The following is a 72,089-nucleotide window of genomic DNA, read 5'->3' as shown; positions in this document are numbered from 1 at the left end:
TATGACTCAGTACTTTAATAAGTATTCAAATTTGTTGATTTGTTCCTTGTGAAAACTCCCAATAAAGATTTATTCAATCAAGCCTAGTGAATGCAGGGGTTGCATTCATTTCACAGAAGGGGAGACTAAAGCATAAAGATTATGATTAAAAAATTTGCTTCCAGCCCTTATCATCTCTGTGAGTTCTTTGAAAGCAGTGGATATCATTTGCTTTTCTTTTCTTCCCTAGAACTTAACACAAACATTTAGTAGATGAACAACTCTCATGATTTGGAGGAAGTAGAGATAGATCTAAGACTGAAATCCAGTTCTTGTGTAATGTGTGAGAGGCAGAGTGGTCTATTTGATAGAGCACTTGTTTCAGAATCAGAAAGAACTCATCTTTGACATATAATAGGCACAGGACCTCCTGCTCCTAAGAAAGAAGTATGGAGCAAGGTTCCATGAAAGAGGCTAAAGGTAGAGATTAAAGGACCTGGAATTCAAAAGTAAGCTCTGCAATTCCCTACTGGGCAAAAAATTATGCAGCCTCTCTAACCTCATTGTTCTCAAATGTAAAATGAGATTGGAGTGTTTCTTAACTAAATCTAAATGATTCTGTAACTCAATTTTAGGATAGCTTACATTGGTAAAAGTTGGATGGAGTTTGCTGCCACCTAGAGGAGAAATTCTTGAGCTATTAGCTTCATCAGTTTTCACATTAGTTTTTACAATACAGATACTCTACAATACAGAAGACTGATTCATATGGGAATATGAGGAATCTCTTGGGTTGGACCCTTGAGTATCATTCAGGAAATCAGTTCCCAAGTGAATCTTTACCCCATAACTGTCATAAACTATCTGTAGTCCAGTATTCAATCCTTTTGTCCACTCTCTGCCAGATATTTTGAGGAATTGCTGCTGTTATTCAGTCATATCAGACTCTTCATGATCCCATTTGGGGTTTCCTTGCAAAGATACTGGAGTGGTTTGCCATTTCATTCTCTAGTTCATTTTTACAGATTAGGAAACTGAGGAAAACTGAATTAAATGACTTGCCCAGGATTATACAGCTAAGTAAGACCTTTGGTCAGATTTGAACTCAGGAAGAGGAGGCTTCCTGACTCTAGGTTTTTCCTTCCCATCCATTCCCCCTATTATATCTATTGTGCTACCTAGTTGTAGTTTTTTCTAGGGTTTTCTTTAAAAGAAGGGTTAGCGAATTTTTTTTTTTGCTTCCTAAAGTTTCATTTATTTAAGGCTCTTAAGGAATTTTAGAAAAAATCTCCATTAGAAACTTCAGTCATTTCTATTAACAGTGGCTAAGATTTTTACTTATATCACCTAATTTACTTAGCCTAAACAAAAGGATTAGAGGAAATTAAAGGAATATCATTATAGAGCTACAGTTAGTCAAGAGAAATATATCTAGTACATTCCAACTTCATTACCTCTATCTGATTATCTAGTCTCTCTCAAATATGTATGTTTAGCAATCTGGTAACCAGGCAGCAGTCAAAAATAAAAACACTGAAGAAAACACCTAGTTTCAAACTATGGGCATTTGTTAGCTATGTGACCTTGAATAAGTCCCTTACCTTCAATGAGTCTTAGAGGAGATAATACTTTTACCAGTTACCTCATAGAATTGTGGCAAGAAAAGTCCCTTGTAAGTTACCATAAAGGAGCAGTTCATAACCGATAAAGTAAAGACAAAGTGCTCTAGATGCCTAGAACAGAATAATATATCCCCCCAAATTATTTCCTTTTCATTATAGGGAGCAAATCTGAGGATGGAGCACATAGAAATCCAACTTGTCTCATTCTTTCTAGACAGTATGAAGGAGCAGATAGAGCACTGGACTTCAAAACATCATTGCTCTATAATTTTCTTTAAGCAAGACCACAGATTTTCTTTTATCTCATTTCTTTTCCTGAGTCCTGATAGCTATGCAGCAATCTTTTAGGTATTTAAAATGAATCTAATCTTTCAGCACTTGGATCTCCTCTCACATGTGACTTCCCTGAAATTTATCCCATATTTGAGACAAGTTGTGGGGCAATAGATACCAAAAACCATAGGTTAAGAACCCACACCAATGTGTTTCTATTATCCCCTCCCCTGAATAGAGGACAAATTAAGTTAAGGAAGAATATAGTAAAAATATATATAGAATATAGTAAAAAAAAGTGATCAGAAAGATTCCTTTCATATACTTAATGATACTGTCTCTCACAGATTCCCATACACAAAGGAAAAGAGAATAGAAAGGGAATGACCACAGAATATAACAGTAATGATGATAATAAATGTAAACATTTATATAATGTTTACTATGGATAAAGCTCTGTGCCAAGTGCTTTAAAATTTTATTTCATTTGATATTCTCAGCAACCCTGGGTTATTTATTATACACACTTTACAGATGAGGAAATTGAGGGAAACAGAGATTAAAAAATTTGCCCAGAGTTATAAAGCAAGGAAAAGTTTAAGGTTAAATTAAAATTTTTTTTAATTATCACAAGCCCAGTATTCTATTTAGTCACCTAGCTGCATCAATATGTGTCATTGCAGTAACTCATAACTGACATTGTTGCTTATTTTCCCACAGAACTACCATTTTTTTCTTCTTTTTCTTCCTCTTTCTCTTCTTCTTCTTTTGGTTTTTGAAAGACAATGAGGTTCAATGATTTGCCCAAGGTCACACAGCTAGGTGAATATTAAATGTTTGACACTGGATTTGAACTCAGGTCCTCCTGACTCCAGGGCTAACTACTGTGCCACCCAGATATCCTGTTACCATTGCTTCCGATGATGTCTCTGGATTATGTTGAGCTGGGCTCTTTTGCTCCTCTTTGCTTCATTGCTTTCTGATAGCATTTATACTGGGATATTTTCTATTGCTCACTTCCATTCACCCCTACTGAAGTACTAATCTCTGCAGTTATCTTCTGTTCTTTAAGTACAATGTAGCTATTTCCTCTATAGGGAAATGGGTCTATCAACTCTTTTAGTTCATAGCCCCAGAGGTTATTTCAGTGTATTTATGATATAGATATTGCCTATTTCTGGGTTCTTTCAAAAAAGGGGTATAATAGTGCTGCTTCTAAAGGTTTCTTCTGGTCTCATGGGGAACTTGAAATGGATTATTATTATTATTATTGTAGCAATGTTTCATTTAAACTAATTTTAGAATTGTAAATGACTGTACAAATCTAATTCATAGTCTCTGGGTCAAATAATAGCTCATACTTATTTATATATGATGATTTATCATTTACAAAGTGAGGACTAAATAGTCCAGTGCCAGACTTGAAGTCAGGAAGACTCCTCTTCCTTAGTTCAAAACTGGCCCCAGATACTTACTAGCAGTATGATTTTGGAAAAGTCACTTAATTCTATTTGCCTCAGTTACCTCATCTCTAAAATGATTTGAAGAAAAAATGGCAAATCACTTTAGTGTCTCTACCAAGGAAACCCCCAAATGGAGTCACATGGCTGAAATAACTAAACAATAATAACAACAATGATTTACAAAGCACTTTCCCCACCAAGTTTAGTAGTACAAGTAAAGAATCCCTGTTTTATAGGTATGAAAATTGAGGTCCATGGAGATTAAATTAGTTGCTTAGGATCAGAAAGTTTTTAATCATAAAAGTCATTATTCAAATCCACTTCTTTAGACTCACCCCAATTAGCCCAAAGAGATAGCTTTTTTCTTCCTTCTTCCTATTAGATTCAAGTTGGTAGATCCCTCATCTTCCTAACAATATTTAAAATCTTAGCACAAAAAAATTCTTTTTGATTGTTTAATTGAAAGACCTTTCAATCTAATGAAAAGATGTTGTAATTGATTCTCCACAAATCCTCTTTTGATTTCTACTGAATCTGGGGAAATTTCTATAAGTGTGAGATATAATATCAAAGGATTGTTCAGAATCATGGCAACCAAGGCCAGCTTCTCCAATGGGAGAGAATAGGATAAAAAGCCAGGAGAAAGTAGGTTAGTTTAGACTCCGTTATGTTTTTGTAAGATAACTAATGTTCAGGTCCTTGTACAAACAGTCTAGCTACACATTTCTTTCTACTCAAAGCTGATTAAAAATTAACAGTGAATAAGTGACTCAAAAATGGGACATAAAAATTTACCACAATCCATTAAGTGGTGAAACCTGTTGATAGGCAATGGGAGCCAGCACCATTACCAGGCAAAAATCATCTCATGGGATTCCTTCTTAAGAGCAGTATAAACCTTCTAGCAGAATTGATAAGGAGAGATCTAATGTTAAAAATGTTAGTGTCATTAAACCTTTTCAGCCAGAACTCATCAAACAATAGAGGGATCTGTTCCAGGTATTACTTTATGATAGACCATGCTGGTTTTTGTTAATACTGACTTTTCTTTGCCCAATGGACAAATGGTCAAAAGATAAATGAGCAGTTTCCAAAAGTGGAATTGAAAAATTTAAAGAACCATATGAAATGACTTTAAATCACTAATAATAAGAGAAATATAAATCAAAATAATGCTGAAGTTTCATCTTGCACCCAGGTAATTAGCAAAAGTTATAAAAGAATAATTAATGTTGGAAGGAATGTAGAAAGACAGGAATATTAACACATTATTGGTGTAGCTCTGAACCGATTTAATAATTCTGAAAATCAATTTGGAATTATGCAAAGAAGGTGGCTAGAATATTTCTCCACTTTGACCTAATAATCACACTGCTAATCAAGAACACCAAGGAGATCAAAGATAGAAAAAGGTCCCACAAACATTAAAATATATAGTCCTTTTTGTAGTAGCAAAGAATTGTAAACAAAGTAGATGATCATTGATTGAAGACTGGCTATGCAGTAAATTGTGGTATTATTATGATATAAGAAATGATGACTATAAAGAATATTGGGAATATTGGAAGATATATGCATTATTCTCAACCTTATGGTTTTCTCATGGGAGTTGTTGTGAAGGAGGATTTTTGTAAATTTTCAATAACTATAAGAAAGAAACTTATTTTCATTTTCATGGCTAACTAGGACTGACTTGTTTGGGAATGCTATATCTGTATCACAATTCTTGAAAATCAAATCAGTGTTTTCTTTGACTCTGAGGAGTTTCAGGCCAGTCAAGTTTATAGAATTCTCTCCTCAAGCCTACTTGTCTTGAGGCCTCACTAACAACTTTCCCCTCATACCATTCACTGCCCTCAGTCCTTTTCCCACATGAAGGTCCTTTCCTCTCAGTCATGTTGATAGGACTTGAAGAGAAAATTTGTCCTAAGTGCCTCTAAATTTTTCTCATTATCCTTATTCCTAATCATTGTGCCTACTGCCCTAATCATGAAAGAATCTGGTTAAATGATTTCCTCTGCTGTATTAGAGACTGAATATGTCCTCCTTGTGGAGGTGTTTGTATTCCAAATGATCCCAGAGAGGAGTGTAATCTTGTTCTAATTATCTTACCTCTCTGAGCCTCCGTTTCCTCATCTGTAAAATAAAAAGATTAGATTATATAGCTTCTAAGATATGTAATCCTATAATCTCAAATTGAATTTCAGGTTAGAGAGATTTTTTTATTCAGTTGGTCTTCCCAGCATTATTCAATTTATATTATTCCCAGTCTCAACAGTTCCATCTCCAGATCACTGGAATGTTCTTTCCTTTTTTGCCTCCCAAGTTGGTCCATTGAAAATAACTGAATCTTTCTTCTTTGTGGAGGTCAGGGGCTACTGATATGGAACAGTGTATACAATTCCAGTATTTTTTTTTTTTTGGCTATGTTGATTAGTTTTGCTCACCTGAGTTTTTTTATATATTTTTTTTATTCTTTGTTAAGAGAGATAGTTCTTGGGATACAGGAGTGAAGAATACATTGGGAACTGTAGGTAACATTAAAAAATTGATAAACTTTCTTAAAAAAAAAGAAAAATAGCAAAGAAAGTAACCAGGCCTCAAATGAATCTAATACATTAAATTCCAAGTAATTTTTACAAGTGGTATGACTCTGGGTAAATTAATTAGTCAACGAAACCTTCATTCCCTCATTTTCAAATCTGAAATAAAAAGTGATTACCTCAAAGTATTTTGAGGAACAAATGAGAGAATGTTTACAAAGGGCTCTACAAATCCTAAAGCATTATATGTCAGTTATTAATATCATTATTTTGGAAGCAGAAGTTGCTTTGGGTGATATACTAGATATGTCCTTATAGAGTTAATAGTCTCCTAGTTACCACAGAAAATTGATGATCAGAAGAATAATGCTTGGTTTCCAAAGGAAGTCATTTCCTCCAGGCTACCTTCCATCTCCGGCTTTGCAGCTCTTCATTAAAAAGCTCCTTTTCTAGCCAATTAGACAGTTTGTCCTATTGCTTAAGTTTCCGGGAGTCTAATTGGGGAGGATTTTAATGGAAGAAGTGATAATTTGGTTAGCAAAAGTGCTTAATAAGCTGATATAAATCATCTGAGGATCTGTTAGGTGATTATTTATTGAGAATCCTTCTCTCTTTGAACTTAGCTAAAAGGAGGATAGAGAAATACTCAGGACTAAGGAGACACTATAGTTTGAAGGTGTTGGATTGGCTGAATTTGGAGCAGAATTAGGCTATTGTTTGAAGAAGCTGCCTTTCATCCCTACTAAGGATAGAATAAGGAGAAATGTTTGCAACCAGACCAAATGCAGGGTCTTGCACCATCACAAGGAGATTTAATGAGATGACTAATGAGTTGTTTGGGCTCCTTGCTGATGTGAGCCCTGGGGAGTCCCAGCATACTGTAGTGGAAAGAGCACTAGGTTTGGAATAAAGCAAACAAAAATCCAAATACTTATTTGACTTTGTGCAAGCTTTTCAACTTCCCCAAACCTCAATTTCTTCATTTGTACCCAGTTAGTCAGCACCTGCTCAGATCATCTAAGATGGAAATACCCATGTGGGATATAGCAGGAATCTGCTTTTGGGAGAAGACATTCTGCATTCTCCTACTATGTGGGTGGGAGCAGCTGCTTTCCATTGCTTTCCATACAGCCAAAATTGGCTATATATTTTAAACTACCAGACTGGAACAGTCTCCTCTTCTCCTTCCCATGGCATTCAGAGGTAAAGGTCTTGTTCATCACACCACCAATGGCCCCATCCCCCTCTCCTTTCCCCTCCCCCAGCATGATCATCTTTTGCTAAATTGGTTGTGGAGAAAGATTATCTTCCCTTTCCCCTAATATCTTGGGGTTTACACAAGAAATGGGTTTGAAGTTTTGATTTGCTTCATTTTTCCTTTACAATTCTAGGCAGGCAGTGGAATCCATAGACCCAGAGCTTGATCCATGATGTCTTTGGAACCAGGATTGCAGGCTAGGTGCTGCTGCCAGCCTAGCAGGGAAATTCTGAGAAAGCGGTGGGAACTAAAGCAGACTGGAGCTCAGATGGACTTTGGTCTTAGAGCTTGGTGAGACTATGCTATATAGGGACTAAGTTAAATTTTGAATTTAATTCCCTTCCCTCAGTAGTAATTTAAGGGATATAGGAGGGATTATACTTTACAGGTGTTATAGAGAGACTATTTGCATGTTTGTTCTTATGATATTTTAAAAGTAACTATTCCTTTGTAAAAGTTAATCTGCCTCTTAAGTGGTTAAATGATTCTAGGATACTGGGTCTCCTAAAATTTGGAAAACACACTAGGTAAAGACTTAAGTCAATGGCAGACCCTCATATAGGTATCAGAGAATCCTGAAGGAGAAGTGAAATGTAACAAAAGGGACCTTCCAACAATTCAGGTCAAGGTAATCATTACATGTAAAATAAGGGTCTTAGACCAAAGCACAGCATGAGGTAGTGGAAAGAATGCTAGATTTGAGTCAGAGGATTTGTATTTGAATCCTAGTTCTATTATCCACAGCTGGTTTGACTAGAGGCAAATTAACTTCTCTGAGATTCAATTTTATGAATTGAGAGGGATTAAACTAGATTAGGAGACAGTAGATGGCCTCTGAGTCAAATCCTTTCTGCCTCCTGTTTTTATATAGCCCTAAAGCTAAAAAAGTTATATTTCCAATAAAATTTTTTTAAAAAGATTCTTAGCTCCCAGGCCATACCAAAGAAGACAGTAAGACATAGTTGGCCCATAGGCTTTATTGCTGACCTCTACCTTGGATGACCTCTGAAGTCTCTACTGTTTTCTTAAATTCAAAGCTCTGAATACTACTTTTTAAAAGAGAATGACTTGAGTCTAAGTCTTGACTTATAAGAAAAAATCATGTATATATGTATGTGTTTGTGTGTTTTTGTGTGTTTATGTTTCAGACCTGATTTTATAGTTTACTAGGTTTTAACTGATGAATTTAGAGTTAGATTCAAGTGAATTATGAATGCTCTATCAATCTATGTTCTCATTAGGATACGGCAAATTGTACTGTCTCAAATTGGAGTTAATTAATATAACTCTTTAGTAATTAATAAACCTGAGTCATATGTCAATCAACCAAAAGTATCAATAAAATGCTTTCTAAGATCCATATAAAGTTCTAAGTGCTGAGGATGCAAAGAAGTTGAAATAGTCTCTGCCTTTAATAAGCTTACATCCTAATAGGTGAGATAACATATATAGGTCCAAGTTTATATGTAATATATATATATATATATATATATATATATATAATATATACAAAATAGCTTTGAGAAGGAGTGTGATCAAGGAAAGTTTTTTTGTATAAAGTGGCACTTGGATGGAGATTTTTTTGTTTATCAATCAGCAAGCATATATTAAGCATTTACTATATTCCTAGAACCAAGCCAAGAGCTGTGAATATAAGCAAGAAGGAAAGAAAGAAGAGGCAAAAACAGTTCCTGATCTCAAAAAGCTACATTCCAGTGGGGGGAGAAAACATACAAATAATTAGGTACATAAAAACTACGAATAAAGAAGAATTTTGAAAGATATAAGATAATCTAAGAGGAGGTCAGTAGAAAACACATTCCATATATGTAAGATATGAAAAAGATAGGAGATGTGAGACTGAGGTTATTGTGGGAAGCAGAATACTGAGGAGGTCAATATGGCTAGATGGAAGAATATGTGGTAGGGAGTAATATGTTGGAAAATTGGAAAGGTAGAAAGAAACTAGGTTATAGATTTTCATGACAAATAGAATTTATGTTGGAAATAAAGAACCAGTGGAATTTATTGAATGGCATAGGAGGGATGTGTGTGATATGATCATATCTGACCTTTAGAAAAATCACTTTGGTGGTATGTTCAAGATAGATCAGACTGGGAAGAAGAATTAGGTGAGGAGACCAATGAGAAGTCTATTATAGTAGTCTAGGGTGGGTAATGAGGATGGTATCAAGCCAAAAACATATGAGAGATGTATGACAATATTTAGTTTTTTGGATCATGAAGTAAGAGTGAAAAGTTGAGTGACACAGAGGTTGTATAATTAGACAAGTGGTTAGATTATGGTGCTCTAAACACCTAAACACATTAAATGAGACGTGTGGTGGAGGGATGAGTTTTATGTCTATTATGTGTCAGATACTAAGTTAGGCATTTAGGATATAGTACACCAAATGATTCTAGGAATGTTAAATTCTACTTCTCTAGGATTCTCTAGTACTCTTAAAGGTTGGGAGTTAGGGGATATCTAGTCCTTGCCATTGACTCAAGATACCACCAATTATGTTCCCCCCATTTTGAAGGATTCTCATGATTCTGGTTCCATGTAACCACTCAATAGATTAGCTTTTGCAAGAGAATAATTGCTTAGTGGCTAGGTGGCATAGTGGATAAAGCACGGGTCCTGGAGTCAGGAGTATCTGGGTTCAAATCCAGTCTCAGACACTTAATAATTACCTAGCTGTGTGGCCTTGGGCAAGTTACTTAACCCCATCTGCCTTGCAAAAAAAAAAACCCCTAAAAAAAGAGAGAATAATTTCTCATAAACTTTTTTCCCCAGCCTCCTTTAAACTTGAGAGTCATGATCATTTTCAGAATTCCTTTGGGGGGGGGGGGGGGGGGATTAGGTTTACATTTTTTTTTGCAAGGCAAAAGGGTTATGTGACATGCCCAGGGTCACACAGCAAGGTAATTATTAAGTGTCTGAGGTTGGATTTGAACTCAATCCTCCTGATTCTAGGGCTGGTGCTCTATCCACTGTGCCACCTAGCTGCTCCTAGGTTTACAATTTAAACTAAGTTCATGTATAGCATAGTCCCATCAAATTCTAAGTCCAATTCTCTCTCCCCTCCCCCCCTCCCCCCCACCCGAATTCTAATAGAGCACCTGGATTCTCAGGGCTTCTGTACTTGACTGGCAACAACATCTATCCTGGATTTATACTGTGCCTGAAATTGAAAAGGACAAGGAAACCAAATCAAAACCTCCCATTTCTTGGGGATGCAAAGCCTAAGGGAAAAAGGGAAGTACTCTTCTCCCCACCCAGCTGAGTGCATGGTGCCCCTACCAGAATGAATATGATTTTTACTTCTAGAAAGAGGTGTCTTAGTTTTTGCAATGGAGTTAAGTGAATCATCCAAGGTCACTTAAATGTCTGAAACTGTATTTGAACTCAGGTTCTCCTGACTCCAGGGCTAGTGCTCTTTCTACTGCCCCATCTAGTTGTCCCTTAAACCATTTTCTTTTTCTTTTTTTAAAAAATTTTATTTATTTAAGGCAATGGGGTTGAGTGACTTGCTCAAGGTCACATAACTAGGTAATTATTAAGTGTCTGAGACTGGATTGGAACTCAGGTCTTCCTGACTCCAGGGCTAATGCTCTATTCATTGTACCACCTAGCTGCCCCTTAAACCCTTTTCTTAAAGAATTTTTCTAAAGAATCAAAGTCAAGCTGACTGACCTATGGTTTGCAGACTGTTTTCTTTTTTAAAAAAATGAGAACCGGGGTGGAAGTGCGGCAGCGGGCGGAAGTAGCTCTCCCCGTGGGCTCCGAGGACTGCGAGTTCCAGGCAAAAATGGCAAAAAGCTTACGGAGTAAGTGGAAAAGGAAGATGCGTGCAGAAAAGAGAAAGAAAAATGCACCAAAGGAACTTAGTCGCCTAAAAAGTATACTTAAAATACATGGTGATGTTTTAATGGAAGAGGTAAAAGACATAGCTACCGTGGTAGCACCTGGAAAAATCAAAGAGAAAACAGACTGTGTGGGGAAAGATCAAGAGGGTGAATAAAAAATGGATGTGGATACTAAAAGAAACAAAAAGAGTCTTTTAGATGAACATGGACGGTAACCAGTTTGGATGCATCCGAGACAAAGGAAAAAATTAAAGGCAAAACGGGGAAAAGGGAAAAACAAAGTGAAGGCAGCAAAAGCAGCAAAAGGTCTGGCCTGGTAGAGTCTTAAATAGGCCTGGAAAAATAATCACACGGACATATTTGTTCAGAATATGTACTTTGAATGGAAATATTTGTTTCTGTATTTTGCCTTCAACAGTTACTTCAACTGAAACACAAAATATCTATCTTCCAGAATTTGTTTGGTTTTTTGTTATTAAATATTCTTTTTGTTTGATCACTGTTGCACCAAACTTTTGTCTAACTTAATCTGATGCAGCAATTTTCAGCAAATGAACTATGTAATCATTACATGTTCCTGAACTTTTGGGAAATATTTTTGATGAAGATATAACATAGGCTGTTATCAAATTTTAACTAGCCCCACCCTGATAGAAAAAGGTGTTATTTTTTTATGTTCCTACAATTTTATTGTTTTTGCTCCATAAAGAAAAATAAAGAAACTTATATTTTAAAATTATATATTATATATATTATATATTATACATTATATTTTGCATAATATATATTATATATTATATAATATATGTTATATATATAATATATTATTATATATAACATATGTTAAAATTATATTTTAAAAAAATGAGAACCTTGGTTCTCTAGTCTTATAGCACCTCCCCCATTTCCAAGTAATCTTTAAACTATCACTTACAGTGTCTCTGTTATCACATTTGCTAGTTCTTTCAGGATCCAAAGATATATTTTATCTGCTTCAAGGCCAAAAAATGTAGACCAAGTGAACACAAGATGATTGAAGGCAGTGGATAATATTAGCACTGAAATTGGGGTGAGTAGGGAGGTAGATTAGGAGAGATTTCATGTAGGGATTCCAAGAGGTGAAAGGAAGAAGATATGTATTCCAGGAATGGTGTATAGACTATCCAAACTGATGAAAAGGCATAGAGATTGGAGATGGAATCTCAAGTATGAGGGACAAGTAGATGAGTTCCAGTTGCCTAGAACACTGAGTGCATGAGAGAATAAAGGTAGGTTGGAGCTAGACTGTGAAGGATTTTAAATGCCATAAATAAGAGTTTGTATTTCATCCGAGAGGCAATATGGAACAACTGGATATTTTTGATGAAAAGAGTGACTTTGTAATATGTGCTTTAAGTATAGCACTTTTGTAGTTGAGTGGAGAATGAATAAGAAAGACATGAAACATGAAGGAAGATGTATATGATCTATGACCCAAGATGACACAGAACAGGGGCTCTGTCTCTGAACTTAAGTTGACCCATATTCATCCTAGGAGCAACCTGGTCCCAAAGAAAAAGAGTAAGGCTTCCTCATTCTCTCTCTGGCTTGTTATTCTCTCACTTTATTATAGAACTATATGGAAAAATTTCTACAGCAAAGCTTAAATATGATTCTTAGCTAAAAGTAATTAAAGGACCGCTTCTAGAAAAGTACTCAGTAAATGAAACAAATATCAAAACAGTTTTTATTTTCTCCAAAACAGAGGAAATTCTTGAAACACAAAAATTCACAAGGATGAATTTAACTAACCTATTAGTCAGTCAATCAATAAGTATTTAGTATGTATCTACTATGTGCAGCTAGGTAGTACAGTGGATAGAGCACCAGCCCTGGAGTCAGGAGGACCTGAGTTCAAATAGGACCTCAGGCATTTGACACTTTCTACTTGTATGACCTTGGAAAATTCACTTAACTCTGCCTCATCTCCAGGGCATTCTCCAGTAATCTTGATTCATTTTTTGGCCACTGGAATCAGTTGACTCTGGAGGAGAAAGTGAGGTTGCTAACTTAGCACAGCACCCCTTGACTCAGATCTACATCCCATGCATGTCATGGTGTTACCTCCCTAATATTATGGTTTTCTTAGATAATGAAGGTCAAACATAACTAGGTCCCAGCTCTCAAGGGGCTTACATTCTAGTTGGGATGTGGCATTTTGGATAATTTAATAATCTTTTTAATAATATCAGAATTTTAAAGGCAGCTGGGTAGCTCAGTGGATAGAGCACGAGCCAAGGAGTCAGGAGGACCTGAGTTCAAATCCAACCTGAGACATTTAATAATTGCCTAGCTGACCTGGACAAGTCACTTGAACCCATTGCCTTAAATTTTTAAAAAAGAAGATAATGAATAATACCAGAATTTTAATAAAATGGTGGGTTTTTGGGTCATTTTTCTCTTAGACCATAGCAGCAGGATCACAATTTTTATGCCTTTTGAATAGTAGGTATTCCCTAGGTTGGCAATCAACTCTTAATGGGAGAATGAATATTACAATGAAGGACTCAACCTGAACTTTGACTATGTCATCTACTTTTTAAGTTAGCTCCAGCTTTGAGCAATCTATTTAAATAATTTATTTCCTTCCAAATCTGAATGAAACCCAATGGCTGTCCCACTATGGTGGAGTCTAGATAGAGGAAAAAGTTAGTTCAATCTTCAGAGACTCAGGTCTTGAAATAAGAAAATAAATTTAAAAATGAAATCTAAATTTGTCCAAATCATTGATTATTAATAATCATATCTCTTAGAGAGGCATGCAAACATGCAGTAAAACTGTATACAAGATACTTTAGAAATCAGAGACAGAGAGAAAGATAGACAGATAGAGACAGAGAAGAAATAGAAAGACAGAGACAGAGTCAGAGACATAGAGACAGAGAGACAGAGACAGACAGAGAGACAGAGAGAGACAGAGAGGGGGAGAGGGAGAGAGAGAGAGAGAGAGAGACAGAGAGCACTAGAATGATAGGGAATGGAATTATCCCTCCTGTAGAAAGTGGCATTTTACCTGGGACTTGAAGAAAGGCAGGGAAGTGAGGGAACCTAGGAAGCTGAGCTGGGAGAGTCATTTGAGGCATAGGGGACAGCCAGACAAAATATCCAGTCTTGTTCCAAGAATAAAAAGGAGGTCCATGTCACTGATTCACAGGGTGCCTGTTGGGGTGCAAGGTATAAGAAAACTGGAAAAGGGACAAGTTATGAGGGGCTTTGGTCATCAGCAAAACTAAAGGTTGGAAAGGACAAATGACAAGGGCATTGAACTATAAAGGAGAGGCTTTTCATGGTTAAAGGAAACATTTCACATCTTAGAAAGAGTCTGAATCTTGAATGATAGTCAAAGGCAAAAAAGACAGTGATTGCTTCAGAATACAAATGCCTATCTTTTTGATTCAGTCACTCATTTGCAGAAGATCCAACAGGAATCTAGGAAGTATAACTATACTTAGGGTGATCACATCATAAAGCAAAGGTGTAGAGATCTTCCCTGAGAGAATTTTGTTCTGAGTCTGAAGGATTGAACAGGAGAGGCTAGATCTTTCATACCTCTTGCCTTCTGATATAAACCTCAGTAAAGTCTTTTGCTCAAGACTATACCAGCAGGGGCGGCTAGGTGGTGCAGTGGATAGAGCACCGGCCCTGGAGTCAGGAGGACGTGAGTTTAAATTTGGCCTCAGACACTTAATAATTACCTAGCTATGTGGCCTGGGGCAAGCCATTTAACCCCACTGCCTTGCCAAAAAAAACCCCTTAAAAAATAAAAAGAGTATTAGTATACTAATATGTTTAACAATTGCTCTCCAGAAAAAAAGCATGTGTGACATACTTTCAAATTTAATTTCAATTATTAACATTTTCTTTATTACTTTCTTAATTCTAGATCAACATCAACAAAAACCAAGCTCCTGTTCATAGCATCCACATTGAAATAACTGGTTCCTCTATAATCCTACTTCTGCTAATCTTGAGCTAAGGGTCATTGCCTAGCCAAAAGAAAGGCTGGAGTATCAGATCAAAGTTGCTTTTCAAAGAGCAAGTTCAAGGAATCCATTGAATTGATCTAAGAAAGATTTTGTAGGTCTGTGAAAAGTCCAGTAAACTGAGTGATCTGCCTAGTCCAGCTCAGAAAGCTTCTGATCTTTGTTTGAAAGATCTGTTCAGTTCAGTACACTAAGAGCTGCCCAGTGGAAGAACAAGCTACCCAGCCTAGTCCAGCCTAGCAGCATATTGACTTGGTCAACTGAAATGCTCTGCTTACTGAAAGGCAAGTCTATGTTAGCAAGTCTCATTCTTCAGTGGCACTGACACCCTGCTCTATATTGACCTTCAAGAGAATAGATTTGTGAGTTTCCTTGGTCATGCATATGCCATAGATATAGGCTTCATTTGTGTCTACATTATATACAATAGAAAAAAACTAGAGGTCTTTCTAATGCATTCAGGGGAAAAGCAAATATAGTCACAATCACCCTATTTTTTTTTAACATGGTCCTGGAAAAGGTATTATAGCAGTAAGAAAAGAAATGCAAAATTGAGGGAATATGTATATGCAAAGAAGAAATACACTTTTTGCTTTTTTGGAATATGATAAATTAGAAAACTCTAAGTAAACTTGAAAACTCTAGTCAACTAAAAATTAGTTGAAACTATAAATCTGGCAGATTCAGGATATAAAATAAATTCACATAATTGTTCCAGTTTATTATCATCAAAACCATAATTGGAAAAGCTAGAATGAGAGATTCCATTCAAAATAACTTCAAAAGTTATAAAATATTTGAAAGTCTATCTTCTAAGACATATTCAGAAGCTATAAGACTCCAACTAAAAAAAGTCTTTATAAAAATAAAGGCAGATTAGAAGTAGAAAAAATATTAAATATTTATAAGTATATATATATACTTATACACATAAAAATCTATCGAGGTTAAACCAATTTAGTAACTACTTAAATAAATTTATTTACTCAGTGCTGTATCAATCAAACTACCAGTAGACCATTTTATAGAGCTACAAAAAAATGAAATTGTATGGAGGAACAAAAGATTAAGAATCTCAAAGAAACAAAAGAAACAAAAATATGGGGCAGCTAGGTGGCTCTGTGGATAGAGTACTGGTCCTGGAGGACCTGAATTCAAATCCAGTCTCAGATACTTAATAATAACCTAGTTGTGTGACCTTGGACAAGTCACTTAACCCCGTTGCCTTGCAAAAAAAAAAAAGAAACAAAAATAGGAAGAAATGGAACCTATTCCTACCATATCTCATTAAAAAATGTTTGGGACTAGTTAAAAAAGTTAATCAGTGGAACAAATTAGGTATAACATTAGAGAAGAAAATGAATATGACATTGCATTCAATAAACTCAAATACCCAGCTACTGGTGTAGGGACTCAATACTTGGCAAAAACTGCTGGGAAAACTAGAAAGCAGACCGGCTTAAAACTAAGTATAGACCAGTAACCAACATCTCACAACATAATCCAAGATACACTCCAAATGGATATATGACTTAGACATAAAGAATGACAGTATAAGCTAATTGGAAGATCAAGGAAGAAATTATCTTTTAGATTTTTGCACAAGGGGAAGAATTCATAGCCAAACAAGTAATATATAATGTAAAATGGAAACTGTGATTATATAAAATTTTAAAATGTTCATAAAACAAAATTAATAACAGCTAAAATTAGAAAGGAAATAAGTAATAGGGAAAATATTTACAACAAGTTTCTATGCTAATAAGTCTTATATATGAGATATGTAAAAAACTGATTAAATTTATAAGAACCAATAAACTAAGAGCCAATCCCATACTCAAAGAAAATGGAGTAGACTTTTTTCAATAAAGAAATTTAGGCTATCAGCAACCCTAAGAAAAAAAGATCTAATTCACTAATAATTAGAGAAAATCAAAATCATTGTATGTCACATTTATCAGATCAAGTAAAAATTACAAAAGAGAACAATGGCAAATGTTGGGGGGTCTGTAGGAAAACATGTATACTAATTTGCAGTAGGAGGCTCTGTGATCTGGTCTAGTTATTATAAATAGGAATTTAGAACTAATCAATCAAAATCAATAAAGCAGCTTTGTGTCACCTGGAATCAGGAAGACTTATCTTCCTTGGTTCAAGTCTGACCTCAGATGCTTACTAGCTATGTGAACTTGGGCAAGTCACTTAATACTATTTGCCTCAGTTTCCCCATCTGTAAAATGATCTAGAGAAGGAAATGACAAACCACTCTGGTATCTTTGCCCCCCCAAAACAAAATCATGTCATAGTCAGATGTGACTGAACAACAACAACAACAATAGCCCCAAAGTCACTAATCTCTTTTACCCAGAGATATCACTATTGGTTCTATACCCCAGAGAGATCAAAGGAAAAAGAAAACTACATGTACAACAGTACTTATACCAACTCTTTTCATGTTAATCCCAAACTAGAAAGTGAGGGAATGCCTGCATATTGGAAAATGGCCAAACAAATTATGATATATGAATTATATTATTGTATCATAATATAATGAACAGTTTCAAAGGGAGCTAGGAAGACTTCTATGAATAATGTTGAATGAATTTCACAGAAGGAGAAAAATTCATAAACTGATAACACCTTTGAAATCCTTGAAAATTTTGACAATGCTTATAGCAACTTACAATTCTAGAGGACTGAAGATGATACTCACCTCCTTCCAACGATGTGATGGACTATGCATATTTATTATGAAGATGTCCTTTTTATTTATTTTTTGTTGTTGAAGATAGGAGGCAATGGGAGTAATGAATACTTGTAAAAATCAATACATTTTTAAAAATCTGGTCAGGTTTTCTAGTTAACTAGGGCATGGCTTTTAATTTCTTAGTTTTTTTTTCATCTGCAGTTGATGATGGTCATTTTCTTTTCTGAAAAGTAGCATGCTTGCAAGAAGCACCTCCCTTTAGGCATTTAATAATGACCCAGGTACCCAGGTGTTCTTGAATTCATGAAGTAATCACATCAAAGCTTGAAACATTTACCTCTCAGGATCAATACTCATTCACATATTCAGTGTAAGAACCAAAACAGAAATGCTTGCCAGGTCCAGCTCAGATTTTCCTAGGCAAGCCCATTCTCTTGCTTCATGCATTCAAGTTCTAGCCATCCCTATATTAGGAAGCAGAGGTATAGAAGAAAAATCCCTTTCATGGGAGAGACTTTCTGAGATCCAAGTGACAAATTCAAAAGATAGAAGAGCTTTTCTCCTCTACCCTTTTATATATCCGGATGAATGGAACCAGCAATCATTTTTTTTTTTTAGATTTTTCAAGGCAATGGGGTTAAGTGGCTTGCCCAAGGCCACACATCTAGGTAATTATTAAGTGTCTGAGGTTGGGGTTGAACCCAGGTGCTCCTGACTCCAAGGCCGGTGCTCTATCTACTGCACCACCTAGCCGCCCTGACCCCAGCAATCATTTTCAATGAAACTTTCCAGCTACTTGGAACAAAGGAATAACTAGGAGTCATTGTTTTCCCTCATTAGCAAAGGGAGAGCCACATGTAGTAAGGAGTCAGAACACATGCCCAGTTTTATGGAATTGCTCCAATTTAACCCCTCTCCTGAGAAAAATTAGGAGCCTGCTACAATATGTGACAAGTGTCTGAACTAGAATTGAAGTGGTGACTGGATGAGTAGAACTCCAAAGTTGGTAAGGTGGATAGTCGTGCCTTTGACAAGAATAAAAAATACAGGAATGGAGCCAAGATGACAGAATAAAAGTAGGATATCCCAGAAGCTCTTCCCCAGATCACTCCAAATGCCTTCAAATACTTTTAAATAATGACTCTAACCAAATTTTAGAGTGGTAGAACCCACAGAAAGATTGAGTGAAACTATTTTCTGGCCCAAGACAACTTGGAAGATTCACAAGAAAGGTCTGTTACTGCAGGGTTGGAAAGGGCCTCAGGGCAGCCCAGGTTGCCAGTTGACTCCAGCTATCCAGTAACAGTCCAAGGGCTCCTGGGTCCCTGGGAGTACCAGGATCTCTCAGTTCACGGATCTCTAAGAAAACTTGGAAGGTCAGCAGGAAAACTCTGAAGCATCAGTGTAAGCTTGGACTAGGCCAGTGAAATCTGCACAGCCCCAGACCTGGGAACTGGAAGTAGGCTTGGGGAGCCACCTGGCAGGGAGCTACCTGGCAGCTGCTTCCAGAACACTCAGCTCACTGATGGTTTGGGAGTTAAAGGAGACTGAAGAAGCCTCCCTGCTCTCTCTGAGCAGGACTCTGCAGCTTTGCCATTACTTGAGCCCAGTCTCACAAAGGGGAATTTTACTTCCTCACAGTTCCAGGGCAGAGGGGAGTGCTTGTGATCCTCCACAGATCAAGAGAGCAGTCAGAGCTTCCCATTAGGTCCAGGGTAGAGGGTGAGGAGGTCCTCAAAAACTTGGGACAATGTATCCTCCACCCTGGAAATAGAACCCCACCTTAACAAAGAGTTAAAATCAAGTCATCGTCTAGGGAAATGAGCAAACAACAGAAGAAAAAGAATTTGACCATAGAAAATTACTTTGGTCCTATGGAGGATTGAAATACATATTCAGAAGAAAGTCAAAACTTCTGTATCCAAAACCTCCAAGAAAAATATGAATTGGTTTCAGATTATGGAAGAGCTCAAAAAAAAAATTGAAAATCAAGTAAGGGAAGTAGAGAAAAATTGGGAAGAGAAATGAGAGCAATGAAGGAAAATTGTGAAAACCAGGTCAATGTGATGAAAGAGATACAAAAAAATACTGAAGAAAATAGCATCTTAAATATCAGTTTAGGTCAAATGCAAAAAACAGTCCAAAAAGATCAATGAGGAGAAGAAAGCCTTAAAAAAAGCATAATTGGCTCGATGGAAAAAGAGATAAGAAAACTCTCTGAAGAAAATAATTTCTTAAAATGTGGAATGGAGCTAAGGGAAGCTGATGATTTTGTAAAAAAATCAATAAACAATAAAACAAAACCAAAAGAATGAAAAACTAGAAGAAAATGTGAATGTGAAATATTTCACTGGAAAACCAACTGACCTGGAAAACAGATCCAGAACAGCTAATTTAAAAATTATTGGGTACCTGAAGGTCATGACCAGGAAAAGAGCCCAGATTTCATTTTTCAAGAAATTCTCCAGGAAAATTTCCCTATATCCTAGAAGCAGAAGGTAAAATAGAAATTGGGGGAATCCACTGATCATGTCCTGAAAGAAATCCCAAAATAAAAGCTCCTAGAAATATAGCCAAATTCCAGAACTCCAAGGAGAAAATAATATAAGTAGTCAGAAAAAAAATTCAAATATCATGAAACTACAGTCAGTATAACACAGGATTTAGCAGAGTCTACATTAAGGGCTCATAGGGCTTGGAATATTATATTCCAAAAGGCAAAAGAGACTTGGATTAAAACTGAGAATCAATTACAGCAAACTTGAACATCCTCTTTCAGGGGAAAAGATGGACATTCAGTGAAATTTCACTGTTGTTAAAATGAACAGAGCTGAACAGAAAGTTCAATCTTTGAGTAGAGGACTCAGGTGAAGTATAGAGAGGATGGGTAAGAAGGGCAAATTATGGGGCCTTTAATGATGTTGAACTGCTTGTATTCCTACATGGAAAGATGATATTGATAACTCATATGAACCTTCTCATTTATTAGAGCAGTTAGAAGGAACACATATAGACAAGGTACAGGAGGAATTTGAATATGAAGGTATAATATATTATAAAGATGAAGTTAGTGGGCAAGAAAAGCATGTACTGGGAGAAAGATAAAGGAGTGGTAGAATGGACTTAAGTTGTTTCACATAAAAGGAGCAAGAAAAAATTTTTGTAATGAATGAAATGGGGGGAGGAGAGGGGGAATGAGTTAGATCATGAGAAAGGCACAATTTTTTTTTTTTAGTTTTTGCAAGGCAAACAGGGTTAAGTGGCTTGCCCAAGGTCACAAGGCTAGGCAATTATTAAGTGTCTGAGACCGGATTTGAACCCAGGTACTCCTGACTCCAAGGCCAGTGCTTTATCCACTACACCACCTAGCCACCCCTGAGAAAGGCACACTTTTGAGGACAGACAGGGTTAAAGGCCAGAGAGAAAAGAATAATTTGGAATGGGGAGGAATAAAATGGAGAAAAATACAGCTAACAGTGGCTAATGTGGGAAAAAGTTTTTGAAACAATATCTCTGATAGACTTATGACAAAGAATGTGATCCATCCCAAAGACAGAGCTAATGGTATCTGAATACAGACTGAAGCACACTTTTTTTTCTCTCACTTTTCTTTTTCTTGAGGTTTCTCTATCTTTGTGGGGGGGGATTGTTTATTTTTAAATAAGACTAGTAGTAATATGAAAAAATAAATAAACATACTTCCCCCTAAAAAAAATAAAGAAATCCAGAAAGGGATGGTTTGGAATGGAGGAAGAATAATGAATCCTACTTTGTACATGGGGATTTTGTGCTAGTTTGAAATGTCCAATAGGCAATGGTGATGCAGGACAAGAACTCAGGAGAAAGACTGTCTGGATTTATAAATTTGTGAATTATCTGTACAGAGTGGAATGATTTGACACATAGAAACTGATGAGATCACCCAAGAAAGAGAGGAGAGAGGAAACAGAAGAGTACTCAGGGGTCATGATATCGATGATGATGATGATTCAGTGAAGAAAACTGAGGAAGAGTGACCTGACAGATATGAGAAAGTCACTCTTCCTCAGTCTTACTCTTCATAATCCCCTTTTGAGGTTTCTTGATAAAGATACTAGAGTGGTTTGCTATTTCCTTCTCTAGCTCATTTTACAGATGAGGAGACTAAGGCAAACAGGGTTAAATGACTTGCCCAGGCTCACATAGTAAGTATCTGAGGTACTTTACTGCATCACTTTCTGTTGACCATTTGAGAATTTTCTTATTTTCAGGACTTGTCAGTGTTTTCTGTGTCTTTCTCTTGTTACTTTTGTTTCCTTATCTCTTGGTATCCCTGAGGAACTGACAAAGGTTTGGTCACTCTACTGCATAATTAACCTTAATCCATTCTTCTTTGCAAGCCTGGAAAACCTTTCCATTTGGGGAGGCTGTGTTCTCTGAGGACCTTTAGACCTTCTCTTAGCTCAGAAGGTGATAATTACACAGATGCTATTTTGTTTCTCTGAGGCAGAGAATCAAAAGCCCTATTTTTAGAGGCTGTGAAACCCTTTCTCCCTCTTTCCTAAAGTATCATGGTACAGGTACACAGATCTGGTTTTCAAGGGTCTGGGATCTCTGGAATTGAGTTAAAAGAGAGCAATCACAGGGGAAGGAGAAGGCTAGGATACTGAGATTCTTGCTTGATGCCTCCAGGCCTCACCATGGCAACTGGTTTCAGGTCATTAGTGAAGCCAAGCTTTAGTTGTGAGATTTTTTTCCTAATGAAAGTTTTCCCTTAGGTTATTGCAGTGGCAGAGAATAGTTAGTTGGGAGGGTACTTATGGAGGCTTTTAGGTACATTTGCTACTTAGGTGCTTGTCTATAACCACAGCTGAGATTTTCTCTTCTCTTTTTTGTCTGGGCACTTATTCCGCATCTACACAGGCCAATTGAAATAGAGGACTGAGTTAGTGTATTGTAGTTATAGAAAAAGATAAGCTATAAAAATTCAGGCCTTCAAATCTACTTCTTTTCTCCCACAACTGCAAAATACTGTGGCTTTCTGGAGGGATTTGCATGAACTGATGCTGAGTGAGATGAGCAGAACCAGAAATACACTGTACACCCTAAGAGCAACATGGGAGCGATGATCAACCTTGATGGACTCGTTTCATTCTATCAGTGCAACAATCAGGGATAATTTGGGGCTGTCTGCGATGGAGAATACCATCTGTCTCCAGAGAAAGAATTGTGGAGTTTGAACAAAGACCAAGGACTATTACCTTTAATTTAGAAAAAAAACTGATATCTTATTGTCTGATCTTTCTATCTCTTATACTTTATGTTTCTTCCCTAAGGATATGATTTCTCTTTCATCACATTCAATTTGAATCGATGTATACTATGGAAACAATGTTAAGACTGACAAATTGCCTTCTGTGGGGGTTGGGGGAGGAAAGTAAGCTTAGGGGAAAAATTGTAAAACTCAAAATGAACAAAATCTTTAAGAAAAAAATAATTGTGGTTTTGAGATAGTTGGGTGGTATAGTGAAGAGTACTAAAATTGGAACTTAAAATAAATCTGGTTTTAAAAAGTAAAATAAAAAGTGCTTTGAAATCCTTCCTAGATAATTATTAGTTGTATGACTCTGGGAAAGTCACTTAAAAACTTCAAAGTCATCTTTTGTAATTAGGGACACTTTTCTTACAGGATTGCTATGACAGCAAATGAGATAAACTATGGAAAATAATTTGCCAATCTTAAGTCTTAAAATATTAGCCAATATAATTTTCATAATACCATAATTTAAAGATTTCATATTTCAATAAGATTCAGTACCAGAAGAAATTAGGAATAGTTCATACTCATAGGGAACTTATTTGGACATAATTTGCTGATAGACAAACAAAGCATATAGCAAAATGAACCCATCTGCACCAGAGTAATTATGCAACCTTTTTTTTTTTTTTTTTTTTTAGTTCTGATTAAGCACATGTCATGGCCTGTGGAAAATAATCAACTAGGAATGAGCCAGCTCTATTGGGATCACAGACCAATCCAAATAGTCACTAAACATTGGAATTTACATGGTTTTTACCCAGAAATAAACAGAGAATCAGCATTCTGTACCAAGGTGTCAATCCAGAGTAAACTGAAAAATCTCAGGCAGATTTGAATAGGCCAATCAGAAAGAAGTCAGAGAACAGTGTTCACAGGAATTGACACAATTCCTTTGAAGATTGGTGGATACACTTAGCAATTTTTGTCTATATGACTTCTCTTTTCTCTTCTTTTGGGGAGAAGGCCTAGTTTGAGCTATTGTATCACCCCTTATTTCATTTCACATGGTCAGCTATACTTCAAAGCATTGGAAGAGGCAGAAAAGAGATTTTCCCCATCAATTTCCCTACCCTGTGGCTGTTGCAGATACCTAAGTTTGGGAAATTATTTAGGAGGGTCCAATGGAAGAATTGTTGGCTACCCTGGGGGACCTTGTAGGTCAGACTCAGATTTAAGAAGTAATGGAGGGGTGGCTAGGTGGTACAGTGGATAGAGCACCGGCCCTGAAGACAGGAGATCAAATCTGAACACTTAATAATTATCTAGCTGTGTGGCCTTGGGCAAGCCACTTAACCCCATTTGCCTTGCAAAAAAACCTAAAAAAAAAAAGTAAAGGAAATATAAGGAGAACGTTAGATGACTCAATGAATAGAGTACTGGGTTTGAAGTCAGAAAGATTGAGTTCAAATCCAATTTTAGACACCTATTCACCATGTGACCCTGAGTAAATAAATAACTCAACCTCTGCCTCAATCCATTAGAGAAAGAAAAGGTAAACCACTTCAGTTTCTTTGCTAAGAAAACCCCAAGGGCAATGTTGGCATGATCCATTGCATCACAAAAAGTCAGAAATGACTGAACAAATAACAATAACAAAGGGAATGTAAGAGGAAGTATGGCATAGTGCTTACAATCTGCAGACCCCTGGGAATCCTTGAGATTCTTTCAGGTGATCCAGGTGGTCAAAATTATTTTCATACCAAGATATTGTTTATCTAGTAAAATATTTCTTCTGTTTGAGGTAAAAATCTTCTTTATATATACAATAGTGAAAACATATATTAACAAATTGAATACAGAAGCAGATATAAGAATCCAAATTTCTTCTATTAAAACTAGACATTAATTTTCAGAAATGTATAAAACAATGTTACTCATTACTAATTTTTTGTTTTAGAAAATGTTATTTTTCATATTTTTATAATGTATAAGTTTATTATTGTTATTTAATTGAATAAATCCATATTAGGTACATTTGCTACTTAGGTGCATGATAAATATTGACAAATGTAGCATGGCTATGTCTTAATGTCTGACTCAAAAGCTCTTTGGGGTTCTTTTTCATTGTTAGAACTTTAAAAGTATCCTGAGATTAAAAAAACATGAGACCCACTGGTGTAACAAAGAGAGAGAGAGAGAGAGCTGAGTTTGGAACCAGGAAGACCTAGGTTCAAGTCTCATCTTGGCCTGCATACTTGCTGCATGACTTTGGATAAGTCACTTAACTTCCTACTTTACAGCTCAAGTCTATAAGTTTTGAGGCAATGCCTTTATACACTGCTAAAGAGCTTCCTTTACCAAAAATTCACAGGTCTGCTTAAAAAAAAAACAGAAGGGAGAAAATTGTGCTGGAGCTTTGGGGAGAAATTAGTACTGCTAAGGATACAAAAAAAAGGGAAAAAGGGCAAAAGATAGACCCTGTCCTTATGGAACTCAGAGTTTATTGGAAGAGACAACATGCAAACAACTATATAGTTGAAAATAATCACAAAGGGAAGACACTGGCAATAAGAGGGATAGGGAAAAGTTTTCTGTAAAGGGTGGGAACAATACAGAGAATACACTTTGAAGGAACATGCTGGAATCCTATCAGGTGGCATTATGGAACCTCTCTCTGGAAATTAGCAATGATAACAACTATTAACATTTATAGAACTTTTAAAGAAGTTATATAGCACTTTACATCATGTTATCTCATTTGATTTGTGTTAGAATAGCAGTCTGTGATATGTAACAAACTTCATCTTCTTTTAGGGAAGATATTCAACCCAACCCTGTGTATACAATGCTGTGGAGACACAAGGAAGGGCCAGATATGTTTCCAGTCTATGAGGAGTTTGTAGTCTAATTAGGCAGTTAGATGGCACAGTGGATAGAGCACTGGCCTTAAAGTCAGGAGGACAGAAGTTCAAATCCAGCCTTAGACATTTACTAGCTGTGTGACCTTGGACAAGTCACTTAACCCTGATTGCCTTGCATCCAGAGCTATCTCCAGTCATCCTGATTCTTATCTGTTTAGTTGGCTCTGGAGGAGAAAGTGAGACTGGTGAGGTGACAGCATATTCACATCTTACTCAAATCCAATTCATGTGCTTGTCAAAGCAGCACCTCCCTGGTGTCATGGTCTTAGAAAATGAAGGACAAACATTATTATTATTAGTCTAATTGGAGAGACAAGGTAACCTAGAGAAACATGGTGGGTGCGTAGGTGCTCTATGGGCAAGTAGGGATTAGCAATCACATAGATTACATATCATATAGACTAGATATATATTTTAAGGCATTTCCCAGCCAGAAGATGATTCTACAGGTCTCCAGAGACTTGGATATCTCCATATCTGTGGACTGGTGTGTGAAGTGTAGAGAGGTCATTGATCATCCCAAAGATCTGCTTTTCCTCCATGGATTACCTGGAGCTTCCTTGAGATTCTCTCCTGATCAATCTCTGATATCTGTTTCAATAATCCTCAGCCCCAAGCAGGGTAAATGACTGCCTTTGGGTCTCAGATCCTCATCTTTTATCTTCATCAGCAAGTCATGTAGCAGCTCCTGGAATAACCTGTCCCAGATCAAAGATAAGGAATGGGGGGAATAGGCTGATGCCAAGTTTGACAGTAATGCATTTTCTGGTTCTTACCAACACAAAGATTACATCACTGGCAACCAATGAGAGGCAGTGCTTATTTCTAGGCTTGGCAGATATTGCTTGATTACATTTAATTTTAGTTGGATCTTCCTACAGACATAAGAACACCAGCCTATATGAAGAAGGAACTGTCTGGGCTTTTGTTTCTTCCCTCTGAGAATCAATGGTTGAGGTTCTAATTCTCCACAGCTGTCTGGGCTTAATGAAATACCATATAGGAATCAAAGAATTTTCTCATTTGTTGGTCTAGGCTCCCAGTGTTTTGATGTGTCTGGAATAAATAGCCAATAGAGCAGTGAGGCCTGGATGAAAATGTAAATGGTAGGAAAATGAGATACTACCTGATTAATTCTTCTAAAAATGATGTCAATCATTCATTATTTCATCCATAAAACATTTATTTAGCATATGGAAAGCTTCATGTTAGACAGAAAGGGACAGGAAGATAAAAAGCAATATGGATAGTTGGGATTGCAGTCTAAAAGGGGAGAAGACATACATTTAAATTGGTTGGCCTCATGGTACAGGGAAAGAGACTTATTTCTGAAGTTGAGGATATGGGTTCAAATGCTACCTCTGATATGCATTACCTAAGTGACTTTCAACTCTGGTTTCTCTTCAGATCGAATAAATCGTTCGCCTTTTACCTAAGTGACTTTCAACAAATCACTTAAGAGTTTTTTGGTTTTTGTTGTTATCCAGTCATTTGGTCACAGCTCACTCTTTGTGACTCCATGGACCATAGACCAGGCCCTTCTATCTGCCATTAGAAGTCTATCCAAACTCATGGCCATTGTTTCTATGACACTTTGTATCCATTTTATTCTTTCCCATCCCTTTTCCTTTTGCTTTCAATCTTTCCCAACAATGGGGTCTTTTTCAATAAATTTCATCTTTTCATTATGTGACCAGAGTATTTAAGCTTCAGCTTCAGTATTTGACCTTCCATTCAATAGCTTGGCCTCATTAATGAGTTCAGTTTCCCTCTCTGTAAAATAAAAGAGTTGGACTAGTCTGCTCTGAGTTCCCTTATAGCTCCAGTTTTATGATCTTAAGTATGACATAAGGGGCAGCTTAAAGGATTGATCCAAACAAAGTGCTCTGGGAAAATTTTTGGAGGGAGAAACCCAGGATGGCTTCTTGCAGAATGTGGTACTTGAGCCAGGCCTGGAAGGAAGAGAATTCCAAAAGGTGTAGGTGAAGAGGGAGTATATGCCAGGTTAGTATGAATGTATACCATGAAATGGCTTTACAGTTTGACTGGAATACAATGTATAAAAGATGTAATCAAATAAATTAAGCTTAGAAAGGTAGATTGTTCTGATCATGGGAGATCTTGATCGCTAGGCTTTTGTCCTTTAGACAGGATCTGGGGGCAGGGAGTAATTACTTCAATTCAGCAAGCATTTGTAAAGCAGCTATTATATGCTAGGAACTGTGTTAAGTGTGGTACACAAATATTCCCTGCCTGCAAGGAGCTTCCGAGGAAACAATAACAATAAAATATATGCTGTACTATATAAATACAGGGTAACTAGATGGAACAGTGGATAGAGTGCTGGGCCTGGAGTCAGGAAGACTCCTGGCCTCAGCTACTTATTAGTGATGTGATCTTGGTAAGTCACTTAACCCTGTTTACCTAAGTTTCCTCAACTGTAAAATGATCTAGAGAAGAAAATAGCAAGACACTCCTGTATCTTTGCCAAGAAAACCCTAAATGGGATCACAAAGAGTTGTACACAACTGAACAATGACTGAACTTGAAGTAAATACAAATAATCTGGGGGTGGATGGAGGGAAAGAACACTAATAGTGAGGAGATCAGGAAAAACTCCCTTTTGTAGCAGGTGGCATTTGAAGTGAGACTTGAGTGAAACTAGGGATTCCAAAAGGCAGAAGAAAGAAAGTTGTCTAGGTATGGTCAACATGTCACTTTTAAATTCAAGTCACAGATATTCTGAGCTGAGAGGAGGACTATTGTGTGCTGTGAATATTAAGGGGGCTCGTAGGAGGAGGAAGGGTATAAACATTTATTAAGATGCTAGGACTTCTTTCTGGCAATAAATAAATATTATCTCATTTGATCTTCATAATTTTGCAGATGAGGAATCTGGGCAGACAGAGGTTGTGACTAGGCCAGGGTCACACAGCTAATAAATATCAGTATTTAGACTCAGGTCTTCCTGACTCTAGATCCAGTACTCTATCCATTGTGTCACCTAGCAATCAGTTTGACAGGAATATATATGTGGTATATGAAGAGATAGATGGATAGATAAATAGAGAGATAGAGACAGAGATAGAGACAGAAAGATAGGGCAGAGACAGAGACAAAGAGACAGAGAAAGAGGCAGAAAGTGAGAATAAGTCGGGGGGAAAGAGACAGTGAGTGTGGGGTTGGGGAGAAAGAAAGAGAGAGAGAGAGAGAGAGAGAGAGAGAGAGAGAGAGAGAGAGAGAGAGAGAGTAATATGAAATCATTCTAGAAACACATTGAAGTCAAGGATTTTAAAGCTGAGGAATTTGTATTTTGTCCTAGACAGAAAAAGGGAACCATTGGTACTTCTCAGCAGGGAAATGATGTAGTTAGACTTGTGTACTTGAAAGTTTTGTGAAAAATAGATTGGGGTAGGGGTAGAAAATCACAGTGAGTCTAGCAAGAAGGCTTTTACAGTGATTCAGATAAAAGATGAAGACTGAGTGGAAGGAACAGAGAGAAGGGGGCAGATGGGAAAAATGCTATTGAGGTAGACTTGGCAGATAAATGGATGTGGGGGAAGGGTGAATGAGAATGAAGAGTCAGAGGTGACTGAGGTTTCAAGCCTGGGAAGTTGGGAGGATGCCGGTGCCATCAGAAGAAATGAGAACATTGGGAAGTAGGGCAGGTTTCAATTTTCTGCTTTGCATTGCCAGCAAGAAGGAATATGGTCAGAAATGTCAAGGGAAGGTTCACTGAGCAGTCAGAGAACTCTATACAGCTGCCTCCAGATTATGTCTACAAGAGCTCTGGACAGGTCACCTGCTTCCAAATAACCTTCCTATTGGCCAGTCAGGGTGCCTTGAAATTCTACCAACAGCGATGGACTCTTTCTTAAAGCAGTATCCCTACAGAACATGAATCTATCTGGAAGAATTATGCTATTTAACGCTTGGTGTGCTGCAATGGATCAGATCTATTCATTTGGTTGCTGGATTAGATGTTTAGACTGGGGAGGGGAAGAAAAGGTGGGAGGATGGGGGAGATGCAGGACTTTTCTGAGAGGTCAAGCCTAACTAGGTGGAAGGGAGGTCTTTGTTCAGATGGGAGAACATAATGAGTTCCTTTGGTGCTCGGTGAGGAGGTTAGGAGTCATTTAGGAAAAGTAGGGTTGAAGGGCACTTGGAAAAAATGAGTTTATTGTGCTTTGAACTAGCTCTGTCCAAATCTCTTCAATTCCTGCCTATGTTGCCAGAAACAGCTTCCATGGTTCTATGAAAATCCCAGCCTAAGTGTAAGGGGAGTAGGGATATTAAATTTCAGGCTCAGCCAGCTGCCTGGTGGGGAATTTTTTGGAAGTTGTTTTCACACTAGGCATTTATTTTTAATCCCTGGCTGCAGTGTGATCCTATGAGCAGTGCTCAGTGATTTCAGCTACCCCCTATTTTCCCTTGGTACCTCCTTCCTTCTCCAGTGATTGTTTGTATCCCTTAGCTGGTAGGCTGGCTTAGACTTGAAAATCTGATCTTGAAAATCAAGGAGATCATACCACTCTCAGATGCCACAGATGAGATTAAGCAGAGCTTGACATTGAGGAGGCAGATGCAGGGACCTGGGGGTTCCACAAAGACACACTATCCTTAGGCTAAACACATTTCCACAGAAATTTCTTTGCCAGCCATCCTGCATCACAAAATGCCTTTGCCCTTCAATCTGTACTTGAGTGATGCCCTCACTGTGCACCCTTCCCTTCACTTTGCCATTAGCCTGTTGGAGCTGCTTGGCAGTAGCTATACTCAATCTCCTCATGAAATTCTCAGACTTCTAATCTCTCTATAATATGAACTAGAGCTGGATCAGTGTTGATGATTATGTTGGTCCTTTGTTCTGGGAGAAAATTGTGGTATCATGAAATAAGCATATGAATTGGACTTGAGTGAGGGAGAGCTGTGATAAGTCACCAGCCTCACTTTTCCTTCAGAGCTGTCTGTCTGGATCCAGTGACCATTAAGTATCAAGTGTTTGAGGCAAGTTTGAACTCAGGTCCTCCTGACTCCAGGGCCAGTTGGGTTATCTACCTGCTAAGTATTAACTAGTAAACAAAGTCCCATGAGCTGCATGGTCTGGTAGAAAGACTGTGGCACATGGAATTAGGAAATCTAATAAGTGTGTGAAAATCAGAGCAAACATCCCAAAGCAGGTCTTCCTGTGGTCAGTTGAGTACATGATTTAGGGAAAATAGTGTTAGATTGGTGTCAGAAGACTTGGTTTCAAATCCTTGCCTAGCTGCTTGGTATCTGTATGACTGTGAGCCACTGACTACTTCCTGTTTGGACTTGGCTTCCATCTGGAAAATAGAAGATTGAACTAGATAATTTTAAAGATTCCTTTCAGTTCAAACACATTATGATTAATTGGTTGCCATCATGTATTGGGAAAGGGGAGAGGGAAAATGGATGAAGACAATAGAAGGAAAGAGGAAAGATTCTGAGGAAAAGTGAAGATTTGAAGCTCAATCTTGAGTCAATGTTTCACACTGAGAGACTATATAGGGAAAACCAGTCCCTGAGACACTAAATCCTCTGGTAGTTCTAGAGAGACATTTTGTCTTCTGTACCTCTTCTCAACACACACACACACACACACACACACACACACACACACACACACAAATGCACATGCTAACATTGACCTGGGTGGGGAGGCTTGTCTGTCACAACATGGAATAGTCATAACCCAGAAAGAGATTGGTTTTTTTTTTTGTTTTTCAGTAGGCAATGGGGTTAAGTGGCTTGCCCAAGGCCACACAGCTAGGCAATTATTAAGTGTCTGAGGCGGGATTTGAACTCAGGTACTCCTGATTCCAGGGCTGGTGCTCCATCCACTGTGCCACCTAGCTGCACCCCCCAGGGAGAGATTGTTAAAGGGCTCTTCTCTCTTCTTTTCCCTCATCAGTTATGGTGTCAGTCAGTTAGTAAACATATATAATATTCATTATGTACTAGGCACTGTGCTAAGCACTGAGAGTACAAAAAGAGATGAAAGATAGTTCCTGCCCTTAAGGAGTTCATGCTCTAATAGTGAAGACAATAAGTACAGAAATATTTACAAGCAGCAAGCTATATACAGGATGAATGAGAAGTAAAGGACAAACATATATAGGTTATATAAGATAAGTAGGAAAGAGATGGGGAAGGCACTAGAATTAGGAGAGGTTGGAAAAGTTTCTTATAAGAAATGGGTTTAAGATGGGCTATAAAGGAAGCCAATAGACACAGATGAGGAGGGAAAACATTCCAGTCAGAGAGGGCATGTTCTGGAGCAGAGAGAAGTGCCTTATTGATGCAACTGCCTGGAGATCATAAAGTATGTGTCAGGAGATCATAGAGTATGTGGTAGGAAACAAGGTGTGAGAAAACTGGAAAGATAAGAGGGGGTGAAGTTATGAAGGACTTTAAATACCAAGCATAAGATTTTGTATTTGATCATGGTGGCAATAGGAAGCCACTGGGAGACTCTGGAGGGTTGGGTGTCCTACCTTTCAATACCCATTTATGCAATGCAACCTACACCACCAACTGAGCACAACACTAACCCTAATCCTAAATGTCTCTCCACTTTAACTCTAACCCTAAATGTACATTAGAATATGGAATCTGAAGAAGAAATCTTGGGAAGCCCAATATTTCTTGTGTTGAGGCAACAGTAAGACATAGTGGGACAAATGCTGGCTTCATGAAATCTGACTTCATGATGTTTGAGCAAGTAAATGACATCAAGCAAGGGAATTCTATTAGAGGAAGGTGATCTTTATGTTCATTTTGGAAGAGCAGAATGATTTGAGACTTCCAAAGAAGGAGGGGCTTAAGAGGAGCATCAATCACACTCTGAGATGAAACTGCCTGGCTTCCCCAAACTACACATGATGGAACACTTGGAGAACAGCTCTGCTACAGCTGTCTTCTATGCCTGAGGGAGCAGGACAAGATACAGAAGATATATGTTGTTTCTGAAAACTAGGATGTGGAGACTGGAGAAGAAATCTTCAGGATTTGTCTGTTTTTCTTGTAGTGGTATAGTGAGACAAATGATGACTTTGGCCTCCAAAGACTTAGGTTTTGATGCTGTGTCTGAGGGTCCTTGTTCACATGAATGACTTTGGACAAATTATTTAACTCCTCAGGACCTTTCAATTTACTGACCTGTAAAATGAGGGAATTGGACTAAATGGTTTCTGGAATTCCTTCTTCTAGCACTAAATCTATAATACTTATTTCCTCTCTTAAATAAAGATATCTGCCTTTGATGAAGACAACTTGTAAGGACCAAGATCTATAATAATAGCACCTTATGGTTTGCAAAATGTTTTTCATGTATTACCTAATGCTATTGTTAACTCAATTTATATAAGGAAGCAGGAAGGGAAATGACTTGCCCAAGGTGTCACAGCTAGTACAGATCAGAGGCAGAATTTGAACTCCTGCCTTCCTGACTCCAATTTCAGTGTTCTATCCACAGCTCCATCTAGTGGCCTTTTCCCTGGAAGCCTTTGTCCCAGGTTTTTTGGTTTGTTTGTTTGTTTTAGTATTCAAAATCCCAGAGAACCTTAACTCATAAGATTGTCATGGATGTGGCAGAACTGTTTAAGCATATGCAAGTCATTTAATCTCTCTGATCCTTAGTTTTCTCTTCTGTGAATTGCTTCTACTTTCAGTATCTACCTCACAAGTTTGTTTTGAGGCTCAGCTAGCACTTTGCTAGCCTTGAGTATTGTGAGAGAAGTGATTGGTGACTGGTTATAAGGAAAGGGAGCTATGCCTTTATGGGAAAGCTGTAGGATTTGAGAAGTTTGGGGGAAGTTCTCCCTTAGAGGTAGAGGATCAGTCCTGACTCCATTAACTTAATATTAGGGTCCCAGTCTTTAAAGTATTTTCAAATGAAATCTCATCTCTCCTCAGAATTAGAGAACAAATATTCCAGGAATTTTAACTCTGGCCTCCTTTGTCCTTTTGAATTCAAATGAGACAACAATAATAGCTCACATTTATACAGAGCCTTAAGGTGTGAGAAGCACTTTTTATCTCTGATCTCATTTGATCTTTACAACACCTCTGCAAATTATAAAGGGTAATCATTATTATTGTCATTTGACAGATGGGGAAATTGAGTCTTGAGACTCAGATTGTTATAAAGCACTGACTTTCAGGGTTATAACTTTACTCCAGATCATAGTATCACAAGGTTTTGAAGTTAGAAGTGACCCTGCTGTTGATCAGTTGTTTCAGTCATATCTAACTCTTTGAGACCCATCTAGGGTTTTTGTGACAAAGATTTTCCAGATCATTTTGCAGATGGCAAAACTGAAACAAAAAGGGTTACTTGCCCAACTAGTAAGTGTCTGGGGCTGGATTTGAACTCAGGTCTTCTGACTTCAATACTGGCACTTTTTTCCCATTGTACCTATAGATACCCACTATAGCTGCCCATAAATGATCTTAGGGATGATCTAATCCTTATTTACTTAGTACCCATTTATTGGGAATTAAGTAAGGAAGTGACTTAATGTCAGACAGGGACAGAATTTGAACCCAGATCTCTTGACTACAAATATGTCACATTCAGAAGAAATGATTTAGTAAATAATGTGGGGGATCAGTAAGCATGGTCCAGGTATTATACTAAAACTGATCATTTTGAATCATTTATTTGTACTGTTGTCTCAAATTATAATCATTATTGAAATAAGTATGGGATTTAAGAGTCAAGAGATGTGCATTTAAATCTAACTTTGGATGTTGTTTAGTTAGGTAAATCATTTAGTCTCTCAGAGCCTGTTTCTCATTTGCAAAATGGGGGTAATACTGTCCTTAGGATGGTGATGAGAAAACTACTTTGCCAACTGTAAGCAGCATGAATGTGAATAAAGCAAATGCTACTGCTGCTCCTTCAGTACCCCATAGCTACATCAGGTCAGTTATAGCAACCACTTTGATTATTCAGTAATGCAGAGTTGGAGTCCAGCCCCTCAAACTCATCACCTAGAGTGCAATTCACTCTCCAATTCATATTTCTAAACTCTTAGCCTAGCTTCCAGAAAAACAGTCTGATCCAGAAGCTAGTCTAACACAGTTCAGCTCTTCCTCTAAGTCCAGAGACCAGACTGCAGCCTGATTTCCCAGAGCCCTAACTCCTGAGTCCAAAGCCCAGCCCCTAGAGTTAAAAACCCAAAAGATCAGAACCTTAACCCTGAGTCCTGGACCAGCACAGAGCCTAGAATCCAACTTGCCAGATCCTGCCCAAGTACTGAACTAGGTCTGAACCCAGTCCCATCCCCTATGCATTCTTGAACTTGCCTCCCTTCTACAGTTAAACTAGTAAATAGTATAATTCTCTTTTGACTCAGCAATGGCTGCTGACTGTACAGACCAAAATGAGTTTAACCTGCTCTGACTGCTCTTGCCAATGAATGCAATGGCCTTCATTATTGCTGATGTTAGCTGGGTGCTATCCATCTCCTCCAACTCCAGAGATAGCAATGTTCCTCATTTAGCCTGACTGCATTTATGAGGAGTGTTTTAAATCAGCAGTATCCAGCTTCAGTGTGTTGCCTGAAGGAAACAGTGAACTCAGGGGTCCCTAACCTGTTCATTGAATTGTCCCATTATAATGCCAGGAGGGAGACTTTCCTTGAGATTATCAAGGTCTCTCCAGGGTCTGAATGGAAGCATAAGCCACAATAAGGTTCCTTTGAAGGTACCGATGCCAAAGATGGTGCTTCATTTCTAGCTTTTGTTTTGGAGCCAAGCCACTTTAATTAAATCCCACATCCTTTGCTTCCTCTTTGAGCCTTACCTCCCATTGTGGTGACATGGCATGTCATAGAGGACCAGACTTTATAAGAGGTGAGGTCACCCTTCTGTTAGATGGAAGTAGGCCACTCATTAAAAAAAAAAAAACCCACAAAACAACAATTGGGTAGCCTGATCTCAAACTAAATGGTCTGAGGTTCTTGGATGGAAGGCATTAAAAACTACCAATTATCCCAATAACAATAACAATAACAACAACAACAATAATAATAGTTCCTATTGTGCTTATTGTTTGAAAAATAATAAAATATTTTTCTCACCATATTTCTGAGAATGCAGTACAATCAGATAAAAGTAGTATATATGTATTGGATGTCTAGATTTTGACTCCAAGGACCATACTCTTCCCATCACACTGCCTTTGCTCTGGTGACCAGGATTTTAATAGTTTTCTTTTTTGTAACCTTTGTTTGCATCTTCATCCGAGCCCTGGAAGGGATCTTGAGAGGACATTCTATTACTACTGGGAATGATTTTGTTCTTCATCATTACGGAAACTCAGCTACTCCTCCATTACCTGAAAAATATTGTAGACAAACTTTCTCAGAATGGAGGATGAACTGAACAATCACACATGCGCATGTCGGGCAATTAACTCTTGTTAAATACAATTATTCTCTTTCTTATACATTGGTCATATTTCTTCAACTTTTTCTCACCTATGCATGTCCCTTCCTAGCAAGAGTATGAACTCTTTGAAGTCAGGAATCAGGTCTTATATGTCTCAGCACACAGTAGGTGTTTAATAAGTAGGTGTTCTTAAACTAGTCAGGGAGAAAAAAAAATAAATGAAGTGCCGAAATGCTGAGGTGGTTATAGTCTTAAGTACAATACTATTCTCCATGACTGGAAGGCTTCAAGATTGTATGTTCTAGTCTTTGAGCAAAATATGTATTAAAGGAAGGAAGTTAGGTAGTGTAGTTGGCCCTGGAGTCAAGGGATGGGAATTCAAATCTGGCTTCAGTTGTTTACTAGCTATGTGATTCTGGACAAATCATTTAAACCTGATTGTCTCCCATCCAAAATATCTTAGTGCTTGTAAATGCAAGGTATGACAGCAAAACAACTGAATTATGAGTCCAGAGGACCTGGGTTTGCATTACAGTTTTGTAACCTACTACCCGTGTGTACTTGATCAAATAATTTCCCCAATCTAGATCTTAATTCCCTCATCTATACAATGAGAGGGGTAGCCTAGGTAATTTCTGATGTTCCTTTTAAATTTATGGTCCTATTCCACTTTTAAAACATATGGTAAGTGGACTGGGATGTATATTAGACTCATTTAATTGAAGTGATAGAGAAAATTCTAGTGAGTATAATGCAAAAATCTTTTCCTTTTGCCTTTGGAAACCAATCTATTTTTCCCCCTTTCAGCATAAGCAGACTTTCCTTTCCTCATTATATTTTATCAGGGTTAATAATGAAAGAATCCTGCATTCCTTGAGCTCACATTGACTGATTGGGGGAAGGAAGCAGGCATAGGTTGTTGCTATGTAGGAAGGTAGAAGAAGAGAGCCTGGAATTAAAATTTAGTCTCAGAAAATCACCAAGTGACTTGAGGATGCTTACGCAGACAATGCCAAGTTAACTTGATGTGATGAAACATCACACAAGGCCTTGCACAAAGTAGGAATTCAGTAAATAATTGTTAAATGAGTGAATGAAGGATTCAAGTAGGAGAGCCTTTTCTGGTAGTAGGGATTGGTACCCACGGAACACTTGCCATCCCTGAAGGCCAGCCTCACACTATCTCAATTCTAGGGGTTAGAATGATGCACATTAAGTCGGGCCACAAGCCTACTAGTCAGCCTGAATTGCCCCTGGGCTTTCTTTCTGCTCTTGTTAGGGTTTCTTCCTTTTCCTCCATCGATGTCCTCCTCCTGTGCCTTACTATCTACTAGCCTAACATTGTGTCATCAACCTTGTCCTCAGGGTCCTTTTGGCCTCTTTCTTTAACCTGTCAATCCACTCTCTCTAGCCCTCCCCTTGCCTCTTCTCGACTAACCTGCCTCTGCCTCTGTCTGTCTCTGTCTGACTGTCCCTGTTTCTGTCGATCTAACAGAGTCTAATTTCATTCTCTCCCCCTTCCCTGTTTTCCTGTCTCTCTCTCGCGCGCGCGCGCTTTCTCCCTATTTCTCCTTTTGCTTTCTGGGTTTCTCTCTGTCCTTCCATTTCTTTCTTTCGGTGTCTCCATCCAGCCTGAATCTCCTCCCTCCTTCTTTCAACCTCCCTCCCCCCTCCCGCCCCCGGCTGCCGCCGCCGCCGCCGCCGCCGCCGCCGCCGCCTCCTCCTATCTCTCCAGCCCTGTACCGCATTGCTGTAGTACAGGGGGTCACTGCATTGCGCCGTCACCGTCAATAGGTGGACCCCCTCCTAGGGAGATAAAACCGCCGGAGCCGGCGCTGCCAGTCCCTCTGGCTGAGACCTCAGCTCCGGGTAAGATCGCTTGTGCCCCCTTCCCTTCCCCTAGGGAGGCCTCCTCGCAATGAGGGCAGCCCCTCGCCTCTGCCCCAGATCCCCGGGGACTGGGAGGGGCAGGAGTCCAGGACGGGAGAAAGTGAGGATGGAGCCGGGGAAGGGGAAGGCGCAGAGGTGGATTATCTTGGGGGGAGGGTCGGGGGGGTAGGGTTCCCTACATCTAGTCCCCCGACCTAGGGGCTGCGGAGAAGAGAGCAGGGTGTGGGCACCTGCAAGATCTGGGAGCGGGGGGCAGCAGCCGCGGCCCGAGACGGGTCGAGCTGCGTCGCAGCTTGTTTATCTCGTTCTGAAAGCGAGGTGAGTCCTTGCTGAGTCTCCCGGGGCCGCAACTCCAACGAGCGCATAGAGCAAAAGTAGAGGCAGCCTTGACCTTGCGGCTTTCAGAGGGCGGTCCCTTTGCTTGGCCCTGAGGAAGGGTCTGGGATCAGGGCCGCTCCAGGGTCACCTCTGCTTTCCCGGTAAGATTGCTCGTCAGTGGCTGGGGATTTCTCGGAATGGTAGGCTGAAGTGAGATGGATAGTGGGGTGAAGAGGTGGAGGGACATAGGGTGGCCTGGGGTGGGGGTGGGGTTGTAGACTGACCTGATCTGGGAACTTAAAAATACCCCTGCCAATCTCCCCTCCACCAATCCTTCGGGGTGCCCACTCATTCTCCCACGAATATCTTAGGCTTCTCTGGGGTGTGTGTTTGTGTTTATTTGTGTACCTGAATTTGTGTGGGTCTTTGTCTGTCTGTCTGTCTGTCTCTGTCTCTCTCTGTCTCTCTTCCTCTCTCCCCCCTATAGCTACAGTGGAGAAATCTGAAAAGATGGATATCTTTAACATTAAAAAATAATGTGGGTGAGACGAGTGAGAGGTTTTGACAGGACTCTAGGGAGCTGTCATACTTTGGTGTCTTGGATTTAGGAACAAACTCTGTCCTCCTAAATCCTTGGCACCTTTTAGATCTTAACAAAACCCAACTTTGGATGGCTTAGGCTAGGACCTAACCCTAATTCCTGCTGAGGAGTCATTGTGGAGCATCCTTAGTCTTCCTCTCTTTCTAACCAGGAGTCAGTAAGACCCCAGATAAGCATACTTGAACGATTGAATATTTTGGCTCCTCTGGCTAGCCCTGACCCTTCAGCTCAGATCCAAGGAGAAAGGGCCAGAGCCGAAGCTATTTTGAGTTGTGTCCTTATCTGGACAACATATTGTCACTCAGGTCATAACCTACCAATAATGCTTTAGGAAATCATGGTGCAGGAAGAGAAGAAAAATGGCTCCCTTTCCAGAACAGTCTTGATTTAAGGGGAGTGTGTATGTGTGTGTGTGTGTTTGTTTGTTTGTTTTGGGGTTTGGTGGGAAGAGAGGATGGCATCCCTGAAAATCTCATCAAGGAAAATGTATATATATATCAAAAGGAGATAAAGTCTATTTTAGCTGTATGGGAGGAAGGTAGAACTTAATCCCATTCCTGGAACTGTTGGCTTGCCTTCCCTTGAGCTCCATCTCTCTTGACCCTTGCACTATGTATGTGTAGGGTATGGGGAGTTGGGGGTGGGGTGGAAATGGAAGGTTGTAGGGTAGATGGAGGTTCTTGGAGCTGGCATCCAGGGGGCTCAGTCATTACCATGAGACAGAACAAAGCCGCTCTCTGGTTCCCTGGAATAACTGGGTCCAGGAAGATTGTGTGGCTCACTCTTGGGGTGGGAATGGGGGGGGGTGTTCATCTCTCATTTTATTCCTTTTCCCAAATGAGTTTAAATGAGTTCAGGTTTCATTGGACCCAATTGTCCAATGTTCTTGAACCCGCAGCTAGTGAGACAGTCTGCACTGATTGTAGGTTGCTGCATGATTTGCTTGTTTGGGTTCCAAGATTCTCCACCTGGATTATTTTTACTGGAGAGAACTGAAATGCCCTCAGGGCTCTCTATAACATTCTCTTGCAGGAGAGAAAGAGAGAGAGAGAGAGAGAGAGAGAGAGAGAGAGAGAGAGAGAGAGAGAGAGAGAGAGAGATTGATTCTTTGCCAGTGCCAACACTAGAGCTGTTTGTCCTGGATGAGCTTTTGTTGGGGACTCTTTTGAGCCTCTTTGTTACCTATTTTTCTTTCAGCCAACACAGAAAGTCGGCTCAGTTTCCACTGTCTGAAGTACTTCTGCCCCACCCAGTATCCTAACCCTTTTGGTTGAGTTGACCCCATCCCCTGCCCCCAGCAGACACCCTTCAAGATGGGTAAGGAGAAGACCCACATCAATATTGTTGTCATTGGCCATGTAGATTCAGGCAAGTCCACTACCACGGGGCACCTCATATACAAGTGTGGGGGCATTGACAAGAGGACCATTGAAAAATTTGAAAAGGAGGCTGCAGAGGTAAGACCATAGTGATTATTTTCTTCTGCCTCCATTACTCATCATATTCCCCCCCTTCCTCCCTTTTATTTCTTATTCCCATCCCAGTTTCTTCTCTTCTCCTTTTTTCATCTTCCCCTTCTCTCTCTTTACTTCTTTCACTCCCAGTCACCTCTCTCCTTTACACCTTATTTCTATTCCCTTCTCTTTCTTTCCCTTGTCTTCTTTCCTTCTCTCCTCTTCACTCCTGTTTTTTCCTTTTCTCTCCTCTTTCTCTTCCTCCTCCTTTCCCTCTCTCCTTCCTCTTTCTCTTTCCCTCTACTTGCTTCTGTACTCTTCTCTATCTCCTTTCCTTCCTTTCCCTTTCCTTCTTTCCCCTGTCCTCTCCCATTTACCTACTCCTATACTTTCTTCCCTCTTCTCCCTATTATCTTTCCTTGTTTCCTCTTTTGTCTACTCTTTTCCTTTCCTACTAATATACTTTTTCCTTCCTCTTCTTTCTTCTCCCCTTCCCCTTACTTTTTCCTTTACCCTGCCCTCTGTTCTATCCCCTTTCCCTTATTCCTATATTTTCTTCTTCTCCCTCTTTTTCCCTGCTTACTCTCTTCCTTTCCTTGTTCCACTTTCATCCCCTCCCTCCTTTTCTTCTCTTTCTTCACCTTCTCCTTTTGTCTTCCCTCTCACCTTCCCATCTCCCCCCCCTCTTTTTCTCTTCTTCCTTATTCTCTTCTCCTCTCCCCTTCCCCTACCAACCAGGGGCCTGGTTTGCTCACAGTCAACAGATCATTAGGCTTGATCCCACTCTATTCTGGGACTTGTTTTACCTCTTTTGAAGGAAGGACTAATGTGTGGCTTTGTATGTTAAGTACACAATGAATGAAACCTAGCATCTATGAGTCTATGATATTATCTCCTGGGTTCTGCCTGGAAAAAAAAAAGCAGCAGTAGGACAGCCTGGGCCCCAAAGCTCTGAGTCCCCAGTCTGTACCACAGAACAAGGCTTAAGATTAGGGAACTCACCTCAGTATTGTGTCCCTTGGAGCCAGATCTGGTTGTTTGTCACTTTGCAGCTGAGTTTTTCAGGCTGCAAGTGGAGGTGGGAGCCTTTAGCTGTCATTGCTGTTGGGTTTGTTCTGCAGAGGAACCAGAATAGCCTTCCACAATAATTACATCTGACTTGTTTGCTACCCACTTAGTAAACAGGATGGTTGTATTCTGGGATGTTCAGAATAAACCTTGTAGGTGATAGGCATTTGATGAATTTGTTGGTTTTATTTAATTTGATATTCAGAATATTCTTTATTATGCTCATAAACACAAAACTCCTGAGGTCCCCAGACAACTATTCCTATCTGGCAAATGAAGGCAGAGGCTGATGTACCCAAAATACTGATGGACTGGGCAGCTCTTCACCTCTCCCAGGGATCAGGCAGAAAATGCAGGACTCAGAGTTACTATTAATAGCTGATTGACTGAGCTTCCTGACTCCATTTTCTGATGCTGAGCTGGGGAAGGTTTTTCTTTCACAAGGTTGCATTACTAGGAAATGGAGGCTTCGAGTGCATGTAAAAAGCCACACTGCAACTTTGCCCTTTGCCAAGGCTGGGGAAGCTGCCCTGGCGATGGAACCTTGAAGCAGCTGCTGGATGGGGGTGGGGAAATAGAAGAAGCCTGGGAGTTTGTCAAGTCTTGCTTTTCTGTTCCATGTGGACTTAAGAACACTACTATTCCCTGTCCACCTTAGCTAGGCTAAATAGCCTTCTGTCCTTCTGAGCAGAAAACAGGAATATGTGTGTATAGAAAAGTCTAGGAGTAGATGAGTCTAAGACTGAGGAGAACTTGGTACCTGACTAAGGGTTGTGGCATGGCTGACTTCAGAACACTCAGCTCGAGGGAGCTCTTTTCACCAACAGTGATGGGACTTATTGGGTTAGGTAGTAGAGGCAAGGGATCTGTAATTGTCTCCAGGGGTCTCTGTGGGTAGGAATGGGTGTTGGAGTTGGGTGGATGGGCCCAAGGGAATATGTTTTCAAGATACTAGGTTGTGTTTAATAACACAGCTGGGTCTCTCAGGACCTGGGTACTAAGGGAAATGAGTCACATGATGGTGACAAGCTGCCTCATCATCGTTTTGGTCTATTCCCTACAGCAATCCTGGCACCCAGATGTTCTCAGCTATTTGTCAGTAATTAGAGCATTAAAAGTGGTACTATCTCTACTTTTGAAGCAAATGATTTAGGAAAATTCAAAGGCGTTTTTACTGATCTTTAGGCTTAGGACCTTAGATCCTCCTAATCTTGGGCTATAAGACTTTTTATACTGCTGCGTCTTCTGAATTGTGTGGTTCCTTGTCCCTTTCCTGATGTTCTCTGCATATGCTGAAGAAGGAAGAAAGTTACAGCATGTATGAGAAGGCATGTAACTCCCTCCAAAAGCTGAGATTTGCCTCTTTGGCAGGAAGACTTTGAAGTCTGAGGAGAGCAAATCCCAGAGTGTGACTCCAACCCCAACCACCTGTCGCCTGAAGCACACACTTAACTCTGCTCTAGCCCATAGCAGTTATTAGATGCTCTAAGATAGCCTAGGATCTAGGATGAGATATTATGGGCTGCTGATCCCTCTCCATCCATTTGAGGTTCTGCCTTCCTCTGGCACTCCATGATTCACTGCTAACAATGCTGGACTGTACTCAGAAAAGCCCCCCCCCCCCCGCCATGGTTTTGCTTCTGGACCAAATAGCTGAGGTTAGTGAGGAACCATGATTACTGCTGCATGAAACATGTTGGACCTGGAAAAGGGAGAGAGAAGTGAAGCTACAGATCCTAGTTGTAGCTTTATTTACCAGGAGAGTGGTGGCATCAGGGGAATTGAGGTCAAGACCTTATTTTACTGCTTACTAACTGCATGCTATTGGGTGCACTATTTTACCTCTCTAGACCTCAATTTCCCTGTCTTCAAATGTAGGGGATTGGATGATTTTTCAGAATTCTTCAAAGATATAACAGGCTTTACATCTTTAAATATAAAAGATTTTAGAAAAACAATTGGAAAATTGATGTTGCAGTAATTCATAAGATTTTAACACAAGATAATAAGCAGAAATACCTAGATACAATATCATTCTTGGATTGATGCAATGTAACCCCTGACTCTGGGGAAAGTACGGGGTTGTCAATATCAATTAATTTGTCTATTAAAAAAAATAATTCTTGTATGCTCCAATTTGCTCCCCCTACTGGGGTATTTTTGAATGAACTCTAGTTTGAGGGAATGCTTCTGACTTGACAGTTGTATGAGGAAGGGGGAGGAGAAGAAGAACAGCATATTTCACTTTTTTCCTAGATCTGGAGCTAGAAGGGACCTAAGAGGCCATATATTTTATCAGACTCTCAATTTATATAAGAAGAAACTGAGGTCAAGGGAGGTTTAGTGACTTGTCCCTTGCCTCTGATATATCCCTTACCTCACCAAAAACCATATGGGTAGGAAGCAACAGATCATGAGATCTGAACCTAAGGTCTCTGATTCAGGAGCCATTTCTCTTCCCATTATTTTATGTTGTCTTTCCAGAGGGTGGGATGTGAGCCTTAGAAATCCCATGATCTGATCCCCTCATTTGACAAAGGAGGAGGCAGTTCTAGAGAGAGAAAGTAGTTTGCACACAATCACACAGCTAAAGCTATAAGTGGGACTAGAATTTCAGACTTCCTGACTCCTAGTCTAATGCTCTTTTCCTTGTAAACAAACTGGCTTCATTTCCCAAGATAGGATTTTTTGTCATTAGTATTTATTATCAATCACATGAAACCATGCAGGATTCAGTGGCTCCTTATGCATCAGGATTGAATCTGTCACATTGTTGTTTCTTTCCAAGGCTAACTTATCTTTCTCTATTAATTGTTCCTCTCTTGACCAATATTTAGATGGGGAAAGGTTCCTTTAAGTATGCCTGGGTCTTGGATAAGCTCAAGGCTGAGCGTGAGCGGGGGATCACCATTGACATCTCTCTCTGGAAGTTTGAGACGACCAAATACTACATCACCATCATTGATGCTCCAGGACACAGAGATTTTATCAAGAATATGATTACAGGAACTTCCCAGGTGGGCAGTAACTCTGGCAGGTGATGGGCAGGTGAGGGATGGTAGGAGAGAAAAGTGAGAAGTAGGGAATGGGATGGAGAAAGTAGAAGCTGCATGGTTCATGCTTCATGAATTATGATAATCATAATAGCTAATTGTAATAATAATTAGTATTTATATTACATCTACTATACACATTTGCAAATGTTATCACACTTGATCTTCATAACAACCCTGGGAAGTATGTGCTATTATTATTTCCACTTTACAGATGAAGAAATGAAGACAACCAGAGCTTAATTGACTTGTCCAAGTTCATACAGCTAATAAGTATCTACGACTGTATTTGAATTCAGGTCTTCCTGACTCTAGTTTTATTGATCATAAAAGTAAAATTGTATACAAGCAAAGAATTTGGGTATTAAACTCTTCAATTATGGGAAGGTTTTTTTTTTCTGCTATGAATGAGCAGCTGCCTCCTCCTTTTCCTTCTTCAGATTCTTGGCCTCAGATCTTTTGACACTGCCAATCTGTGCTTACCACCACCACCACCAGTATCACCACCATCACCATCACTATCATCTCCAGTACCACAACCAGCATCACTACCATCACTACCATCATTATCATTAAATCACTACCACCACCACCATTATCATTAACACTACTACTACCACCACCACCACCACCTCCACCAATATCATCACCACCACTACCAACTCCTTGATGGATCCTATGAAGGTCTGTTAATTTACTCCCTTTTAAAGGAACACATAGTGGTAATAGGGAGTAAATTAACAGACCTTCATAGGATCCATCAAGGAGTTTATAATCAAAGGCAAGTTGACATGGGCATACATAAACAGAATTGAAAAACTGGTGATGATGCTTTTCACATACATTATCTCTCTCAATAGAGAACAGGCCATGATTATTAACTCCATCTAATAGATGAGGGAACTCTATCCAATAGATGAGGAAACTGAGGTCTCTCTGTACCATAGAGAGAATACTTGACTTAAATAAGAGGACCTGCATGTGAATCCTTGCTTGGCTACTAATTGCTTATGTGGAGCTGGGTCTGGAAGACCTGAGTTCAAATCTGACTTCAGACACTTTCTGTTTGACCCCAGTGTGGGGATGGGGTTGGTTGGCCTCAGTGTCTTCATCTATAAAATGAGCTGGAGAAGGTATACTTCTATATCTTTGCCAAGAAAACCTTAGATGAAGTCCTGAAGAGTTGGACATGTGAAATGATTGAACAACAGCAGATCTTGGGTAAGTCACTCTACCTCCACAGACCTGTTTTTCCTCATCTAAAGGAGGTGAGTCAATGAGAAGGCTGCTGAAGTTCCTTCCAGGTCTAAATTGATGATCCTTTGACCCTTGCTCCTTCGAAAATAAAGGAGAGCAACGACCCTTACCATCTCAAAGAATGACTCTAGTCAGTCACAAATCTAATTAGTGGATAAGCTAAGACTAAGCTTATGGTTCTTCATTATTTTAGGATAGTATTCTTTGCATTATGCAACCCTGCTTCCCAGATTCAGACTTATGCTAATAAATTCATCACATTGGGAGCTAGGGTCTGAGTGTTTGAGAATGTGAACCAGAGAGGGAGGATCTAAGGAAAGTACTATCTTCTATTTATTTGAGAAAGGCTTTTTTGGAGGATCTGAGAATTCAGGAACTATTTGAAAAGAGGGGATCATCCTATTCAAGAGAAAGCACAGAAGTGGAAAAGGAAAAAGAAGATGCATCATGTAGGCTTTGAATGTGGATCTTGGCTGAGCAAATAGTATTTTTCTGGGATCTGAGGACAGTTCTACAACTCTGTCTGGTCAGTCCCCCTTTGCACCAACCAGTGGTGAGTATGGGGGCTTTGGTTAGGCCCTAGGGGCAACAACCCAGTGTGGAATTACAAGGTGGTCGATGATAGAAGCCTGTGTGCTCCTCAGAACTGTGATTCAGTTTAGAGCTGCTGAGAAGTCATCTGCTCAGAGAAAGCATTGATGGTTCAAGTTGTTTGGAAACAGTGGTAGCACAGGTGTTTAATTGCTCTCAGGGAAGGAGGCCGCTGAGACTAACTGGAGAAAAATTATTGTTTGCTGTCTCTCAGTTTCCTGTGAGAAGTTTATGGAAATGGGTACTAGAGGATTAGGGAAGTTCAGTGAGTGCCTGGTCCAGTGATGGCCCCTTCAATGAGCAGCACATGAGAGAAGGAGCCTGTCTGGGAGATCATGCCTGTATGTCAATATTTTATGAGAATGGTTGTAATTTGGCTGCCCATGGGCATTCAAATGGGGTTCATGCAGACTCCTTGTCCCTTCCTTCCCATGATCTTCTCCTGTCTCTAGGACTGAAGTCTACAAAACCATCTCTATTCAGCTCTCCAACATTAGTAAAAAAGCTTGATATTGTCTCTGGCTGAACATCTGGCTTCCCCATGCAGAAGTGGGAGCAGATGTGACAGGAAAGGTGCTAGTTTAGAGTTGGTAGAGCAATGACCTTGAGCCCTCCCTTTCTAACCTGACTATGAATTCTGGTCTCAGTCACTAGGAAGAGAGAGTAAATTAGTTTCTCTTTTTCTGAGTAGGGAATAAGGAAGAGAAGTATCCTTTGGCATTCTTGATCTATAGCTAAGGGAATAATATAGGGTATTTTGGATGGTAGTGTAGGAAGGTAGAAACAGTAGAGAACATTATTTCCAGAGAAGACTTGAGTTTTAATCCAATCTATGACCCTAAGTAAGCCACATAATAAGAGCTAGCATTTATATAGTATTGAGGTTTACAAAATATTTCCATATGATATCTCATTTAATTCAATTATCTCAATTAATAGGTGCTATTATTATCCTCAATTTGTAGGTGGGGAAACTGAGGCAAATGGGGATTAAGTGATTTGACCAAGGAAACACTATATGTGTAAAACTCAATCAATGATTTTTGATACCAAATCAAAATGCTTTACTTTACCATTTTTCTATATCTGTTTCCTTATAGAGAGGGTTGGATAAGATGACCTCTGATGATTTTTTTCCAGTTCTAGATCTGTGATCCTATGAATGAAAGTGAGATTGAATCAATTTAGTTCTACTTTCTACAGGTGGCTAAGTGATGCAGTAGAAAGAGTACTGAATCTGGAAGACTTGAGTTCAAATTCAGCCTCTGGTACTTATTATCTGTATAACTTTGGGCAAATCACTTTGAGTTTCCTCACCTGTAAAATGAATATTGTAATAATGGAATTCTTCTAGTATTGATGAGAAGATCAATGAGATCATATTTATAAAGTTCCTGGAACAAAAAGGAGCTTAGTAAATGCTTATTTTTTTTTCCTTCTTTTCCCTCTTTACCTCTTTCTGTTAGGCCGATTGTGCGGTGCTGATTGTGGCTGCTGGTGTAGGAGAGTTTGAGGCTGGAATCTCCAAAAATGGGCAGACCCGGGAGCATGCCCTGCTGGCTTACACTCTGGGAGTAAAACAGCTTATTGTGGGGATCAATAAAATGGACTCCACAGAACCCCCTTATAGTGAAAAGCGCTATGATGAAATCGTCAAGGAGGTCAGCGCCTACATCAAGAAGATTGGTTATAATCCTGCCACAGTACCCTTTGTGCCCATCTCAGGCTGGCATGGTGACAACATGTTGGAGCCATCTCCAAATGTAAGTGGCTTCCCCAGGAATCTCCTAGGTGGTTTGTCCTCTTCTTCAGGGAGGGCCAAGGAAGTCAAGCTTCCAAGGAGAAACATTTCCAACCAGATGTGATCCTGAAACTGGAAAAGTGCTCGTACCTACAGCCAGGAAAGATCCCGCTGATTCAGAGCAGATAGAGCTGTCCCTGCCCAGGTCTTGGTCTGCTCTGCCTATGATGAGTTTGATTTAGAGACAATCAGAGAAACCTTGGTTCAGAGACAAGTAGAAAAGACGCCAGTCTGCTTGGGAAGCACATGGGCTTGAGGGAACAGGTCATGGTATGAACCAGAGATTCTCAAATTCTTTGTTCTATCCATGAAGGCTTAGTGGCATACAGTATCTATGAAGGGCAGGGAGAAGGGAGGAAGACAAGGTTTTGTCACCCTGGGGACAAGTCCCTCTGTATACTGACTGGATATCACCTGAAGGAGCCATGGATAGAGACACAAAAGTTGACTGTGTGATTTCCATGATTTTATTGCTGTGGGTTCTTCCTTCATTGACTCAAAGTGTGACTCCTCCATGCCATTCTCAGGTTGCATCTTCCATGACTCTCTGTGACCAAAAATATTCATCAGCTGCTGGCCCACCTTCTAGCATATGAGTCTCTGAACTTAGCTAGCCTGGCCCTCAGACATATAGGTCATCACTGCAACTGTGCTTGAAGTCTTTTCAGCCAGGCAGATCCTGCTAGAGCTTGCTAATCATAGGTCAAGAACTGGGAGGGAGCTTAGCTGCCAAGCCCAGCCCTTGTTTTATAGATATGGAGCCTGAGGCTAGATAACTTGTAACAGGTCACCCAGCTAGTAAGCATTGGAGGTGAGATTTCATTTGAATTGAGGTCATCTGCCTTCAACGATCTCTTCACTCTGCTTTTCTGCCCCCATTATCAAAGCCTTTGAGAAGCCAGAGTCACCTCTTCTTCTTCCCCATCTGATCAACTGTAAGAAGGAGAATCATACCTTGTATTTGTGCTATGTGAGAATTTTTCAAAGCACTTTCATATCTATATTTTAATCTTTAAATAAGCCCTATGAGGAAGCAGATTTGATAGATGAAGAAACCAAGGTTAGATAGTGTAGTCTGGAATAAAACACATGGTCTCCAGTTCTTGACTATTAATCAAGAGTCATGTTCATTGTCCTTTGTCCACTTAGACCACTTTTTCATCTTATGCTTCCTTTGCCCTCTGGTTAATTGGGTCTGGGTTGTAATGGTATAGGTTGCTTAATCCCTTTGACACTGACTTGTCTTTGTCTATTCTCTCTTTTTTTTTAATCCCATATCACATCAGAGTGTGAAGGCATCCCCACAACAACTCTTGCTTTGGGGCTTGATATACAGGGACTCAGGGCTCTGTTGTTCAGTTTCTTCTAGGAGATTGAACCAAATGGTTGCTAAAGTTGCTTCCATTCCTAATGTTCTATGTTTCTATATGTCTTCTTACCCAGGAAAGGGATAGCAGGGCAGGATCCTTTCCAGGACACATGCCCCAAGTCCTGGACAAGCAGCAGCAGACTAGCTCCTCCTCCCTTTACTTAGTTCCAGGAAGGTGGCCTGCCAAAGATCTCTAATTGCTTAACTGGAAAATGATCCTGAGCATTCCTTCCCAAAATAGCTCATGGGTAGAAATGATACCTGAGCCTGGGGACTGATTTGAATTTTGTTCTCCAGGAAGGCCCTGGCCAGGAATCTGGGATTTCTCTCCCATTTTCCTTTCCATTTGATAGGATTATAGATCTAGGGATGGAAGGGAAACTTCATCCAAACCCATCATTTTACAGGTGAAGAAACTGATGCCCAGAGGGTTTAGGTGACATGCCAAAGTCATAAAGGCAGTAAGCGACAGAATCAAGATCTGATTCTAGGACCCCTACCTCCAGACCCACTGGCAAGTAGGAGGAAGATCCTTATTTTTCTCTACTGATGTGGGTACTGAAGATACCAAGATTATCAATTGGAGATGAGAGGTCATATTCTCTATTGTGGGTATCTAGGGAAGCCAGGTGGTATACTGAATAGAATGCTAAGATTGAAGTCAGAAAGACTCATCTTCTTGAGTTCAAATCTGGCCTCAAATACTGAAGAGCTATATGGCCCTGGGAATGTCACTTAACCCTGTTTATCTCAGTTTCCTCAGTTGTAAAATGAGTTAGAGAAGGAAATGTCAAACCACTCTTTGCCAAGAAAACCCTAAATGGGGTCACAAAGAGTTGGACACATCTGAAACAACCGAAGAACAACAAAATCTAGGCAAAGTAAGTGGACCTGTGATTTCATTAACATGGGAACTCTAGGCTGAAGAAGCTCTATCTACAAATTTAGATAATATAGATATTGAGCCTTGCTTCTCTCTTCTCTGTGCTTGGAACCAGGCAGAGAGACTTCCTTGGATGAATGGAGCTGTCAGTCTGGGGGTGCTGTTCAACTTGTCCTCTTTCAGTATCAAGGAAAGGACAGTAGCTGCAAGCATAATCCAGCAAAGGGAGCCTACTTTGTTGGAGTGGCTATGGCTCTTGGTGGTCATCATGCTAAGGATCTTATAATTAATGGCAGCTTTGGAATCTGTCATTTTCTGGTGACAAGGAGCAGGGAAGCCCAGTCTTCAGTGTGCATCATAGAGATGATGAAAAAGGAAACATGAAAGGCAGTTTTTAGGAAAGCAAGGAATGTGATTCTTTAAGCTTCCTGGATCTAGGACAAGGACAGGATTGTATATGAGGGGCTGTAAATCCAATTCTAAATGTGGCCAGCTTCACAGGGGTAGTAGAGAGCACAAAGTGGATTAGATGGTGGGGTGGTAATGAGGCCTTATCCTTTTCTCAAACCTGCCTTATAAGACAGAATTGGGCATTCTTTAAAATCCTGACTGAATCCCTGATGACTAATTTGGGTCAAGAAGTTCCAGAATAGTTTTTATGTGTAGGGCTTTCTGGAGACAAAATGATGTTTGGTGGTTTGCCTCCTGTACTCCTCCTGCCTGATGCCCAGTTTATTTTTATATCATGCTCCCCATATTAAACTTCTTTTGTCCTGTGTCCTCTCCCAAGATGTGAACTAATGAGAAAGGCTCCCAGGTAACATCCAGTGTGTTACAAGGGAAAGAGAACTGATTTTAGAGAGAGAGAATTGAATTTAACCCTGTCTTTATCATTCCCTACCTTCATGAACTTGGGAAAATCACAAACTCCTTAGGCCTCAGTTTCCTCATCTGTAAAATGAGGGGGGTGGAGTAGATAATCCCTAAAGGAGTCATCTGGGGTCTTTGGGAGACAATGCACCTGATTTGTCTAACTGCTCAGTATTTCAGGTCATGAATGAAAGGAAGACTGACACTGAGTCATGCCAGGTCAATGGGGGAGATAGTCAAGGGTTTTTTCAGGATTTTTTCTTGTTCCCCAGATCACATCACATAGCCTCCAACTTGGGCTATACAGAGGAACAATTCTTCATTTATTAATTCATCTATTTGACCCAAGCAGGTCAAATTGTTAGGAATATTAGTTCCTTTCGAAACGGAGTCTCCTACTTGTCCTCTCTGCTATTGTTTTCCTTCTTTTGGGGTAAATAGACCCAGGTTCAGCAGTCCCAAGTGTTAAAATGAGTATTCAGTCTGTCTGTCTCTGTTTTTCTTTCTTCTTCCCCTCCTCCAACTGATTTGCGTCCTTTAGGATTTCCTTCAGTCATATTTCTTCACCTTATTTATTCTCTTTCTAGTACTCTTTGTTCAGTTCTGGGTCTTGAAACTTAAATGAATATGCATATTTGTTTCTTCTACTCCTTCACTGTTAGCTCTAATTCCTTTGAAGGAAGGTCTCCTGTTCAACCTATCACCTTGTAGATGGAGCAATGGAACTAGTGAGTAGGAGCTGTTACCACTGCCCTGTCACCTAGGGTAACTTTATTTTTCATTCTCCCTCCTCCAAGCTGCTCTTCACCAATTATCAGAGGAGGCCTGACCTCTTTTCAGAGAAACCTGATGAGGACCTTTCATTTCAGCCATGCTGAGTCTTCTCTCCAGCTTCTTAACTACAGTGACTCCTGGGAGTGGTGGGAGGTGCTTCTTTTGAATAGGTAACTGGAAGGAGCCAGAAGGCCAACTCCTGATCATATTTTGCAAGTCAAATTGACTCAGTGACTATTAATTAGATTAATAAGAAACTCCATATTAATATTAATTAAATATTAATTAAGAATTCCAATGAATAAGAATTCCAGAAGCACAGATCTCTGAAGCTATCTAATCTAATTCATACATGATAAAAAAATCTCTTTTATGAAAAACTTGACAAGTAACTATCCAGCCATGGATTGAAGACCTCCTGAAAGGCAAAATCCATACCTGAAGGAGTCTGTTCCACTTTTGGACTAATATTTAAGAAGTTTTTCTCACACTTAACCCCAAATTTGCTTCTGTTTAATCAGCAATAATTGTGCCTGGTTCTCCTGAATAGATCAAGTTTAATCCCTCTTTCACATGACAGTCCTTATACTATTTGTAGATAGAAATCATGTCTATTTAGGTTTGCTAGAGGAAAAGGGGTCAGAGCAAAAGGAGAAGAGAAGGAAGAGGAGGAGGAAGAAAGAAGAATCTTACTTCCACTATTAGGTACACAGTATCTTGAGGAATATAATGCAAAGCATGAAGAAATTTCCATGCAGTTCTGGATCTTTCTGACTCCATCTACCCTCTCCCACTCCTCTTCCTTTTCTTCTTCCTCCTCCTTCTCCTTCTCCTCCTTCTCCTTCTCCTCCTCCTCCTCCTCCTTCTTCTTCTCCTTCTCCTTCTCCTTCTCCTCTTCTTTTTTTTCTTCTTCCTTCTCTTCTCCTTCTCCTTTTGCTCTGACCCCTTTTCTGCTCATCCCCTATTCCTTTTTTCCTCTTCCTCCTATTTCTCCTTCTTTTCTTTTTCCTCCTATAATTTAATTGATTTTTTCCTTCATCTCTTCTCCCAAAAGCCATTCCCTATATCAAAGTATTAAAAAGGGAGAAAAAATCAGCAAAACCAAGCAACACATTGAAAAAATGAGGCATTATCTGTAAGTCCCACACCTGCAGACCCCCACTTCTGCCAAGAAAAGTGAGAAATGCCTCCTTATATCTTTTCTGTGATTTTATAGAATTGTGCAGGACCTATTCCATCCTTATCTTCACATCCTGTGTGAATCTTCTCTGTCCTTTCACATTGCTTTCTTTTAAAAAAAATCTGTCTGCCCATGGTATTGAGGGTCTTTTTTCTGGAAATTTTTTTATATCCTACCCAGAGCCTCAGTTTAGCTCTCAGGCTGTCTGTCTGCAAAGGAGAGGAGAGAAGCTCATGCTTATCAAAAATTTTCTAATTTTTCTACCCCACCCCACTTCTGGTTTCAAAATGGAAGGTTGTGGATCTCACTTTACAGATAAGGGGCTTTCCCAAGGGCCTGGGTCATAACCCCTCCTTCCATTGTCTGTCTGTCCTCTGCTCATAGGAGTCCAGAGTCAGAGCCTTCTGAGCTGTGACTTCCAGGCCATGGAGGGATGGACTTCAAAGTCTGACTACCAGTTTTCCATGCATTTAGGGGAAGGGAATCATCTCAGTGAGGGCCTTTTTGCTCCAAGTGCCTATGATTAGCTGTTGAAGGAAGAGAGATGTGACTCTGAGTCATCCTGAGGGAGAGAAAGAGGACACCTCCCTCATGGTGCAGTTTGATTTATCTTGGGAAGAAGTGACGTTGGAGGCATTTTGGGAACATTTTTTTTCATCCAAGTCTCCACCCTCCCTCATCTGTGTTGCAATTCTGTTCTCTAACACTGTTATGATGAAGAAGGAAAGCAAATGGATCTGGAATTAAAGACAATCTGGACTCAAGGAACCCAGAGAGGTCATCTCATTTATATCTTTATAACCCCTTTATTTCCAACTTCCCTTCTCCCTACTAGATGAAGAATAATCCAACTTTTTGTGGTGATTACAGACAGCTTTCTTTTCCTAGTCTTGGTGATCCAGGCAGCCTCTCATCCCTGTTCTGCCTCTCTGCCCAACTGAGCCATCTGTCCTTAGGAGGGGGGGAGTCTTTCCATAGGAGAAGGAAGCCATAGGGCAGTCAAGGTGAAGGGCATCTCAGGGATCTACTCCAGCTCCTCCCTGGCTGAGATCCCAGGAGCAGCCTAGGCTGCTCAAAGAACATTAGGATAGAGGAGGAGACATCTGAGCCATAGCTTGGGGGTGGGAGGAATAGAGACTGGCAGAAATCCAGCTCACTGCAGTGAGAAGTGAATTGGAGGAGCTCTTGAGTACATTTGTTGCCCAGAGCCCTGGAAACTGCTGGATTCATCAGGAAAAGATAGGGACAGCACTGTGATGTATCTATGTGTGTATGTATGTATGTGTGGGTGTGGGTGTGGGTTATGGGGTGGAATGGGATGAGGGTGTAGAAGGACTTGCTCCCAAGATCACAAGAACAAACATGCACCTGCACCTGCTGGGGTACTTCAGGGTTGCCTTGCCTTTGCTATCAGGGCATCACTTCTTCAAGTTTTTTTTTTTTAGATTTTTCAAATCTAAGTGGTTAAGTGGCTTGCCCAAGGCCACGCAGCTAGCTAATTATTAATTGTCTGAGGTCGGATTTGAACCTAGGTACTCCTGACTGCAGGGCCGGTGCTCTATTCACTGCGCCACCTAGCCGCCCCCACTTCTTCAAGTTTTTAAAAGACATTTAGAAAATATATCTTGGGACTAATGAAAGAATGTTAGAGATAGACCTCAGAGATCATATGGTCCAACTTTTTCAATTTGTAGAGGAAAGGAAGGCCCAGAGAATAAATTTGTCCATGTTACCCAGAAAGTTATTATAAACACACACACATTATATATACATATGTATTTCTTTTTTTCTTTCCTTCTTTCTCCCTTCCTGTCTCCCTCCCTCACTATTTCCTATTCCTATTTTCCTATCATTTCCTGTTCTTTCTTCTTCTTGTTCTTGTTCTTCTTGTTCTTGTTCTTCTTGTTCTTGTTCTTCTTGTTCTTGTTCTCCTTCTCCTTCTCCTCCTCCTCCTTCTCTCTCTCTCTCTCTCTCTCTCTCTCTCTCTCTCTCTCATTTTCTCTCTCTCCCTCCCTTTTTCCTTACTCCCCCTCACTTTCCCTCCTCTTTCACTCCCTCTCTTTTTTGTTTTCCTCTCCTTCTTACCTTCTCTCCCTTTCTTTCCCCTTCTCTCTTTATCCTCACTTTCTTTGCCTTTCTTCTTCTCTCCCTCGACCGCTCAGTCCCTCTTTCTCCTTTTTTCTCTCCTTCCTTTCCTTTTCTCTCTCTTTCTCACTTTTCCTTTATTCCTCCTTCCTTTTCCCTCACTTCCTGTCCCTCCTTCCCTCTTTTCCTCTTTCCTTTCTTGTCCTTTCTTCCCTTTCTCTCCCTCTCTCTCTCCCTATTCCTCCCTCTCTTTCTCTCTTCCTCCTTCCCTGCCCTTCCCTCCCTTTCTCTTTTCCTCCTCCCTCTTGGTCTCTTTTTATCTCTCTCCTTTCCTTCCCTTTCTCCCTTTCTCTCTCCTTTCCCCTTCTCTCCCTTTTACCCTTACTTTCTTTATCTTTGCCCTTCTCTCCTTCATTTCCCTTACTCTCTCTTCCTTCTTCCATTTCTCTCTCTCACTTTTTCTCTTTCTGCCTTCTTCCCTCTTCCTCTCTCCCCTTTTCTATGTCTGTCTCTTCCATTCTCTATCTCCTCTTTCTCATATATCTCTAAATTGTGGTGGGATTCTCATGCAAAGAGGTCTGTGCCAATGGACTTTTTATTTTTAGAGATATTTCAAGAGATTGGGAATATTATAATAATAACAATATTACTGTATGTAGTAATATGCTATATTTATGTAATATTAACATCTATAATATGAATATAGAATAACAAAATAATTTACATTTAGCATTATATAGTACCAATCACTGTGTTAAGGGCTTTACAGATATTATCTCATTTAATCTCCACAACAATTCTGCAAGGTACTTGTTATTTTTATCTCTATTTTACAAGTGAGGAAACTGAAGCAAGCAGAGGTGAAGTGACTTCTCCAAAATCATCCAATTAATGTTATGACCTAGATTTGAACTCAGGTCTTTCTGATTCCAGGCCCAGCACTCTATACATTTTACCTTTTTTATCAAAGAATTTCCTCATCTGTGTTCCTTATTGGAATAAACCATCCTTCCTCCCCCCTCCCTTGCCTTTGGTGGGGGAATGTGAGAGGATGGGAAGGGAAGTGTTGGAGTTTGAGATTTCCTATGATCTTTGGCCTTTCTATCTTATCAGCATTCTAGAGCCAATGCCAGGCATTAACACCTTGGGCCAGTGAAATGCTTTCCTCAAGGTGAGGTGCATACCATCTCTCTGCTCCCTGAGGGCCTATGATCAGCTCAGCCTAAAGGAAGGAAAGGGTCATGTTTTCTCTTTGTTGCCTCTACTTTTCTGACCCTTCAGCCTGTAGGTTACTGTGAGGTCCTTGAAAGGTGGAAAAGATAGGAAAGAGGAAAGAAAGAAGGAAGAATAGAGAAAGGAAGGAAAGAAAGGCAGGAGGAGAGAGGAAAGAGGGAGATTAGATAGGAAGAGGGAGGAGAAGAGATAGGATGGTTAAGGCTGCCACAGGAAATGCAGATACTTAAATGATGGAAAATTTTGAGCATTTTTGAGCATGTCTTCGAGAAATGGAAATGAAGCAAATTAAAACAATTATTTCAGCAATTAGCCATCTGTCATTGGGCTCAGACTAAGAGCAGAAAAAAGAGATGAAGGAGAAAAAGATGGAAAAGCAGGAAGTAGAGTCCAATGATCACTGTTGTTTTGCTGACTTCTGAGTTTAGAGAGGTTAGATTGTTTAGGTTCTCACTTCAACTACTTCTTTATTCTAATTTCTATACTTTTCTTGTTTTTTCCTCCTCATGTACTCTTCTCTCTGTGAGCACATTAAAATATGGAAAGAGGATTGGATGTGGTTCAAATCTCAATCATGTAACAGTAAACGAATGAATGGATGTATGATCTTGGGGAAGTTACTGCACATCTCTAAGGTCTAAGTTTCCTCATCTGTAAAATATGGTGATATGGACTCGTTCATTTTAGTTTTTTTTAGTTTTTGCAAGTGGAGTTAAATGGCTTGCCCAAGGCCACACAGCTAGGTAGTAATTATTAAGTGTCTGAGGTCGGATTTGAACTCAGGTACTCCTGGCTCTAGGGCCAGTGCTCTATCTACTATGCCACCTAGCCACCCTTGACTCATTAATTTTTAAAGTCTCTTTCAACTCTAAGCTCTGGGCCTATGATTCTTTCTTCTATTCTATTTCAACTGTATTTAAATTCTGACTTTTCTCCTCCCTAGTAGTGAAGTAGTTTTGGGCAAATTACTTCACCTTTAGTTGTCTGTAAACGAAGAGACTGGACGAGTTGTTCTCTAAGGTTTCTTTAAGCTCTAAAGTTTATAAAATCTGTATCTATTTATCTCCTTGCTTTAGCAGGAGGCCAGAGCAAGAATGTCTCTTGTGATTAGAGAACTCCATGCTTTTGAGGAGTAAGTTGGCTGATGAAGAAGCCATCAGGAGTTGTCCATAAAATTCTTGATTCAAAAGTAGACTTTTCCAGAATCCATAGCAAATGAATTTTGGCTGATTATCCACTCTGCACTTAGCAATGATAATTCAGTTTTTTCTTGATTTAATTCAGTTGGGCTTTCATTGCTATCTTTTCTGTTCTCCAGATGCCTTGGTTTAAGGGTTGGAAGGTGGAGCGGAAAGAAGGAAATGCCAGTGGCGTATCCTTGCTAGAAGCTTTGGATACCATCCTGCCCCCTACCCGCCCAACAGACAAACCCTTGCGCCTCCCACTTCAGGATGTCTACAAGATTGGAGGTAAGTGTATTAGATTACTTGCTGTCACAAAAAGGGGGGAGGGAAGGGAGGAAGGGAGAAAAATGTGCAATCCCCAAACTTACAAAAAGATGAATACTGAAAATTATCTTTGCATGTAATTGGAAAAAATAAAATAAAATAACATCCAAAAAATTTTTTAAAAGATTTTAGATGAGAATTGCTGTTACCTGTCTTTACCTAAAACTCATTGAATATAATTGAGTATAGTGTAAGCTCCATGAGACAGGGAATGGGTTTGTTCAGACCTTCCTCCCCAGCTCCTCAGCACACACCTTAGGAGTCTAAAACATAATAGATATTCATTAAAGTCATTGATTAATGAATTAATAACATAGACCTAATGAAAATATAGAAAGAGCTAGAAGTACAAAGATGGAAGAGCTCTAGGCTTGGAGTTCTAGTCTTATCTTGACCACAATGAATGTATAAATTTCAGTCTGTCTATCTGTCTGTTTCCATCTGCCTGGCTACTTATTTCTCTCTTTCTTGTTTGGTTTTTTGATTCCTCCCATTACTTCTTTTTATATTGTAGCCATTTCAGTTCATTATCACCAACTCCAGCTTTATAAAATGTATAGATCATTAGACTTGGAGTAAAGAAGTTTTTAGGTTTAAATACTACCTCAGAAACTTCATAGATGTATGATCCTGGGCAAGTCACTTTACTAGGCCTCAGTTTCCTCATCTGAAAAATGAGAGGGTTGGACTAGGCTTTTAAGTCTCTTTCTTACTGTAAATCTTTAGTCCTATGATTCAAAAATCCCATGGGGGAAGGATTAAAAATTGAAACTCAGAGCAATTCATTTGGCAACTTTGATTAAAAAGTTTGGGAGAAGAGATGGAAGCTTTTGGTTGAAATGAAATCTTTGAATTGTTAGTGAATTTCAGTTTCTGTACCCCCATTGCCGTCTCCCTGGTTCCTTTTCTTTTACCTCTTACTTCTCACAGGTATTGGAACAGTGCCTGTGGGCCGAGTGGAGACAGGGATACTTCGGCCAGGAATGGTGGTGACTTTTGCTCCTGTAAACATCACTACTGAGGTAAAGTCAGTGGAGATGCACCATGAGGCCCTGAGTGAGGCCCTTCCTGGAGACAACGTAGGATTCAATGTGAAGAATGTGTCTGTCAAGGACATCCGCCGTGGCAATGTCTGTGGTGACAGCAAATCAGACCCTCCCCAGGAGGCTGCTCAATTCACTTCCCAGGTAAGTACAGACTCCTTGCTTTATCTTTTAGTAGTTAAGAGATGGGTATGTAAGTATTTGGTAGGTAAGGTATGGGCTAGGTAGGAAGAGGGAGGGATGATGGAAAATGAGGTTGATGAGAAAGGAAGAGGGCCATTGGTGGAAGGAATGGGAATGTAGAAGACTGGACTTATGGTCTCTGGAAGTGCTAGAAAGTGGCCTCTCACCTTTGACAAGTTGAATCCCCTTCCTTCCTCTCCCCTCTCCCCCTCCTCTCCCCTCCCCTCCTCTCCCCCTTCCCTCTCTTCTCTTCTCCTCTTCTTTCTTCTCCTCTCCTCTCCTCTTCTTTCCTTTCTTCATTGAGAGAATGTGTGACATACCTTAGCTCTAATGATTTCTCACAAAAATCTAATTTACAGGTTTGGTTGATGTCTCATTAATTAAATGACCCAGTTTGAGGGTAAGGGTGGAATACTGGAGACCTGGAACCCTTTTCCCTTTATTACCATTGCCCCAATTTGGCTGCATGAACTTCTTAGAGTCATAGGATTTTAGATCTAGAGGAAGAAGGGATGCCAGAGGCCATCCAGGTCTTCATTTTATAGGTGATGAAAATGAGACCCAGGGAAAGCAAGTGACTTGCTCAGGTGGTAAGTATGGGACAGGGATACTCTTGCTCATTAAGGCTAATGGCACGAACATTTAATACAGGTTTTGGAAGAAAGTATACTCCAAGCAGTCAATATAATGAGTGATATTAGAGCTTTTATGGGTGTACCCAAGGTTCTCTTATAACAGTCCAAGAAGTATGGATGGTAACCAGCCAAAATGCTGGTTCTCTGGGAAAGAAATCTTTGCCACACACAAAGGGCTTATGATTGTCCAGAAATCTCTCTGGAGTTTAGGCATTACTTTCATAAAGAGGATTCCTTTGGAACTTACTATTCCAAAAGAGAACCATACTCCTCTTGACCTAGGTCAAATGACTGGGGGTCTACTTGGAGGTTGGAGTTTGGTCTTGAAATCAAAGGACTTGGGTCCCAACTTTGCCACAAACTATCTTTGTGATGGGTAAATCCTACCCTTCCCTTTCTCTAAATCTTCCCTGAACCTTTCCCTTCCCATCCTTAAAGTCTATCCTTCCCTTCTTTTCCTTTCATTTCCCTTCTTCTATCTTTCTGTCTCTTTCTCTCTCAGTTTTTTCATCTGTATCTGTAAAAAGAGGAGATAGAACCAGATGACCTCTGAGGATGTTTTCTGGGTCCCAGTTTTCTCATTTCTAAAATAAGGATGTTGGACTAGATGATTTTCCAGGTCTCTAATCAGCACTAACATTTCATGATTCTCAAGTTAATTTAATCAACAAATTTTGTTTGTTTGTTTTTGCAAGGCAATGGGGTTGAATGATTTGCTCAAGGTCACACAACTAGGTGATTATTAAATGTCAGAAGCTGGATTTGAACTCAGGTCCTCCTGAGTTCAGGGCTAGTGCTCTATCCACTGTGCCACCTAGCTGCCTCCCAACAATTTTTTTAAACATTTTAACATTTTATTTGTTTCCAGTCATATACAATAGTAATATGTACCCATCATTTTTTGCAAGGCTCTGAATCCCACAATTTCCCCCCCGCTTTCCTCCCCAGAAGGCTGTCTGACAGTCTCTACATTGTTTCCATGCCATACATTGATGTAAATTGAATGCTATAAGAGTAAATATAAGAATAAATATAACCCCCCCAAGAAGATGAGAAACCTCAAGAAGAGAGGAAGAGAGAGAGAGAAAGAGAGAGGAGAGAGAGAGAGAGAGAGAGAGAGAGAGAGAGAGAGAGAGAGAGAGAAAATTGTACTTCAGTCTGTGTTCAGATTTCAATGGCTCTGTCTCTGGGGTGAATTGCTTTCTTTATCATAAGTCCACCAGAGAAGTTGCTTTAATATTTTTCCCACAGCTGCTATTACTACCTGTACCTCCACTCTATTCCTCCCCACTCTCATTTATTCTATTCTCTCTCTCCTTTCATCCCGGCCCTGTCCAAAAGTGTGTTAAATATGAATACCCTCTCCTTCAATCTTCCCCTCTCTTCTATCACCTATTCCCCCTTCCCTTCCCCCATTTCCTCTCTTCCCGTCCCTTTCTTCCCATTCCTTCTCCAGGGCGAGATAGATTTCCTCACCCTATTAAGTCCAACAAATATTTTTAAAGAAACTACTGTGTGCAAGAGTTCTGGGAATACAAAGATACAAAATAATACAATCCTTACCCTTTGTTTACTTACGTTATTTTAGTAGGATATGTGGTGTACATCAGATAAGTACAATACAAATATGCTCCAGTGAAAGAAACTATTCTTAGTATTCTCCTGTTAAAATTCAAACAGGAGAATACTTTTAGTTAGAGAAATCAAGGAAGACTTCACAGAGAAGGTGCCGCTTGAACCAAACCTTGGCCGAAGTGAAAGATTCTGACAGGAAGGGATGCATTTCAGGCACTTGGGATCTCATAGGTTAGTTCACAGAGACAGGAGATAGCATATGGAGTTCAGGAAGAGTCAAAGTCCAGTTTGACTATAGCCTAGAGTATATGAAGGAGTATAATGTGAATAAGAATGGAAAAGTAAGTTGGAATCAGTTTGTTGAGAATTTTAAATACCAGATTGAGGAATTCATATTTCACATTGCTGAGACAATAGGGAGTCAATGAAGATAGATGATAGATAGATAGATAGATAGATAGATAGATAGATAGATAGATGGATATATATATGAACTGATAGATAATAGTGCATTTAATCCTTTACTATGTTCCAGACTCTGTGATAGATGCTAAGTATACAATTTTTTTCCAATTGATATTTCATTTTATTTTTCCAATTAGATGTTATGAAAGTTTTTCAACATTTATCTACATGCATATTTCAAAGTTGCATAATTTCCTTTCACCTTCCTTCCTCACCCCCTTCCCCTCAGTGGTGAACAGTCTGGTAAATATTGTACATACACATTTGTGTTTAACATGTTTATGGATTAGTCATTTTCTGTATGAGGAATTAGGAAAAGGGAAAAGGAAAAAAACCACATGAGATAGGAAAGAAAAACATAAGAGAAAATTTTTTTAGAATGAATGTAGTGTTTATTCAGATTCTCTAAGTTTTTTTGTTTTGTTTTTCTTCCTATGGATGTGGATAGCATTGTCCATAGCAGGTCTCCTAGGATTGTCCTAGTTCTCTGAATTGTTGAGAGGAGTTGTATTAAGGATACAAACATGAGGAAGTAAACTGGTTCTTGCCCTCAAGGAGCTTACAGTCTAACTGGGCAAGATATAGTGAAGAGTTGAGGAACTGGAAAGGGAAGTGGATAGGAAAGTTTGGTGGAGGCTTGCAACTAAGCAAGATAAAAGAGAAGCTGGCCTAGTAAAGACTAGGATCATTCTAGGGTCAGAATTCCACTCTCAGTTAGGAAAGATTAGGAGATATGGACCAAACAGAATGTGAATAGAATGACTGAATGGAAAGAGCGGCAAGAAATAAACATTGATATTATGCCAATTGTGTGTCAAGTCTGATGTACTTTGTACAAAAATTTCTCATTTGATCCTTACATTAACTCTGTGAGGTAGTTCCTATTATTATTCCTATTTTATAGTTGAGGAAATAGGGGCAAAAAAGAGATTTGATGACTTGCCCAGGGTCACAGGGATGAATAGAAGATGAGATGTCTTGGAAGTGAGATAGAGGCCTGGAATTGAACAAGAGAAGGCCAAACCTGGTCTTATGGAGGGTTTCATATGTTGTGATTCTTTAGATACAATTTTAGTGTTGATCCTAGAGGAATCTCAGGAACATCTTGTGGTCCCAGAAGCTAGCACCCTACATTGCCTTCAAAATAATAATAATACTAAGGCTTTGCGTTTAGAGTACCAAGGTCTTGGTCTAAGGACTACCTGTTTTCTTCTGCAGGAGTAGACAGAGTCAGAATTACTAGATTACAACTAGAAATTGTCTCATTAAATTTCCTGTAGGTAATTGAAGTGATCATAATAACTTAATGTGTCACTCCCTTGTGTCTAATAATTTGGAGACAAGCAGGGCTTTCAGATTTCTGGAGATTATCCCTGAGGCCCAGAGTGGGACTCATAATTGATGGGTGACTTGACCAATCATCCCTGTACTGGAGTCCCTGACCCTTACTCTTCCTCTCTCTCCTCTTTTGCTTAGTTACTCAGAGATCTCTTTCTCCAAGAGGGAGCCAGCATTAAGATACAGCTATAGCTAGGGAGGGAACTGGATATGGTTGATATAAGAAATGAAAGGTAAAAACACCCCCAAGTTTGCCCATTTGGTTGTCTGTTAGTGCTGGAGCCCTTGGGTGAGATCTAGTTAAGGTCTCTTCCTCAAGTCTAAGAGAAAGTTATAGGTTGGAGAGGGGCAGAGAGCAGTTCAAGAAATGATGACATTATCAGGAGGTTTATGCTCTTTTAGAGATGAACACAACCAGGTTCTAACAGAAGGCAATGAGAAATGTGGTTAGGGTCTGGGATTTTCACTTCATATCTGGGGCAGCTTGTTGGTGCTATGAATAAAGTACTGGATCTATAGTCAAGAGACTTGAATTCAAATACTGTTTCAGATACTTACTAGCTCAGTGACCCTGGGTAAATCAATTAACCCTTGTCTGACTCACTTTCCCTACTTGAAAAATGGAAATAATAATAATACCTGGGATATATCATAAGGATCAATAAAGATCACTTTGCAAGTTTTATATTGCTATGTAATATTATTCTAATTTAGAAGACAAGTACAAAAGTATATATAAAATAAATTTAAAGACAATAAATACAAATCAGTTAAATCTGAGGCTGCTCATGGAAAGGGACACTAACTTGGCAGGGGGAACAGGATCCATTTTATGTAGAAGATGGTGTTTGATGTTGAAGAAAGAGAGGGATCCTTTATGGTAGAGTTGGGGGATTCTTGGTCAGAGCATGACCTCAGTCTTTTCTTATATTCCTTAGGTCATCATCCTGAACCACCCAGGGCAGATCAGTGCTGGCTACTCACCTGTCATTGACTGCCACACTGCCCACATTGCCTGCAAATTTGCTGAGCTGAAAGAGAAGATAGATCGACGTTCTGGAAAGAAGCTGGAAGATAATCCCAAATCTCTGAAATCAGGAGATGCTGCTATTGTGGAAATGATCCCTGGGAAGCCCATGTGTGTGGAGAGCTTCTCCCAGTATCCTCCCCTTGGTGAGAGACTGCTTGGTTTCTCTTTTCCATTCAACAGACATCTTTTTTACATTTTATCAAGAGTGACAGAAACAGGGAGATTAAATTATTACCAACTCTCCATTATCTAACTCAGTGTTATTTGTAAATAACAAATAATCCCAAACAGCAGATAACCATAAAAGTCAACTATATTATTTTAGAAGGATGCTGCAAGATTTTCTTGTAGTATTTTGTTTTTTTCTAACTAGCAAGAGATGTCTCCCACACTGTTGAAATACCAGGTAGGAAAAAGCCCAAACCTTTTTTGGGGGAAAACAAATATTTATAAAGAATTAACTAAGTGCAGTTACTGTGTTCAGTGCTGGTTGTCTGCAGATCAATTCCTTTTCCCAAAACAAACAAAAAGATAAAAACAATCTTTTATTTCAAGAAGCTTACATTCTACCAGTGGAATGCAACATGTAAGATGGAGTATTCCAAGCTCATTGTTATGATGAGCCACAGGCGGCACACTGTTTTTGATTCCAACAGTGATGCCATTTTGCTCTTCTGTGAAGAATCATGTACTTGACCCAGGAATTCAGGTGTAAAAAGAAAATAGAGATCTATTAAAAGAAGTTACAACAAAGAGAAAGTGATAGAGAAATTAAGAAGAGATTAAATAAAAGCAAGGTGGATTGCTAATCAATCTTGACAGGCCAGCAGCCAGGTTCAGCAGAAATCCAGAAAAAGAGACTGAGCCCCACCTAAAATCTCCTTAAATTTCTCCTTAGGGTCTATGGGAAGAAGTTGCCCAAGTCCCACATTGGAGAGTTTGTCTTTTGGGGAGGGTTCTCAAATTCTGGTATGAGTGGTATCAGATGTTGTTTCAGTGCCTGTGCAACCTAGCTTGCCTTACCAAAGAGAATGTGGTCAAGGTCATGAAGTCATGAAGGTCATGACTGAGTGTTTTAACAGAGTGATAAAGGAAGGGTGAAGATTTTTTTTTAAACAATACAAGCAAAAGATTTACAAAATTTGTTTCCAATTGATTTCAATATTCCCCATGCGCATGGTTTTCTGCAGAAGGACAACAATCAGAACCTGTTAAAACCACAACTGTATATGGGTAAAAATGAGGGAGTGATAGGAGTAGGTAGAGACTGGCCAAATCACTATAGCAAACTTGGAGTGGGAGAGCATCTCAACAAGGTATCAGGAGAAGATGACAGAGGAGGCAACATATGAGCTGAATCTTGAAGGAAGGTCCTAAAATGAGACAGTATGGTTCAGTAGGGAGAACACTGACTCTGGAGTCAGAGGACTTGGGTTCAAATTCTACCTCTAGTGTTTATGACTTGGGTGACATCACCTTTCTGGATCTCTTATATAAAATGAAGGAGTTGGACTAGATGACCTCAGCTCTAAATCTATAATCTAGATAAACTTTAAGGCTGATTTCAGTCTAGGTCTATATTCTTTCTGAGAGGTGGAGGTGAGAAGACAAGAAGGAGACTGGTACAACCTTATGGAGGTAAGACATGGAACATCAAACTTGAGGTCAATTGCTACTGGTGAGAAATGTGAGTCCTTAAAGTATACTGGTGTGAGATTAGTCAGAAAAGTTAGGGATTGTGAAGGGTCTTCAGTGTCAATCTGAGGACTGTGGTTAGGAAATAGGAAAACTGATGTTTTTTGTGTATTTTTTTTAGCAAGGGAGTGGCATAATCAGACCTGTGCCTTAAAAAGATTTTTTGAGTAGTTACATGGAGGATGAATTGGAGAAGGCAGAGTTTGGAAGCAAGGGAGACCACTTAGGAGAGTTAATGAAAGGGATAGGGACTGGACCTATGATTTTATTGATAGAGGGGCCATCAGGTAAGGAAACTCCCACTATCAATGCAAGACAACAGCTTGCAACTCAGTCTTAGAGAATTGCTTATTGTACTGAGAAATTAGGTGTCTCATCCAGAATCATACAGCCAGCATGTGGTAGAACTAAGACTTGAATCTAGGTCTTCCTACCTTTGAGCCCTGATCTCTGTCTTTATGCTGCTTCTCAGTAGGCTATTAAAAGCTATAAAATAGACTATGTAACAGTTTGGGCAAGAAATAGATGAAAGCAAAGGACTGTCCTCCTAGGAATAGGCCTCCTGGCTATTCTGTGGATGTAGGTATGCATGGGTCTGATGTGGACTCTCACTCTCCTCCTCTTGCTCTGTTCCACAGGTCGCTTTGCTGTCCGGGACATGAGGCAGACTGTGGCTGTAGGGGTCATCAAGAATGTTGAGAAGAAGAGCGGAGGGGCAGGCAAGGTGACCAAGTCTGCACAGAAGGCCCAGAAAGCTGGGAAATGAATTGTGGGCTCCCTGTGCATGGTGCAGAAGCCCTCCCCAGCTCCCAGACGCTGCCACCTTCTTCCCCCTGAGGCGCATGTGTGCACATCCGCTTGTAAGAGTTTATATGTCAACGACTGGATGCTCATTATCAAGGTCCAGTGGAAATTCTTTAAAAGGAAAAGCACATCCCAGCGTTCGTGAAGCTTTACTGTCCCAGCGTTTGTGAAGCTTAATGTTAATTTTACCAATAAACTGGTCCGACATCCACAAAAATGGCAGACATGAGTGTGTATGTGTGTGTGTGTGTGTGTATGTGTGCATATGTATGAATATTTGTGTGTATGCATGCATATTTGTCTGTGGAGGTGTGGGAGTGTGGGCAGGGCATGGACCCATTGATTCGGGGTTTGGGATCTTATCATTGGGGAATAGGTTCAGTATGACACTCTTTCCATTTGGTTCAGTCTGTAACTGGACACCAAGTCTTGGAATCTTTCTTTCCTCCAAGTTCCTTTCTGGTACCTTCTGGGGATAAAGAATTCTACCCTAGTTTTGGGATTAAATTAAAAAAATAGAACTAATTTGTGATTTGTATGAGAAAAGCAGAGTGGAATAGGCTTAAATCCCACCCCTGGCACATACTGAATCTCTTAGTGTCCCAGAAAGCTCTCTAAGAAGTGCAGAAGCGGGGCGGCTAGGTGGTGCAGTGAATAGAGCACTGGCCTTGGAGTCAGGAGTACCTGGGTTCAAATCCAACCTCAGACACTTAATAATTACCTAGCTGTGTGGCCTTGGGCAAGCCACTTAACCCCATTGCCTTGAAAAAAAAATCTAAAAAAAAGTGCAGAAGCTTCTGATCTGTTTCAGTGGAGGATTTTCCATAATAGAAGATCCATACACTTATAAAACCCTAGATCCAGACAATACCCCTTCCCCTCATACCTCTAGAAAATCAATAAATCATGTTGAAATAATTCTAATAAGATCATTTATATTCCTAAAGTCATCCTTCCTTGAAATGTGGAGGCAGCTCCAACTTCATTATATTCACACTCTAGCTGAAACTCCCAAGATTGGGAACAACGACTAATAATAACATCACACATTTAACCAGGCCTTTATACTTTTTCAAAGTATTTCCTCAGCAGTTCCTTATAGCAACTCATTGAAGTAAGATCAGTAGGTGTTTTTGTCCCTATTTTGAAGATGAAGAAATCAGAATCCAGTGAAGTGAATTGTATAACATCACATAATCAGGCAGCAGCAGATCCAAATTTGGACTCATGAGTCCTATCTTCTAGCCAAGTTGCCCTGTTGATAGCCCTGTGCTACCCTTTTACATATTCAAAATTTCAGAGCTTTGCTGTGCAGTCCTGTCTGTTATGTTCACAGAACTCTAATTCCCTAGATTCTTGCTTGGTCTTAGTGTGCCTTTCAAAGTTTTAAGATTTTTTATTATGAAGGAATTGGAAGTTCATGTTGCCAATATTTGAACATCTGGAGTTTTTCTTGGGCCTCTCTATGTCAGAAATGGGACTACAGAGAGGTTACATACATGTTCCATTCTCAGGATTGAGGCTAAGAGATTACCTCAGAAGTAACATTTGGGTTCTAGTAGGGCATCAAAATCTTCAGGTTAATAGGACACTCCACCATTCAAATAGGAGCTGGATCCTAACAATGGTATACCTGGGGTAGATGGCCAATGGGCCAGGATTAATGATTTGAAGAAGTCAAAAACTAGTTATGATACCTCCATGTTTCTATTAAATTTTTTCCTCTCCACATTGTGCTTATACTCCTATATCCATGGTTGATACCAATAGCCAAGTATTGGTTACTAAAGGGCAGAGGGGAATGTTTGAGGATATCTCTGACCTTTTGGGTTATCATCATCATCAGGGAAAGAAGGGTGTTGTCACCTTGACTTCCAAACCTTTACTCAGTATTCCTGCTAGATTCAAAATCCAGGGTTGGAGGGACTTTGTGGCTAACCTTTTGCTGTTTTTATGGAAGTTTCTTTTGTGACAATGGCTCTTATTTGAAAACATGAGTCCTTTAAGCTGAACACCCTAGTTGTACATGGGTGTTTATGTTCCCTGCAAAAACTCAGGGTCATACCTTTGTGATCCAGTTGCCCTGCTGGGGGAGTTAGGCTTCTCTTACTGTGGTCCTGGTTAGCTGAATCCTTTTAGGACTGGGAAGATAGTCAGATCACATTTATGGAACTTGTCCAAAGTAGAAATCTTTTTAATTTTCTTGAAGAAGGATTCAGCTTAAAAAGGATAGGGGAGCATACTGCTTTTTTAGGTTGGACCTGGAATAAGGAGAGCAAAATAGGAACAGGGCAATTGAGTGACTATGGAATTAATGAGGGAAAAAGGGCTGGGCTGAGTCAGAGCTATCTGAGGAAATGCAAGGCTAGAGCAAAGAGAACACTCTCAGAGGAGCTGGGTATAGAATCAACCCACCATCAAACAGTCCTGTTCTTTATTCCAGATGGTCACCCATTCAACACCCACCTTTCCTTTGCAGTTTCTTCTCTGGAAGTTATTTTCAGGCTCACTTTTTTCCTTAATTCTCTAGTAGAATCTAGTCATGGATATAGTCCTGAAATGAGAATGAGGACACTGAAAGGCATTAGGTAAAGTAACTGGTTATCACCTTAATTTTTTCATTTTTGAAATGGATGTACTAAGGAAATTGTAGTAAGATGGCAACAAGATAAGACTTACTGGAACTGAGTAAGAGTCCCTACAAATTTACCAGAAGGAACAAAGATAAAGAAAACCAAAGAGAAATTCCCCTAAGTTCCTTTATTCACTTCAGAATTTTACAAGAAATCATCTAGAAATCCATAGAAACTAAATAGGGACAAACCAAGGTAGATGAAAGACACAGCTCATTATAACAGAACTGAACCATCATAGGAGAGAGAAGCAGCCTGGCTCCCAGGCACTGCAAGATCCAGACAGTCCATATCCAAGCCACAATAGAAAACAGGGACAGTCCAGTGCCAGTAGTCTAGCAGCCTGTCAGCCTGAATTTCAGTCACAACAGGAGACAAGGAAAGACAAATGTGCAGGCAGCCTACACCTGAAAAAGACAGGTCAAGAGCAGTACCTGGGAAGCAAAGCACCTGAAGTCTTTTTTTTTAGAGCACCTGAAATCTTGCAGGTACTGTCAGCAGTCATTTGTACTGTCAGCACAATGAATAAAATCTGTTTGGGCTATGTCAAGATCACATCAGGGGTAGATCCAGGATTGTACAAAATGGACATAGAGAAAAAGACTGAGGACAAAAATCTAGGTTGAGTCACCAGGAGACCGAGTCAAACTAAAAAATTCCTATAGAGAGGGGTAGCTAGGTGACACAGTGGATAGAGCACTGGCCCTGGAGTCAGGAGTACCTGAGTTCAAATCTGGCCTCAGACACTTAATAATTACCTAGCTGTGTGGCCTTGGGAAAGCCACTTAATCCCATTGCCTTGAAAAAAAAAATCTAAAAAAAATTCCTATAGAGAGTGGAATCAATTCTTAGTCACCACTTTCATAACTAAGCATGGTTTGCCCAAACCAACCAAGAATATAAGAAGGAGCAGAATCTTTCTAAAATACACTGTCCCAATCTAGAATTTGAGACTCAAGATATGAGTAAACAGAAGAAAACACAAGTAAGAAATACAATGAATTGAGAGAAGCCCAAAAGGAAAATTCAGAAGGAAGTAATTCCATAGCAACTCCAAAAAGATCTTCAGGGAAAAGAATGGCTTGACTACAGATTGCAAGAGTACTTGGATAAAACAAAGCAAGAGATACAAAATACAATTTTAAATGAAACAAGAACTAGGGGGAAAAAGAATGAGTTGCATTAATAGCTTAGATGAAAAGGTGATAAACTCTGTATGTAAGAAGGATTCCCTGATAATTAGAATGTGTCAAACAGAAAACAATTAACTTAATGAGGAAACAAGAAATATTAAAACACAATCACAAGGTTCGAAAAACTAAAATAGATATAGTAATACTAGTCCCTTGATAAAAATGGTGTGAAAACAAATGAGAAAACCAAATCCTTGGCCAGTCTTGGAGTTTTATTGACTGCTTATGGAATCTGTCACAAGGTATGAAATTTAGTTCCTAGTAGCAACAGGATGTTGAATTTCTTAGCTTCAACCTGTTTTGGGGGCTATAGATCATAACAAGTGGGAGTCAGACATCTCTTAAAATACCCCAGAGGAAATAAAGGCCAGGTATAGCTCAAAACAGTATAGTGCTAATTGGAGCCAGAGGACCTGGGTTCAAATTCTGACTACATCTTTCTCCCTGCGTGATCTTGGACAAGTTTCTTTATCCTTTTAGACCTATATTTCTTCAACTGTCAGTTAATGTGGTTGAAGAAAGTGATCTCTAAGTTCTCTTCCAGCTCCAAATCTATTAGTTTAGAATATTCATTGATATCTCTTAGACCCTGATTTTTAATGATAGATCCAGACTTCTTAACCTTTTTTATGACCTTCACATTCTGAGGAAACTTATGGACCTCTCAGAATGTTTTTAAATTCATAAGACAAAATACATAAGGTTAAAAAGAAATTTTTGTCTAGTCATTGTAGTATTTGATTGTTATCTCATTTTCTTGGCAAAGGTACTGGAGTTGTTTGCTATTTCCATCTTTAGCTCATTTTACAGTTAAGGAAACTAAAGCAAGTTAAGTGACTTGTCCAGGGTCACACATCGTAAGTGTTTGAGTTCAGATTTGAACTTAGGAAAATGAATCTTCTTGACTCTATGCTGGCACTCTATCTACTGTGTCACCAACTGCCACATAAAAATTCCAGAACTGGGAATAAAGTATTCTTGTAGGAGAAACTGCATGGAGGCAAGTTTCATTAGTTCACCTGAATAGTATGATATATGAGTAAGTATAAGAAGACTGGAAATGTGAGGAGGTCAGATGATGAAGAGTTTTGAATCTCAAACAGAGGATTTTGTATTTGATCTTTATTGTTATTTCAGTTGTGTCAAATTCTTCATGACCCCATTTGATGTTTTCTTAGCAAAGATACTAGAATGGTTTGCCATCTTCTCCAGCTCATTTTACAGATGAGAAACAAATATAT

At 39.5% G+C, this 72,089-nt stretch overlaps 1 protein-coding gene and 1 pseudogene across 2 annotated transcripts; both read left to right on the top strand.

The window, feature by feature from the left end:
- The first annotated feature begins 10,893 nt into the window (after nt 1–10,893).
- Nucleotides 10,894–11,357, top strand: LOC141516339 (protein LLP homolog pseudogene; annotated as a pseudogene).
- A 26,694-nt stretch (nt 11,358–38,051) lies between these two features.
- On the top strand, nt 38,052–67,239 carry EEF1A2 (eukaryotic translation elongation factor 1 alpha 2). 2 transcript variants are annotated; one of them, XM_074210465.1, is made up of 8 exons: nt 38,052–38,188; nt 40,326–40,585; nt 44,488–44,667; nt 48,018–48,314; nt 58,065–58,215; nt 59,185–59,441; nt 64,432–64,666; nt 66,857–67,239. In XM_074210465.1, exons 2-8 carry the CDS (start codon nt 40,442–40,444, stop codon nt 66,982–66,984), a joined length of 1,392 nt encoding a protein of 463 aa, XP_074066566.1. In that variant the 5' UTR covers nt 38,052–38,188; nt 40,326–40,441; the 3' UTR covers nt 66,985–67,239. The 2 variants fall into 2 exon arrangements, with proteins under 2 accessions (XP_074066566.1, XP_074066567.1); XM_074210466.1 differs by lacking the exon at nt 38,052–38,188 and adding an exon at nt 38,599–38,688.
- Nucleotides 67,240–72,089: the final 4,850 nt, after the last annotated feature.

The sequence above is a fragment of the Macrotis lagotis genome, chromosome 1, assembly GCF_037893015.1.
Source record: "Macrotis lagotis isolate mMagLag1 chromosome 1, bilby.v1.9.chrom.fasta, whole genome shotgun sequence".
Lineage (NCBI taxonomy): Eukaryota > Metazoa > Chordata > Mammalia > Peramelemorphia > Peramelidae > Macrotis > Macrotis lagotis.
Note: the sequence above shows the minus strand (reverse complement) of the source record. Positions and strands in the feature narration are given on the sequence as shown.

Coding starts and splice junctions, on each gene's coding strand:
- EEF1A2 (XM_074210465.1), top strand. CDS start 40,442: ATGGGTAAGGAGAAGACCCACATCAATATTGTTGTCATTGGCCATGTA. Junction 40,586..44,487: donor TTGAAAAGGAGGCTGCAGAG/GTAAGACCATAG, acceptor ACCAATATTTAG/ATGGGGAAAGGTTCCTTTAA. Junction 48,315..58,064: donor TGTTGGAGCCATCTCCAAAT/GTAAGTGGCTTC, acceptor TCTGTTCTCCAG/ATGCCTTGGTTTAAGGGTTG.